At 41.9% G+C, this 71,206-nt stretch overlaps 5 protein-coding genes and 2 long non-coding RNA genes across 9 annotated transcripts; 4 read left to right on the top strand and 3 right to left on the bottom strand.

Moving 5' to 3' along the window:
- Positions 1 to 7,457: 7,457 nt before the first annotated feature.
- On the top strand, positions 7,458 to 8,313 carry LOC4328923 (basic blue protein). The gene is made up of 2 exons (XM_015768643.3): positions 7,458 to 7,758; positions 8,037 to 8,313. Exons 1-2 carry the CDS (start codon positions 7,587 to 7,589, stop codon positions 8,243 to 8,245), a joined length of 381 nt encoding a protein of 126 aa, XP_015624129.1. The 5' UTR covers positions 7,458 to 7,586; the 3' UTR covers positions 8,246 to 8,313.
- Positions 8,314 to 18,322: 10,009 nt separating this feature from the next.
- Positions 18,323 to 19,614, top strand: LOC4328921 (uncharacterized). Its single transcript, XM_015767826.3, has one exon. The coding sequence runs from the start codon at positions 18,356 to 18,358 to the stop codon at positions 19,382 to 19,384; it is 1,029 nt and encodes a 342-aa protein (XP_015623312.1). The 5' UTR covers positions 18,323 to 18,355; the 3' UTR covers positions 19,385 to 19,614.
- A 4,430-nt stretch (positions 19,615 to 24,044) lies between these two features.
- LOC4328919 (uncharacterized) lies at positions 24,045 to 27,869 on the top strand. 2 transcript variants are annotated; one of them, XR_001542880.3, is made up of 5 exons: positions 24,045 to 24,326; positions 26,057 to 26,252; positions 26,359 to 26,499; positions 26,643 to 26,929; positions 27,201 to 27,869. It is a non-coding gene; the product is annotated as an uncharacterized lncRNA (long non-coding RNA). The 2 variants fall into 2 exon arrangements; XR_001542879.3 differs by having other exon boundaries at positions 26,054 to 26,252.
- On the bottom strand, positions 25,084 to 27,961 carry LOC4328920 (probable polygalacturonase). The gene is made up of 5 exons (XM_015767722.3): positions 27,626 to 27,961; positions 27,415 to 27,535; positions 26,398 to 26,572; positions 26,077 to 26,147; positions 25,084 to 25,947 (listed from the first exon to the last, which is right to left on the bottom strand). The coding sequence occupies exons 1-5, from the start codon at positions 27,959 to 27,961 to the stop codon at positions 25,319 to 25,321; spliced, it is 1,332 nt and encodes a 443-aa protein (XP_015623208.1). The 3' UTR covers positions 25,084 to 25,318.
- Positions 27,962 to 36,258: 8,297 nt separating this feature from the next.
- Positions 36,259 to 37,552, bottom strand: LOC136355476 (uncharacterized). Its single transcript, XR_010739742.1, has 2 exons — positions 37,196 to 37,552; positions 36,259 to 36,889 (listed from the first exon to the last, which is right to left on the bottom strand). It is a non-coding gene; the product is annotated as an uncharacterized lncRNA (long non-coding RNA).
- A 4,059-nt stretch (positions 37,553 to 41,611) lies between these two features.
- Positions 41,612 to 52,471, top strand: LOC4328917 (protein REDUCED CHLOROPLAST COVERAGE 2). The gene is made up of 23 exons (XM_015770623.3): positions 41,612 to 41,930; positions 42,169 to 42,230; positions 43,153 to 43,245; positions 43,336 to 43,408; positions 43,501 to 43,812; positions 43,967 to 44,031; positions 44,336 to 44,467; positions 44,552 to 44,593; positions 44,927 to 45,457; positions 45,546 to 45,706; positions 45,962 to 46,457; positions 46,817 to 46,879; positions 46,974 to 47,075; positions 47,214 to 47,534; positions 47,648 to 47,740; positions 47,831 to 47,932; positions 48,014 to 48,118; positions 48,535 to 48,668; positions 48,806 to 48,989; positions 49,178 to 49,309; positions 49,428 to 49,540; positions 49,908 to 49,989; positions 50,081 to 52,471. Exons 1-23 carry the CDS (start codon positions 41,861 to 41,863, stop codon positions 51,944 to 51,946), a joined length of 5,334 nt encoding a protein of 1,777 aa, XP_015626109.1. The 5' UTR covers positions 41,612 to 41,860; the 3' UTR covers positions 51,947 to 52,471.
- Positions 52,472 to 57,296: 4,825 nt separating this feature from the next.
- LOC4328916 (abscisic acid receptor PYL3-like) lies at positions 57,297 to 61,247 on the bottom strand. Of its 2 annotated transcripts, none has more exons than XM_015771557.2 (3): positions 60,898 to 61,247; positions 59,491 to 59,706; positions 57,297 to 57,887 (listed from the first exon to the last, which is right to left on the bottom strand). In XM_015771557.2, the coding sequence occupies exons 1-3, from the start codon at positions 61,078 to 61,080 to the stop codon at positions 57,786 to 57,788; spliced, it is 501 nt and encodes a 166-aa protein (XP_015627043.1). In that variant the 5' UTR covers positions 61,081 to 61,247; the 3' UTR covers positions 57,297 to 57,785. The 2 variants fall into 2 exon arrangements, with proteins under 2 accessions (XP_015627043.1, XP_015627042.1); XM_015771556.3 differs by having other exon boundaries at positions 57,297 to 57,714.
- Between the last annotated feature and the right edge of the window lie 9,959 nt (positions 61,248 to 71,206).

The raw sequence follows: 71,206 nt of genomic DNA, 5'->3' as shown, positions 1-71,206 counted from the left end.
AAAAACTTAGGAAGATTAAAGAAATTGTGAAAAATTCAGAGGCATTAAGAAGAATTTTCTCATCCTTAATTTACCAGCTGTAGGTAACTTCCTCCGTTTCACAATGTAAGTCATTCTAGCATTTCTGTTGACAGAAAACATGAGGCCTGGGAGATCTGCTTAACTCCAGTGCAGGTCCAAAGCTCGCCTTCGAATGTATGAGCGTGCCAGTTGATTTGATCCTGTAATCAACAAGAAATAGAGACAAAGAATTCGTAGTTAAATCTATAAATGATAGCCGATCGGCTAGGTGCCGATGACATATCATTTATCTTTGAGCCGATGTCATATATAAATCGATCGGCGGTTATAAATAGACAGTGAGGAACTAAATCTATTCGATCGGCTGTAGATATTAAAGACATATAGTTCTTATATTAATATATACTTAAATCAAGTGATTGGGATAGATCGGTCATCGGTCACCATGCCGAGACAGTATAAATCACTTAGATCGAAATATATATTAATAACAGGATTATATATGTTTATAGCATAGCCGATCAGATAGATCTAGCATGTATCGGCTAATACTCCGATACTACTCTATATAAAGATATCAAAACAAGTATAATATACCAAACAAAAGCTTAATATACTTAAATGCAATAATTTCTTGACATAAAGGGCGGATTTAACATGTCACTGAAGCATATAGATCGAATATGGTTAAATTAGATAAGATCGGCTGAAACTCCGATACTACCCTAATCGGCAACCAGAGGACAGGCTAGAGATCGATATTCTAAGCACGACTTAATAGATCAAACTCAACTGATGCAGCATTAAGTATGAAAAGAAGAACAATATCTAGACAATCAAGCCGTTGGATGTTTCATAAAGTGGTAGATATCTTATATAATCTAGGACAACGTCGCTATTTAACCTAATCGGCTGCCTTCTATTAGCAGATGTTAGCCGATTGTAGGTTAGATGACGATATTGCCAAAGATTATGTAAGATATATGATAACTCGATGAATTATATAGACAAGATTAGAGTGTCATAAAGATGGAAGCAGTAATCTCGAGAACACAAGTCATCATAACAAGTTTTACCTCTTGTTGAAGATCGAAACCGATGCAGCTCAACCCGAAAGCAAGAACTCGTCGAAACAAAACTAAAGCAAAAAGGTGGCGATGCGCCGAAATTGTATTGAACGTGTGTGTTAAAAATTACATAGGGCTCGGGGTCTATTTATACCCGAGAATTACAAGATATGTCCATACCGGACACGACCACTATCTCTAACAAACACTAAGATACCATAAGTCTTTGCGGTAGACTTTTGCCCAAACATATCTCTAAGGAAGTTACATAAAATATCCTAATTAATAGATACAATTGCCTTCTCAGGACTCTATCCATGTGCCGATAAAATAGAATGTGACTCTAGAGAAAGCTTGCAGCAGAAGTTTGGGTGGTTCCGGCAAGGGTGCTGCCTAGACGGCGTCACCAGGGAGAGAAGCGACGAAAGAATCGCCACTGCTGTCCATTGAGGTCTCAAGAACCTTGACTAGGCTTTCGCCCGGCAGCCCTACTAGAGGGGGCGAGACGGCACGACAACACCCTCAGGAGGGGGAATGACGCTCAAGCGCCATCGTTGCCAGCCCGGCCACAGCCGGGCTGGGTTTTCACCCCCCCATCCACCGCCTGCTTATCCACTATTGATGCACCGATGCTCCACCGCCTTCTGAACCTCTGCCAGCGCATGGGCACCACTACAACGGTGCCGCCCGCCAGGTAGCCTCCGCATGCCACCGGTGATCGCACCATTCGCTGCGCCGCTGCGCCGGCAGCTACAGTACCGCAATGGCACACTCCTCTCGAACCAGTGCCACCGCCGATCAAGCCTCCTCACGCCACGGCCAACCCCGTCGCCGCTGCCCGCGCCTCACCGACATACACAACCACTAGTCGTGTTGAGCCTCCACGCCTCCTCACGTCGTGGGAACCTCACCGGTCACCGCAGTCGTGCCTCCGCCTCCGCTGGCAGCCACACCGGCTCCTCCAGCCGCTGTTGCCGCCGGCCAGCCACCTGCTATCGTCGCTGTCGCCACCGTCACCACGAGCTCCGTGCCGCTGTTGCCGCCGCGACGTGCTCTCCCGCCGCGAGTTCACCCTGTTGTCGCCGACGCCATCGCCGCGAGTTTGCCCCACACCAGATCTGCCTTTGGGGGGGCGCAGATCCGCCTCCGGCGCGGCTAGATCCGGCCCGCTGTTGCCATCCCCGCCGCCATCGGTCCCCACCACTCGGCGTAGCTCGCCATCCTCATCGCCGTCGCCTTCCCCACCGTCAGCCGCCACCCCGCCAGATCCGGCCAGAGCGTAGCGGATCTGGCGATCACCACCGCCGCCGCCCTCGGTGGCTTCCTAGGTCACCCGAGCGTGGCCCCGCTGGCGAGAGGCGAGCTCCGCCGGCGCCGTCCTTGCGGCTGCATTGCTTTGCTGGCGGCAGCAAAGCGGAGGAGGGAGGTGGGGAAGAGGGGGTGGCCGGAGCTCGTAATACAAGGTTTGTAAATACTAGTACGATACACAATCACGATTCAATTCCTTATTTAGAGCCATAAAAATTGCAAGGAGGAAGAACACTGACCCCATTTGATGCCTTAACCATGTCATTCCTAGAGAGAACCCTGACGTAAGTCTGCAAATGGGGCGGGTTGCGGTAGCCCGCCCCACGTCCGCATCGCCCACAAGAAATCTGGCGGGTCACCTACATCCTGTTGCTCTACCCAATGGATTTGTTTGGTGGGTTTTGCTGACCCGCCAACCAACCCACTAGACATAAAATACGTACAACACACTATTGCACTGCACACACATAACATATATACTTTTCCATTCTAGCGCAACATGGTAGTGAATGAAAATTCTCAACAAAGTTGAAATAGCAAAGAAGATTAAAGTTCCTTGAAATTTACACTTTAACAGAATAAGGATAACTGAAGTGCTATCAAATGGCATTATGACATGCAAATTAGAAATGACTAATTCACATCCAACTCAAAATACATATGACATGCTCCCATCCTACTAAGAAATTGTTCAAAATACATATGACAATCTCAGTCAAGGCTAACACTATAAATTCTAGCATCAAATATCATGAGAACATGGACACTAATGACAGCTCCCAAGGTGAAGAAGGTCTCGAAATTCTGCAAGCTGAAAACAGAACAACTCCCAAGGTGTTGACGGCTGTTAAATACCAAATTAACGCCGTCAATACCTGTATAAAACCATAAAAGTAAAACATCCAACATAGTGGAAGGATTTATTTCTAACCATTTCCATGAGTGTTGGTGTATATTCGTATGCAGGTAATCAACCACCAAAGTTGGGAGAGAATGAGCATGAAGAATGCAAATATATTTTGCACTGATGAACCCACATGGTTTTGAGCTATAACATATAAAATGTGCAATCATTTTGAACGAAAATATGGTGTACCATAAAGTGGGGCCCACATGTCAGCATCTTGAAGAAGGATGTGGGCTAGGGAAGCCGCCTAGGGTTCAGCCGAACCCCTAGCTGGCCCAATCCAGCCTAACTTTGGCAAGGCAGTTACTACCGACCTCCCAATGATGGTTGTGCCTGTTTCTATCGATGTAAACCGTCATAAAGAGGACACTTGTCAAGAGGAGAGTGAAGATTCCATTTAGATGCTTAGCATCTCCACATTCCCAAGGCATCTCTCCACCTATAAATACCCCTCTCTCCCTCATTCTCACACACACCAAAGCATGAGTTGAATTACAAGAGGCTATTGTACTTTGTTGTATATTAGATTAGGGAGAGAGTAGAGTAGAGGAAGTCGGAGGAATTTCGGAGTTGTCAGCAATCCTCTTCTTATTTCTTTTACTCTGTTAATTACTCTGCTTTAATCGAATATCATTCTAAGTAATTAAGATTTATTCCGTGAGAGTTACTCTTAGTTAGTTTCTAATCAACGTATGGGATCATTGTTCACTATAGTCCACTAAAATATAATAATTGCTTATTTTATCAATTCCACCACTTAATGCATCAAGCCCATCTTGAACTATAAGATTGATTATATGTGCACCATAGCGAAAATGAAAGAGATCACCTTTACATGGTAGCATATTATTCTCAACAAAATTTTGTTGCAAACTACTCACAAAACTATCGTTTACCGAAACATTATCCAATGAAATAGAAAACAACTTCTGTTCAATATGTCAATCTTTAATACCCTTAAGTATTGACTCAACATAGTTTTGCTGTCGTGGGGCGCCTCAACCAAACTGAACTTAATTATCCTTTTATTCAAGTTTCACTTTTCATCTATGAAATTACAAGTAATGCACAAATAACCCAGCTTTTGATTTGATGTCCATATATCAGCCGTGGGAGAAACTCTTGAATTTAAGCCATTCAAAACCTTTAGTAAGGCTACCTTTCGTTTCTTATATTTCTTAACACAATAAGCTTTTATTGTGGTTCACGGATTTAGGCTTGACGCAAAACTTCTAAACTTGGGTAGCTGAAGGACAACTCATAGCAGACAATTAATTCCACAAGTAATTTCTGAGACCATTGTTGATCAAATTTCCACTTTATTACAGCAGCAGCATCTAGCCCATAGCATGATTTCAGCTTAGAATAAATCTGGTGAAGCCTATATTCACCCTCACAATTTGCCAAATGCCTAAAGCAACTATTAGTAACAACCCCACCCCACGTGTAGCTTTAAACATTTTACCACAATGAGAACACCGAGCTTCCGCCAGCGCATCACCATCATATATTGGATCAAAATCATTTCATATAGTTGATGTTAATTTGTGTTTTTAGTTATAGATGATAAACCTAATTATTTGAATTAAGCATACATTAAAACACATGATCGAACAAAGCGGTCAATTAAATTATATGCATCAATTGCATGAATAAATAGCAGTAGAATTACATGAAAAAAAATAAGTAAAGAAAAAGATCATGTCTTTCGGATCAAAATACTTACATTGTCAAGTTTAATTGCTTCCTCTTCAATTGCTTCCTCAAAAGATGGAGACGGTGACATCACAATCCTAATCTCCGGAGATCTAACGATTTATACAATAGGTGATTTGAGCCGCTTTGTTGCCGGAGTCTGTTGCTTTTCTATCGAGGCTTTACGTTTATATCCCTTAAGGTACTTGAGGAGAGTATCTCTTTTGAGGCACAATGGGCAACATCTACAACAGTAAAAGGAATTTTTGTCTGCCATGAAATAAATTGTAAGCATAAACTCTGCTAATAACAAAAATTCAAACCAGCATATAGGGAACACTTCACCTTATAAAAGAAAAAAGCAATTGGAACAGTAACATCTGTTTTGGTAATAAGTTTCTGCTAAATTATTGATTCATCAGCATGCTATGTTGAGAAATGGACAGGGTATAAGCTATATAGCCAAAACAGTTACGGTTAAATTTCAGCATAGCACATTGTAATCATATAGGTACAGCAGACATGATTATTAGTATATTATCTTACTTCAGACGTTATCATGATAAAAAGGTAGGCACGAGATGGAACCAAATCATGTCCTTCATCCATCCCCCACATGTTTGATGAGAAAATTCCATCTATAGATTTTTTTTTCGCAAGAATTTGGCCACTACATATCCAGTAAGCATCATGTATGTTTTTTTACCAAGCATTATGTATGTTTTTTTACCATGATCAAGTACTAAATTGGCATGAGTTATTTAACAAAGGAAATTCATATATTTAGTAATAACAATAGGGGGTTGATTCTACAGCCATAAGCAAAAATCATTGCATCGCCAAAATAAAGATTCAAGAACTCACCTGCGTAGAAACCAATGGGGATGGAGAAGCCAATCTGGTAGGAGCCATAGCAAGCAGGGGTGATGGAGGAAGTGAGATGGGCAGCGGAGTGAGCGTCACGACAGGCACCAGAGTGGGCGCCACGACCGGTGATGGCGTCACCATGGCTGGTTGCGGAGGAGGTCGGCCGAGAGGAAGATGAGCACGGCCATGAGAGGCATCAATGGACGGCGTGTCAACAACGGCAGTAGTGGCTGAGGACTGCCGTTGAGGAGGCGGCTGCTAGGGTTGAGCCGGCAGCACTCTAGATCTTGTCTAGCGTGATTCGATCCCCTCCTCCCCTGCATGCGCGATAAGTGGGTTGTGGCGCCACTGGGCCACTGTGGGCAGTCGCATTAACTCACATATCTTCTATTGGGTTGCACATAAGTGAGTTAGTGGGTAAGTGGGGTGGGCTAGCCCAGCGGGTTAGTGGCAGGCCCACCCCACTTTTAGCCTTACTCTGACGCATCTCTCTCATCATCGAGTAGGTCAGATTGCTAGCTGCGCAGCGAACAATGCGTTGATGTCCACCCTGGCCACCAGCTCATTTGCTTAGCCACTACAAAACCATCAAATCCAAACAACTCTTCAAGAAGCAGAGCAGCAAGAAAGTGGGTGACGGTAACCAACATTGTCGATGGTGACGATCTGCATGCGATATTGCGACTTGAAGTAGAAGTAGACGTACTCGATGTAGCTGAGGGAGAAGTTATCGAGCCACTCGCCGGAGACGATGCCCTCTAGGTACTCATTGATAGCCCATGTGCAGGTTCCCCAGCACCAGGGCTGCCACCACGCTCTGCAGCACGTTGAGTAATGATGGTAGTCAACTCCAACCAATGAAGCCGCCACGACACTGAGATCCGTGTTGAGGCCGATGTGGGTGCTCAAGAAAAGGGCAGAGGTATCAGGGGCGGTGTAGAGGCATCTACACCGCCGGAGAGCGGAGAGCAAATGCGTCGATGGGTGCGCAGGGGAGTAGATCGAAGCGATGGCAGCGTGGTGGAGGTGACGGCGGAGCAGGAAGAGCAAGAGCAGCTGAGTGGATTGGGTGACAGTGTGTGGGGGATTGATTGGAGGAAATAAGGTGCGATGTTTGCGTTGGAGGAAGTTGCGGCATGCGCCATGCGTGACTGAGGAATGATCCGGCGTCTGCGTGATTTCATTGTTGGATCGCATCTCACATCAGGGATTTTTATATCTGGACCATTGGATAGGATGATCTAATGGTTAGGGAGGGCCTGCATAACATTCTATGTGCGTTTTCGTGGGTGCATCTAGCAAAAGAGTGAACTGCTTCTTTTCATATTAGTATCAATGATACTTGCTCTTAGAAATAGTTGGATATATCTATTCCAATAAATGTGCATCCTTCCTCCATTTCAAATTTTTAAGACAATAGATGAGACTACTGTCGGTCTCTATATTAACAAGTGGATATACACGGATCTATTAATGCTGCATATCCCATCATTTCAATGTGCATATCTGATATCTCTCCAACGTCACTAGTAGTAAGGTCTAATAAATAAATATACAGGCTAGCTATAAAAACAGAGCCTTCCCCTATAGACACAAAACGATACTAGAAATTAGAAAAGGAAAGCAGCCAAGTCGATCATCACATCACCTGATCGTTCTTGTGAGCTCGGGTGACAACGTTAATTAATTCGTAAGAAACTGCGGCACCGGCAGTAGCATCAATGGCACGGGGAAGCGCCGCCGCGCCGGGGCTGCTGCTGGCGCTTTGCTGCGCGGCTGCCGCCATCGCCGTCGTCCACGGCGAGGATTGGGCCGTCGGCGACAACAAGGGATGGTCCTTCGGCGTCGCCGGCTGGGAGAACGGCAAGCGAATCCAGCCCGGCGACGAGCTTGGTGAGATCGATGCTCGATCGAGCAACATAATTTATACTTTCTCCCTTTTGTATTTTGTATTACAAGTTTGCTTTCACTTTTAAGAGAAGTCGAACATTTTTAAGTTTGATTAAGTTTATAGAAATATAATATTTTTTAAATATTATCAAGATATATTTAATAAAACTAATTTAGCGTTGTAGTTGGACAAACCTAAATTTGTCTTAAAAAACAAAAACGACTTAATCCAATTTGATCATGAGTTTGATATATAAATACATATGGATGTGGATACGCAGTGTTCAAGTATGACGCGAAGATTCACAACGTGGTGGAGGTGGACCGGGCCGGGTACGGCGGGTGCACGGTGACCGGGCCGTCCAAGGTGTACAACTCCGGCGACGACCGGATCAAGCTCGCCGGCGGCGAGGCCTTCTTCATCTGCAGCATCCGGGACCACTGCACCGCGGGCATGAAGGTCAAGGTCGCGGTCACGGCCAACGCGTAGGTCGTACCTAGCTAGACTTGCATGATGATAGTCTCGTCTAGATTAAGCAGAATCTATTCCGACCCTCATTGATTATACTCTAATAAGTCAAAACCAAAGCTAAAACCAAAATTGAATTTTCAACTTAAATTTGATGCTGATTTTAACATACTTTTATCAGTGTCCTCTAGTGAGCTCCAAATTTAAAAACTTTAAAAACGACCGTAATGAGCCCAAAATTTTACTTGGGCTGAACTACGAGAGGGAGGTCGCAATGCGGACATGGGCTGAAAATTGGACTATTATACGTTGGCCCAACTAGCGCAAAATTAAGGAATAAGTTCACCCGAGGTCCCTCAACTTAACAGCGAGATTTTTTGAGGTCCCTTAACCACGAAACCAGAAATGTGTACCCCTCAATTATGTAAAACCGTCCAAAAAAAAGTCCCTAGGCAGTATAGACGTCCGGTTTCGCTGACGTGACGTCCTAGTTAGCAAAAAAAATAAAAAAATAATATGGCACCCACGAGTGAGTGAGAAGGAAATAGTAAGGGCCCACTTGTCAGCATCATCCTCTTCCTTTCTCTTTCTTCTTCTCTTTTCCCTTTTCTTGCCGCAGAGGGGAGAGCTGCAGTAGTCGCCGCGGCAGCAAAGCGGCCGGAGTGGCGGCGGCGGAGAGCGGAGTCGGCGGCTGCGAAGCAGGCAGGACGGGGCAGCGGCGGGCGAGCGTGGCTGCGAGTGCCGACGGCGGACAAGCAGGCAGGTGGAGCGTTGGAGAGCGGAGCAGGCGGGAGGCAGCGACGGGCGAGCGCGGCTACTAGCGGCGACGGCGGGCGAGCAGGCACGCGGAGCAGCGGAGAGCGGAGCCTGCGGCGGGCGGTGGCCGCAGCCACCCGCATGCCGTAGCTCGACCCTTCCCTGCCCATTATCCCGCTCGCCGCCGAGCCCTCTCCCGGCGCTCCCATCGGTGCACGCGACCACACCGGGACGCTGGGGAGCCTGCAGCTGCTGATGTTGAGCGGCGTCGGACTGCGTGGGCAGCTGGAGAAGCACGGCATCCTCCCGTGTTGGACCAGCCCATGGACGGGCAGGGCATGGTGGACAACCCCATGAATCCGGTTGGCTAGCTAGCTGCATGCAGCGTGCAAACTAATTAATGGGTGTTTCATAACGACGACGACGGCGACTGGAGGCAGACGGGGCAGCTGGGGACGGTGCCGCCGAAGGAGCGGACGCCGGAGGCGATGCGTCGGCTAGACAGACGCGCATTCTGTGGCGGGTTCCGGAGGCAGGCGAAGCGGCGGCGGAGCATCGACGGCCTGCCCATCTGCCTGCTCGTCGTCGAGCCCTCTCCCGGCGCTCCCATCGGCGCACGCGTCCACCCCGGCCGCTCTCCTCCGCATCCTCTGCCGGTGTCGCGCCGAGGAGGTGCGCGGCGCCGTGGAGGCGGCGTGGCTGGCGATAGCGAGTACGCCGTTCGCTTGCTAACCCGCCGTGGCTCCGGATGGGGAGAGGCGCGCGCCGGCCGCCGCTCCCGCCGTCGCGGGCGGTCGCGCCGGCCGCCTCTCTCCCCTTCTCTGGCGCCGGCCGCCTCCTCTCCCCCTCTCCTGCTTCTTCCCCGCGCGCCGCAGCGCCCGCTGCGTTGGCAACCGCGCCCGCTCCGCTGTCGGCCGCCATCTTCCCGCCTGCGCGTGAGAGCTGAGAAGTTGAGAAGAGAAGAGAAAAAGAAAAAAAAAGAGATGTGGGGCCCACATCATTTTCTCTCACTGACATGTGGACCCCTACATATTTATTTTAATTATTTTTGCTGACTAGAATGCCACATCATCAAAACCAGCCATGTATACTGTCTTGGGACCCAAATTAGACGGTTTTGTAAAGTTGAGGGGTGAAGATTTCTGGTTTTGTGGTTAAGGGACCTCAAAAAATCTCGCTGTTAAGTTAAGGGACCTCCGGTAAACTTATTCCCAAAATTAAAAATCCCGCGTTGGGCCGGCTCTCATGCCGGATCAACAGGACATGACATGGCTTAGCATATCAAGGAATAAGTACACTTTGACTCCCTTAAAAGTGACCCATATCTAATCCATGACACTAAACCGCAAAATCAGATATATTGACCTCTAAGCTGTTAAAATTGGTGCAATTTAACTTTCTCAGTGGTTTTAGAGAACGGATTTGCTGACGTGGCGTCTACGTGGCAGTGTTGACCTAGTCTGCTATTGACGTGGCGCTAGGGTGGCATTACAATTAAAAACATACATGTGGGGCCCATTCGTCATTCACACAAAAGGAAATTTTGTGGGGCCCACTGTGGGTCTATCCCTTCTCCCTCCTCTCTCTCTACCTTATCTCTCTCTCCCTCTTCGGCATCCGCCCGGGAGGGGGGGGGGAGGGAGGGGGCGGAGGCACCGGCAACGCCGGGAGAGAGGAGCCCGAGATCGAGGGATGTTGGGAATCAAAGCAACTCACGCGAATACAAGCTACACTTTCTGAACGAGGCAGCGAGGAAGAAACACAAACACAGAAGCAAACACACAGGATCTTTGCGGCACCAAAACAACTTGTGCCCTTTTCACTGGTTTTTTCTCTTAACTAAATGATTACAATGAGCACAGCACATACACACACGAAGCTGGTTGTTCCGCTTCTCGAGCCACACACGACGCCCACGTCCTGTTTACTTGGCCGCAACTTCACAAGTACTGAGTCCTCGCCGACGTCGTTGCTTGCACCAACCAACTAACCTGCATGCATGCAAACTGACCACTTCCTACTCCTAATCTTGTGCAAGACTCGGCTAATCACTAGCCCACAATTATGCATGGCTAACTAACTAAGCTACATACATGTGCTCTCATCTCCTGGCTCTTTATTGGCTCACTACTCCCTGCCAACCACTACTCACTAAGCCATGCAGCACCCACGTACATATAGCTAGCTCGCCAGGCCATGCAATACACACATGCATATAGATAAACATGCTGAAATTAAGAAACAACAAGATTAATTTCTAACAAGGGAGCCGTCGGCGCGCGCGACATGTGGGTCTGTCTCTCCCGGCATGCGGCGGGAACCAGCGGCGGCAGAGGCGGGAGTGGCGGCGATAGCCGTGAGCTTCGTTGGATGCCTCCATAAATGACGACGACGACGGGGTCTGCCGGCAACTTCTGCGACGAGGCTTCACCCGATGAGATGGCCCCCTCCGGCGAGGACGACGAGCTTGATCGCATCCTCCCGCCCGTCGGTCCCTCCCGGACTCCGTAGCGCTCTGCACCGCGCGTCCCCAGCTGTGGCGGCGGCGCCCCTCTACGTCGCGGAGCTCGAGCTCCTCATCCGCCGCGAACATTACTCCGCCTCCATACACTCCTTTCCCACCACAGCATCTCGGGCGGGGTCGGCGGGCGGCAAACGGCGTCGCTACTCTGCGCTACTGCCGGGGAAGGAAGCGGTTCGACCAATCCATCCTCCTCCGCACGCTCCGCCGCCACTGCCGCCGAGGAAGGAAGCCCGCCACGCGCTCGGCGATGAGAGACCGGCCCCTCCCCGCCAAGGTTCGACCAGTCCATCCTCCTCCTCCTCCGCAGCTCCGGCGCCGCCCCGGCCCCTGCCCGCCGCCGCCGGCGGCTGGGTCCCTACTCGTTGTGTTCCTCCAAAGGGGAGGAGAAAGGGGGTGAGAAAGAGAGGGATGAGGGGGGAGAGAGAGAGGGAGGACGAAGAATGAAGACGGCTGACTTGTGGGGCCCACATTTATATTTGTGTGATACAAATGGGTCCTGCTCATTTTTTTAAATTATAATACACATAAGTGCCACGTCAACTCCACGTGGAATAAAAACCAAGTCAACACCTCCACGTATGCATCACGTCAGCGAAACGGCTCTCCAAAACCACCGAATGAGTCAAATTGCACTAGTTTTAATAGTTGAGGGGTTGAAATATCTGATATTATGGATCAGGATACGAATCAGATTCGACCATATTAATTAACTGCATTCAACGGTTAACTGGTAATTTTGCTCGTTAGGTTCGTTTCTTTTTTTCGGTTTTGCTAGGCCCTATTTAATCCGGCAGTGTTACGTTCGTCAATTCCTGAATCTGCTTTCGTAAAAGCTGTTGGCAATAACTAATTAATCAAGCCATAGCCTTAGCTTCAAGCAACTAATACATACTATGCATGTGTCGAAATCTAGAAACAATGGTCATGCAGATATTTGGTAAATCCGATTGGAGATTTTTAAATAGACTTGAATAAATGTATTCTCTATTTTATATTGGTATTATTAGCTATTGTTTAGTTATTTCCTGTTTTTTACGTGCTCTATATTGAGTGAAATATATAATAAGTAGATCTAACTTATTTAGTCGCAAAGGCTGAGATTCTTTTCTTTATCTTAAAAAATAGCCTTGCTTGGCCGGATTTGGATTAATTGAAGTAAAGCCCAGTCATTAGGATTGGTACCAGCCTTTGGCTTTGGTTAATCAGTTAAAGTAAAGTACTTTCATTATAGGATAAGGGCCTTCCTTGGACCGAGGCTCACTGTGACCGTGTCACATGCAAACACAAACCTAGCTTAGTTAACTTCGGTTAGCTAAACACACCTTTTGCAAACACGACCCTCGATATCTGGATTTGATTATGGTCGATCTCAATATTCCTTCGTTAACTGACGTCACTGCATACGCAAAATTGAAGTCCAAGGGGAGCTTGATAAGGGCATGGTTGGCACAGCTCCAGCTCCACCTCTTCTAGAGTTGGAGCTCAGCCAAATAGTTTTAGCTCCACCAAAACTGGGAGTTGAGCTGGGTGGAGCTCTCTTACAAAATAAACTAGAGTTATGAAGCTGGGTTTAGTCAGCTCCACAACTCCACTCCAAACCCAACTCCTGGAGTTAAATTTAAGAGTTGGAGCTGTACCAAATAGACCCTTAGGGTATAGCCAACTACACCCTCCGGATTAATAATACTTATCGTTTTTAACAACGGTACGGTCTTAAAAAATAACTTTGACCGTTATTTTTTATTATAATATATATATAAATGTTAACAAATATATAATTTTTTGAAGTATTTTTTAAGATTAATATATGCATATAGTCACCATATTTCATTGACAAATATTTTACAAATTATAAATAACCAAAGATTTTAAAGTTTGACATCACACTTGTCCAAAACGATAAGTATTATTAGCCCGGAGAAAGTACTATAACTGATTTAATAGCCAATTCATACAATAGTTACCTATAAACCTATATTGCACTATTAATACAAGGTTTCATATGTCATACAAACATTGTGTTTTAGTCCGTGCTATAGCTGGCTACAAATCTGTAGCCCGCTTCTCTTCTCTCCTCTTTTATATACTCAATATGTGTTTATAGCGGCTTACAGTCTGCTATTGTACCTGCTCTGCACCCATCTATATATAGACTGATCGACCACCCGGTTCTTTCAAACTAAGGGGGTGTTTGGATGGGACTAAAATTGTTTAGTCCATGTCACATCGGATGTTTGACGCTAATTAGAAGTATTAAACATAAATTAATGACAAAACCCATTCCATAAGCCTGGACTAATTCGCGAGACGAATCTATTGAGACTAATTAATCCATGATTAGGCTATGTGATGCTACAATAATTCAATAAACACGTGCTAATTATAGATTAATTAGGTTTAAAAAATTGTCTCGTGAATTAGCTCTCATTTATGTAATTATTTTTGTAAGTAGTCTATGTTTAATACTCTATTTTATATATAAACATCTGATGTGGTAGGAACTAACTTTAGTAACTGTATCCAAACATCCCCCTATGTAGATGCGTTTTGTAGAGACCCAAGTATCCAACCAAACTTTTGTACTTTAGATAAATAAATCTCTAGACGAGGCCCCTGTGTGTAGTTATTACACGTTGAAAAAAAAACAAAAGAATGGAGAGTTTGCATTTGCCAGCGTTTCCTTCACATAGACGCAGGGATATGAAAATGGTCAATCGGAAAACTGCCAATCCCATTTCCATTTCTTTCATATATTTTATTTTGGGAAACATAAGCATAATGGTTAAGGCGGAAATGATAATGGTACCGCTATTGTTGGGATTTCAAAGATGAAGGGGATGTTTAGATCGAGTGGTGTCGGATATTATATATGGTGTCGCATGAAATATTCGAACACTAATAAAAAACTAATTACAGAATCCTTCAGTAAACCGCGAGGGGCACTAATAAAAAAACTAATTACAACGTTTCTTCAGTAAAACTATTTTTGAAATAGCAAGTCATGTACTACTACCTCCGTCCCAAAATAAGTGTAGCCATAGATATCCGTGTTTAGCATTTTGACCGTCCGTCTTATTTGAAAAATTTATGAAAAAATTAAAAAGAATTAGCCACACATAAAGTACTACTCATGTTTTATCATGTAATAGCAATAAAAATGCTAATTATATTTTTTTTTCAAATAAGACAAATGGTCAAACGTTAGTGTGGAGATTATGGATACCCCATATCTACATGACAGTTATAATTTAGTCGGATATACGGTACCAAATATAGATAGAATATCTCTATAAGGACTCGGGTTAGATTCTAAACTTGTATGTCAAAGAAATACCCGGGATCTTAGTCGGTTACGATTGTATTTTATCTATAATCCTATATTCCGTTAGGATATGGACTGTATTTTGTAAAGCGGACCTCTTCCCCTATATAAGGAGGGGTCTGTGTGCCTCTCGGGGTATGATCTTTTTTCCAATTTATAGAATCAATAACACACTCGGCGGAATCATCCCCGGACAGGAGGGTATTACTTCTTGAATAAGAAGGCCTAAACCTATATAAAATTCCTTGTCTCCAAACCCATCCACTTTCCTAGCTTGATCGCCTCCCCCTTTTATTATTGCTGAAATCTTGTTTCGACAGTTGGACATGAACAGTGCTAAAACTGCACTTATTTTGGGACGAAGGGAGTAATAGAGAATACGATGAATGTAGGCGAAGTGCTGTTAGTGTTAGGATATGTCATGACCTGATTCCTAGTACTGGGCAGTATTATAATACCTCCGTTTTTTAATAGATGACGCCGTTGACTTTTTCTCATATGTTTGACCATTCGTCTTATTCAAAAAATTTACGTAATTATAATTTATTTTGTTATGAGTTGTTTTATGACTCATAGTACTTTAAGTGTTATTTATATCTTATACATTTGCATAAAATTTTTGAATAAGATGAATGGTCAAACATGTGAGAAAAAGTCAACGGCGTCATCTATTAAAAAACGGAGTATTTCCTTAGTCAATTTCTACGACTTTGCTCTTCACTTCGTAATATTCCTCAACATAATAATATATTACTCCCTCTAGTTTTAAAATTTTAATATTTAATACCGTTAATTCTTTTATATATGTTTGATGGTTTGTTTTATTAGCAAAAATACATAATTATTATTCATTTGTTTTGTCATTAAATAGTTTTTTCATATTTGTAAAAATAATAATAAGATAAATTAATGATCAAATATATATTGAAAAGTCAATAATACCATATAAAAAACCTAAAAAAACTCGAAAGAATATACGAATAATTTTACGGACTTATTTAAACACTACTAGAAAAAATGTTTTTTTAGCAACGTTGGCCTTTTATTTTTCCAGGCGGGTATGACCCTCGGAGCTAAATAGCCGCCTAGAAAAATGTAAATCGGGGTGGAGCTCACCATCCGCCTGCGAAAATCATTTTTTCCAGGCGGACCACTTAAGAGGTCCGCCTGCGAAAATAAATCGGAACCTTATGTGGTCCGTCTACAAAAATCACACCTCCAAAAAAAAGGGTCATCCTTATCCTCTCCTCCACCATTCTTATCCTCTCCTCTCCACCACTCATCCCCCCTCCTCTCTCTCTCCTTCTCCCTCACACACTTAGCAAAAAAAATCCTCCACCGGCTCACCTCATCCCTGCCTCCGCTGCCGGCTGCCCTCCTCCCTGCCTCCGCCGCCGGCTCCCTCCTCGACGACGACGACGACCGCGACGCCGCCTCCGCTCGCCGTCGGCTCCCCTCGGTCGTGAGATGATGACCTTCGCAACGCCGTGAAGCAGCGGATCCACCAGCTCCCCTCCCCCCGCCTCCGTCGTCAGCTGCCCTCCTCCCCGTCTCCGCCGCCGGCTCCCTCCTCGATGAGACGCCGCCTCAGTGAGCCGTCGGCTCCCCTCGGCCGCGACGATGATGACCTTCGCGGCGCTGTGAAGCGGCGGATCTACCGGCTCCCCTCCTCCCCGCCTCCGCCGCCGGCTGCCCTCCTCGATGACGACGACGACCGCGACGCCACCTCCGCGAGCCGTCGGCTCGCCTCGGCCGCGACGACGACGACGACGTTCGCGGCACCATGAAGCGGCGGATCCACCGGCTCCCCTCCTCCCTGCCTCCGCCGCCGGTTCCCCTCCTCGCCGTCGGCTCCATCTCCGCCACCGGCTCCCTCCTCGCCCCCAGCTTCCTCCCTCTCGACGACGACGGTGCCAACGACGCTAAGACGACCACGACGTGACAACGGCGCCACCAGCTTCATCCTCAACGACGACGACCACGACGCGACGACGATGACGATGCGACGACGGCAGCAACCCCTGTGGGGACGGCAGCAGATGGAGGAGGAGAGCCGTCGTCAGCTAGAGGGAGAGACCGACGGCGGTGGTGGGGCGTCTTTTTTTTATTCGCTGAAATTTGCTTTGCAGGCGAGTGAATCTGCCACCTGCGAAGATGCCGTCCGCCTGCAAAAATTGATTTTCGCAGGCGGACCTCAGATCCGCCTGCGAAAATTATCTATTTTCACAGTCATTTGCTTATAGGCGGAACACCGGTCCGCCTGAAAAGACGGATTTGGCCCGCCTGCAAAAACCTTTTTTCTAGAAGTGAAATACACACACGGGGGCTAGTTATCGAATATTATCTCTCAACATATTTTTCTATCATCTATTAACTTATTAAAGGAACAGAAAAATGAGCCTTCACGTTCGCTCTCACGGCCTAGAAATTACCATATTAATCGGAGAAAAAGAAAAACATAGTCCATATAGAAATACAATTTAAAAATAGTTAAAATTCGGAATTAAAAAATAAGGAATAGTGGAAGAGGAGACTAGAGTCCATATAGAAATAAAATTAAGAAATAACAGAAATTCGGAATTAAAAATAAGGAATATTAGAAGTAGAGTATAGAGTCCATGTAGAAATACAATTAAGAAATAATAGAAAATCAGAATTAAAAATAAGGAATATGAGAAGTAGAGTATAGAGTCCATATAGGAATTTAAAACTAATTAAAATTCAGAATAAACATAATAAAATTAAAAGTAGAGTTTAGAGTTAGTATAAAATATAATTTACAAATAACTAAAATTCGAAATTGAAAAAAATGGGAAGAAGAGTATAAAGTCAATATAGGAATACAATTTAGAAGTAACTGAAATTCAAGATTAAAAATTGAATATTGTAAGATGAATTTAGAGTCTACATAGAAATACAATTAGAAATAATAAAAATTCATTATTAAAAATAAATAATATTAGAAGAAGAGCCTAGAGTCTATATAGAAATACATTTTTTAGAAAACAAAAATTCAGAATAAAAAAAAGAAATATTGAAATTCAGATAGGAATATAATTTATAAATAACTAAAATTTGATATTGAAAATAATTAATAACTAACACGTATATAAAATACAATATGAATATTACACATGAGTAGTTTCGTAAAGTTAGTACAAAATTTTAAATTATGTTGCCATTTTAATATATTTGAATAATACATTTAGAAAACATATATGCTATTATATGAGAGAAAATATAATGATTCTAGCCGCGCAATACGCGCGGACCTTTTCCTGAATTATTCGGATGCATATGGTACAACATATTCTACGTGAGTTACAAGTTGCCAAAATGTCAAAGTGCAACGTACTATCCTCTAACCCGTCTGAGTGTTTAACTTGGAACTCGTTTGTTAAACCAATCAGATAGTGCCACGTCAACCATACAGCCCATCAGTGGGCCCCCCACCCGCGGCCTACAAAGCAAATGCCCCCGCCCCCCGCCTCCTCTCGTCGGTCAACGCCGCGCTCGATCTCTCGCCGCCATGGCCCGCCTCGCCGTCGCCGCCGCACTCCTCCTCGTCGCCCTCTGCCGCGTCGTCCACGGCGAGGCCGATCAGGAGACCGCCCCCGCCTACGCCAACCGTGAAGCCTACGTCGAGCACAATGGTGGTGACGCCGCCGGCACGTCCGTCGCCATCGTCCCGCCCTACCTCGACGCCGCCGCCGCCGCCCGTGACGAGCCCGCGGCGGCGGCGGCGAGCCCCGAGGGGCCTGTGATCCCGGTCGACGACGACGCGGCGGACCAGCAGGGCTTCCTCCGCTTCCCCTGCCGCTACCACTGCCGCTACCGCCACCACATGCGCCACGGCGGCCATCGCCATGGGGAGGGATTCCATGGCAAGGAGGAGAAGCAGCAGCTGGTGTTCGAGATGCCAGTCGAGCCGGCGACCCGCGGCGAGGAGCGCAGGGAGGAGGAGGAGGGGGTGGTTCTCCCCGTCGCGGAGCCAGATCCGGACTCGCGCCGCCAGTATGCCGCCGTAGCCGCCGCCGAGGAGGAAGACGAGGATGAGATGGCGAGGCTCCACCACGGCCGCCGCTCCCACCACCACCATCATCGCCACCACCATCATCACCACGACGAGAACGAGGAGGACGAGCACGAGCAGGCCGACGAGGCTTCGCCCGCCGTGGAGCGGTTGATCAGCTTCCACCGCCGCCGCCACCACCACCACCACCACGAAGACGACCACGAGCAGCGCGAGGAGGGTGCGCCCATGAAGCGGTTCCGCCACCACCACGAGGAGGAGGAGGAGTCCGAGATGAGGACCAAGCGCTTCCACCACCACCACCACAAGGACGACGACGAGCGCGAGCTGGAGGAGATGGCGAGGCGGTGGATCAGGAAGGCGCTGATGAGCAGCAGGATGCACCACCACCGCGGCTGCCGCTTCCACCACCACCACCACCACCTCAGCTTCCGCCACCGCGCGGAGGACGCCGCCGCCGCCGGCGAGGAGGAGGAGAAAGGCGGGGTGATGAGTTGGCTCAAGGACTTTGTGAACCGCTTCTAGGTCTCTCGATCGATCAGCCTAGCTTGCCGCTGCTTCTTCTTCTCCATCGTCTGCTTGTGTTGTTGTGTCGAGTTCATTCATGATTCATATGGCTGCTGTGTATTCTACTTTTCTACGGCCGTATATGTATTTCGTATACCGTATTTGTGTTGTGGTACTCTCGACTTATCCCGAGTGTTCATGTTGTTGTTTGTGTCACGGATGTTAATAAATTGTTCTCCTATTTCAAATGCGTGCATTAATTAATCATGTTTCTATGTAACAAATTAAATGTTGCTCGATCGCTATATAAACCATTTCAGTTGTCTGAAAACCGCTACGATCAAAATCGCAGAGAGGCAACAACAAGATTGCGTGCATGAATACTCAGCTGAAAACAGACGACTGACAAGCTAGCTTGATTCTGGCAGTCACCAACAAGATTTCCTGAAATCAGGGGCGTTCTTAACCTGCTTAATTAAATTTCATGGACATAACTACACAGCGACCGGTCTCTGGTTTGCATAAAGCAGCGATCACTCCGTCCTATATTTAAATCTCTTTTTAGCTTAAAAAGTACTATAGTGCACGTTTTTTACCTCTTTAATCACTTGTATCTTTTAAATCACATATTATTTTTAAGATCTATTTGCATCATTATACTCCACTTAAAATATATGACAAAACGAGATCCCTGTTGAATAAATTAAAACATTTTATTAATTTAAAAGTAATTTATTTAAATTATAGAAGTAACTTAGCTATGTAATAGAAGTAACTCTATATAGCATTAGAAGTAATTACGTTATGAGTGAGTTCCAGTAAGAAACTTATGTGGAGTAAATTCAAAAGTGTAGAGAAGATTTTCATGTAAATACATTTATGAAAGTAAATTTAATAAAGCCTGAAAGTAATTTACATAAATCATAAAAGTAACTTAGCATAAAATGAAAGTAAGTTATTACAGTAAGTTATTACGATATTAGAAGTAAATTTATCGTAGGAATAAAAATATAAGTCTATTTAGAAATTAAATTTAATCAGCACAAATTATGGAATTGAGTAAAAAAAAATAAAAGTAATCAACTCAAAGCATTATGAAATTACGAGAAGTAATTTAATCAAATCTAAAAGTAATTTATATATAAGATAAAAGTAATTTGCATATATAATAAAAAGTAATTTACAACATAAATGTTTTTTCATCATAATATTATCATGTAAGATCTTGATATAAAGATTTAATTGCAACGAATACAATGGTGTAATCGGATTATAGATCGAATAAGTAATTTAAGAGAAAATTTTATAAGAAGAAAAAAAAATGCACAACCTAATAGCATAAACTACTTGCATGCATGTCTGTAACGCTACTAGTGCTTCTCACGTAATTATCCGTGTCGCTCGTTAATTCTAAATCGAGATGCCTCTCGAAATAGATTTTGTGATATTTCATCTTGACTTTGAAGCGGGCATATATGAACTCCCCGCATACTCTTGACGATATTCCCTATGTTCAATCACCAAAGCCTCCTTTTGATTGAAGAAAATTACAGACATTTTGGGCTTATTCAATTTGTTGTCAAAATCAACCAAACCAAATTTTGGTATTGCTGAATTTTAGTAAAGTAACAAGCTAAACAAGATTTTTACCATCGCAACTTTCCCAATTTCTACCAATATTGGGTAATTCTCTACAAACTTCTATTCACAAAACTATATACCAAAATTTGATAAGGTGTTAAATTAAACACCAAAATTTGGTAATTCTCTACAAACTTCTATTCACAAAACTATATACCAAAATTTGATAAGGTGTTAAATTAAACACCAAATTTTGGCTTTACCAATAAATGATAAGTTGTCTTTTAACATTGAACTAAACAAGCCCTTCATTATAATTGAATTCATTCATAAAGTGCTGATTAAATTAGTTGCTGAATAGCAAACCCCTCTCTCGTATTCTTTCTCTTCGGCAGTAGTGTTAGCCTCCATCTTTAGGAGGTCCCTTTCGGGTTTGCTCTTTGATAACATCTTCGTTAGCTTATAATGCTTTTTTTTCGGTTTTACCATCCTTCATGGGCTTATGCGTAAATTAACTGTCATCTCAGCAAACATTATCACACACACACAAAATTTGAGGTATTATATAGTCTCACTTTATGCTTTTAAAAAGAATGAGTTCATGTAAAATTACTGTTAACTTCCGCGTTTAAATGGAGCACCGACAGCAGAAGGCGCGAGCAGTGATTGTATCATCCGTGATTTCACTGGTGGAGAAACCATCTTTGGTCGGTCCACCAGTTTTCACAATAGTCCCGGTTATATTAAAAACCGGGACTAAAAATATCTTTAATCCCGGTTTAAAAGCTCTACCAACCGGGACTAAAGATCTATTTATAGTCCCGATTGGTAACACCAACCAGGAAAAAAGATCGATATAAGCTTTACTCCCAGTTGGTGTTACCAACCGGGACTAAAGATCTTTAGTCCCGGTTGGTAACACCAACCGGGAATAAAGTCGACATAAGCGGGATAGTTGCACGCGGATCGGATCAATACAATCTCCTCCTCTCCTTTTTTAACTCATCTCCTCACAGAGTCACCCTTATCTCTTCCTCTCCCTCCTCCTTTCCTCTCCTCCTCTCCCTCCTCCTTTCCTCTCCTCCTCCTTTCCTCTCCTCCTCTCCCTCCTCCTTTCCTCTCCTCCTCTCCCTCCTCCCCACCTCCCTCTGCAACGGCGGGGCGCGGAGGGCCGGCCCGCGCGGCGGCGCGGCGCGCGGTGGGCCGGCCGGCCGGCGCGGCGGTGCGGCGCGCGGAGGGCCGGGCGAGGCGGCGCGCTGGCGGCTAGCGGCCGGCGCGGCGGCGCGGCGCACGGAGGGCCGAGCGAGGCGGCGTGCGGGCGGCTGGCGGCGACGGGCGGCTCGGCTGGCGGTCGGCGAGGCGGCAAGCCGTTCGTCTTCTTTCTTTTTTTTCTTTCTTTTTTTTGAGAATCTGTGATTCGGATCTGAAATGATTTGTGTGTGATGTATTTGATTTGTGTGTGATGTGAATATGTGATGTATTTGTCATGAATTTTGTAGAAGTTGTGATGTAATTTTTTTAAGATTTTGTGATGTATTTAGAGATATTGATTTGAGAATTTAGAGACTATTCGGGGATGATTGATTTGGGATTTTGGGATGGGATAGAGTGAATCAATATATTAAAAACAATAAAGAAAAAAATAGAATAAAGTAGCAACCGGATCTAGCCTCTTTAGTCCCGGTTGGTGTTAGTATCTTTAGTCCCGGTTGGTAACACCAACCGGGAAAAAAAATGGATTTTTACTCCCGGTTTTTTCACCCGGAACTAAAGATAGCGATCTTTAGTCTCGGATTCATAGTCCCGGTTGGAAAACCGGGACTATAGGGGGTTACGAACCGGGAGTAAAAACTCCTTCTCTACCAGTGGGTTACAGTGATCATCCATTAACCATGGATTAACATACCTCAATAGATTCGTCTCGCAAAATAGCCTAGGGGTTATGGAATGGATTTTGTCAGTAATGTACGTTTAATACTTCTAAATAGTAAGATTCCGTAGAGATATTTAATAGCACAGAGGATTCAAACAAGGCCAAAGTGAAGAATGTGTTTGGTTAATACTATTCTGTTGTGTACAGTTAGGTTGTTCTTCATGGAGTACTCCATATGTATATGTTTGTCGTACAACAAATCCTCATAATTTTTTTTATCAGTGAGCCATCTCTGCACAAGAGCGTGCACACAGCTAGATGTACGATGATTTGAGTCAACGATCCACCCACATATTGTTTATCCTTCCGGCTAACAGCATTTGATTGCAACTATACCACTAACTTCCCCTCAAAAAAAAATCCCCTAAAAAAAACTAGTATACCACTAACAATTTGGTACATCAGACACACACATCGATCAGCGAACCTGACGGAGAACACAAGAGTAGAAAAATGCGTGCCATGCTTGATTAACCAATGGTAAGGTCACTCTTTTCCCCCCGACATTTTTTATCTTTTAAAAATTCGATGAATCTTTTAAGCCTCGGAAGAGCATTTGATTTGATTCCTGATATATATACGTCATTGCGTGCGCAATTTGGGTTTGACAAGGGAACCACCGGCCATTCCAGACTGACCAAACCAAGATCGTACGTGTTGTAAAGTTTCAAACAAAAAGGATCATCACGTCGTAATGTTATTATTATGGAGTAGTTGAGAGCTTAATCAAGCTAATGTTTAGTCTAAGATACTCCTAGTAATAATAACTAGACGATAACCCGTGCTTTGCTGCGGGATACATATTAGAATATTAGAGAAATGATGAAATGATTTGGATTGAAATATTATGAAAATAATTTGAGAATGATGATTTAGCATGTGTATGTTTAATTTTAGAATAAAATAAAATAAAGTGTAGATATAATTACTGTAGGCTTGCATGTTAAGCTTTGTGTGCTTAATAGGTTGATGTGGCATACTTGTTTGTAGGTTTTAGGAGTGCTAATAAATACTATGCTTGCATGTTAAGATTTAGGTGTTTAGTGGGCATTAGCTTTATAGAAATAAGAGAGAAAAGAAACCGTAATTAAACGGATCGGATCAGATCGAGGTGGCCAGACGGACCCGGCCCAATAACAGCCCGTTTGACCTCTCCTCCCATCTGGGCATTTTTGGGGCCCACTAGTGAGCAGTTCGTCCCGTTCCGACGAGCGGGACCCACCCACCCATCCCCGCCGCCGTCCCCACCCACCGCCGCCGTCGATGGAGGGTTCCCCGGAGGCGGCGGATCGGCTGGATCCGGGCGCCGTTTCGGGCTCGATCCGGCCGGTGACGAGCTTGCCGAGGAGGATGAAGACGAGAGATTAGGGGGATCGAGATGGATGCCGAGATCCGATCTAGGCTGGCGCTGCGCCTGCGAGATCTGATCGCGAGCTAACCCTATGGGTACGAACGCTGAATCATACTATCTGCTAGAGTACTAAAATTTCTGGATATTATATATATGATGCATAAGTAGCAAGGACTAATAGCAGGTTTAACAAGTATCTGGGGATTAGCTTTTGTTAATCATCGTCAGTGGAAAAGGGGGTTTAATTTAGAGCAGTAAGATTAGGGATTACATTATCCCGGGAGTATTACTTTTGAAGCGCAGCCCTTTTTTCTTTGTTTTATCCTGTCCAGAGTGTTTTTGTTTCCATTTACATCTTGATTTTAGATGTTGTTAGTGTCTTTGATTGAACTATCATTATTAGGATCATGAACTGGAAGATTTGCTGCCACAGTTTTCAGAACACATTTCCTAAAGTATAGTACAGTTATCAGAGTAGAAATTGTCCAAATGAGAATGTTAGTAGCACATATTATGTCAGTATCACAATCATATAGAAGTACCTGACAAACGAAACAGGAATTTTCGATCAGTGCTTGTACCATATCCTATCCATTTCCAATTTTTGATACGCACACTGACTTATCTTTGTAGGTTAGCTGTTGGATTATATCCTTTGTTCTGATTGAGTAGACCCAATCTAATCGCCTCTTGGTCTCAAAAAAAAAAAATCTAATCGCCTCTTGCAGAGAGCCTCCTTCCTCATCCATTGAGCCGCCTCTGATGACCCTAGAATTGTTTGTGGAACAGCCAACAGATAAATTAGGAGTAAAAATGTGCACATTCAACTCTCATTTGATCACAAGTCTGACGGAGTATTAATCTCACACAAGCTGGGATTTATTATTCAGATTAGAACATATTTGCACTCAGACTGACAACTTAGAAGCCAAACCTTTCTCTAACAAAAAGACACCTAAAACTCCTTAACTGATTAGCACAAGCCTAACATATTGATCAATCCCAACCACAATTAGGGAGCAGTCAAACCTAAAAAAAAAGCAAGCACAACCTTTCTAATCAAAAAACATTATACAACTGGATCACACTAATAGCTGCAGAACCCTGAAGAAAGGCTGGTCGTGAGCTCTGCACACGGCCCCGGCTGCACACCCAGCGCCGCGCCATGGACGTCCCTGCACTTCCAAGCTGCATTATTCCTCCACCCAAACAGCTTCACGTTGGCGAGGCATATCCTCGTGAACGGCGAGTTCCTGATCCCCTCGATCGACCCGGGCTGCTGCACATTGACACCCCACACGTTCTTGATGCTGACAGCATCCACGGTGGGCAGCGCGAGCTGGCTGAAGTGCTCATCTGGGTGGTCACCGACATCGCCGGCGATGCGCAGCCCGTTGCGGACGCTGTTCATGCGGACGTTGTCAACGGTGATGTTCCTGATGAAGCCGCCCCTCCCAATGTTGGTCTTGATGTGGATGCCGTAGCCGCTGTTGAAGATGCTGCAGTCCTCCACCAGCACGTTGCTGACGCCTCCCGATGCCTCGCTGCCGATGGCGATGCCGCTGAAGGGGGACGAGCCCCTGACGCGCCTGATGGTGATGCCCGAGCTCGGCCGCCCGTAGGCGATGCCGTACTCGTCCCAGCCGCTCTTGATGGCCACGAGATCGTCGCCGGTTGAGATGTAGGAGTCCTCGATGCATACGTTGGTGCTAGAATCTGTGGGAGGATTCAGTATTATTAGCATGTTCCATGTACTCTTGGATGGTCAGGCATGTAGCAAAGAAAAATTAATCAATTTATATGTGGTTTGTTTGTGTGCCAGAAGCTTAAGATGAATTTGCATACCTGGATCAACTCCATCGGTGTTGGGCGAGTCATGTGGTGCGATGATCATCATGTTGGTTATGACCACATTGCTGGGTGTAGAAAATGAATTGGATCAGTATTTCAGCATAAATGGGCATTTGAAACTGAACATTCTCAAGAATTTTGTAGCTGTGTCACAAGATTTCTTATTTCTGGTAACTATTCCATAATGGATTGTATTGAAATTTTCACATATCAACTATTTTTCGGCCTTCCAACATTGCTCTGAAAGAAATATTAAGCAGTGACAAATTTTTGCAGGAAGGAGATGAACATTTCAACTTTCAAGCGTGTGCTTACTCGCAATAAACAGGATGGATGTTCCAGAAGGGTGAATTCTTGAGAACAATGTTGGAGATGTGAATGCCACTGGAATGCATGAATTCCAGAAGGTTGGGCCTGGTATGCTGAAGTGTCCTTTGCCTCCACATGTTCCACCATACATCACCTTGTCCATCGATGATTCCCTTGTCACCTTTTTTTTTAATATAAAAAAAATCTGACATGTTAATTACTTGCATCAATCTTAATGAGTTCTTTTGCAGGAACAGTCAGAGAAAATTGCTACAGACGAAATAAGAGCACAGTTAGTTCAGTTGCCTGGTGAGAGTAAGCCTGACTGCTTGTTGTCTGCTTGAGCATATAATGCTGGCTTAAACCAGTCACCAACTTAATAGTAGAAGTGATGTAAACTGTACCAGAGTGGTACAGAATCAAATCAGTTCACTGTTCCATTTCCTGTTCTTGGCATGCATGTACATCCACTAGATATGGAACAGGAGCAAGATTCAACTTTACCGACAACAGGTCGTCCACCGTGCTACCCACCAAGGTATGTTTGTATTCTAAATCTCTCAGTAATGGCCTAAACCTTAAAATAACAAACCTCTGACAAACCACCATGGAAGAGTACATATTTTAACCATGATGGACAAATCCCTTACTACTATTTATCTAAAGTTGCGTTAACTAGGTCTATTATCTTTTCGGTTCCTTTTATTTATTACCCTATTATGTCTGATGCGTGTAAGCAACAAAGTAGTCTTCCTTTAGTCACTCACTCCCATGCTATCATATAATCTTTTTTTCCTCGGTGTGTGCAGAATTCTTTTTTGCAGGATGTATGCATGTCTCTTTGAATATTCTCTGACCAGGAGACCAAAGTTAGTTGGTTGAGACTTAAGAATTGACAATCAAGACCATCACAAGAACACAGTATACCAAAACAACAGGGGAGAAAGTGAGCAGCAGAGAAGCTACCACCATGCAACAACTAGAAATACCGGAGCTGAGCTAAGCTGAGCTTCAATTCTTCACCTGTAATCACGATGTCGCGGAGGCCGTCGCCGTGGATGAAGCTGGTGTACCTCGCCCCCGGCAGCTCCCTCCCCCTTCCGTACGACGGCAGCGGCTCCGCCAGCGGCCAGCTCCTCGTCTCCTGCGTCGATGTCAACGACACCACTCACCACCAAGAAGAAGAGAGGAAAAGAAAAACATGGCCATGGCGGTGGCGAGGTGAGAGTGAGACCTGTGTGGCCTTGAGGACGGCGCCCCTGGCGAGGAAGAGGGTCATGTGGCTGGTGAGGTTGAAGCTGCCGGTGAGCCACGTTCCGGCCGGCACGAGCAGCGTGGTGCCGCCGCGGCGGCGCTGGTGCTGGATGCGGTACACTGCCTTGTGGAACGCCCACGTGTTCACCGTCCGGCCGTCGCCCACGCCGCCGAACTCGGCGATGGACACCGTCTCCGGCCGTGGCCTCGCCGGCACCGCACCGGCGCACGTCGTCGCCTCCGCCGCGTCACATTGCACCAACAACACCACCAGTAGCACGGTGACCGCGAAGCCATGCCCATGCAACGCGGCCATCAAAGAAAAAATGAGAGGAAATTGTTTGCGGCTAAACTAAAGAGAGAGAGGCCAAGCAGAGAGCTCCAAGAAGAGCTTTTTTCTACCGGTGTTTGTGTGATCCCTATAGGAGAAAGGTGGCCAAATCCTGAGCTTAACAATGCTGAGAGTGAGGGTTGAAGAGAGGAAGGCAAAGCAAAGCTATAGCTTGCTCCCAAGTGCAAGAATCCAAGGGTGGTGTGAGGAGAGCCAAGCAGATGAGTCCAGAGGATGGGATGGGGTGGCTCAGCTTTGGAGCAAACCTGTGACTCGCTAGCTCACTTACTCTCTTGTGAGTGTGAGTGTGAGTGAAGAGAAGAAAGAAAATGGAGAATGTCTTGTGAAAGAGAGCCAGTTTTGGTCTCCAGTGAAAGCAGTGAAGCTTTTATTCAGATCTTGCATGCTCATATATAATGGCTGCTCCATTTCGCAATTTTCAACTCAGGTGTGTCAGAATGGTAAAAATAAAAATCAAAATTTCTCCCATGCTGTTAGTAAGGTAATCTCCTTCCTTTTATTTGAAAGCTAGGCAGGTGTTCTACCGAGATGAAATGCAAAGGGAATTTCTTGCTTAATTAACATGACAGTCATGCGGTTGATCTACCACCAGATTTGGCGTAGAGGCAGGGGCCCTTCATTTGCTGCTTTTTTATCATCTTCTTTTTTCTTGCGTTTCATTGCATCTAATGCTTTCTCATCGTGGTACATAATTAAAGCCATTGGGATCGTGAGCAAAGGTAGAAGAAACATGCTTTATCAGCATGGCATGGACCAAATTAAAAGATCTCTACATGCACTCCAGCTGGTATTATGTTTTGAACGTATATACATGGGCAAAATATGGACTTCTGCCATGTAGATTGTAGAATTTAAATTCAGTCAGGTGTAAGATGACTGAGTTGTTATACATTGTACATACGTACTAATACTCCCTCCGTTTTTTAATAGATGACGCCGTTGATTTTTTCTCACATGTTTGACCATTGGTCTTATTCAAAAAATTTATGTAATTATAATTTATTTTGTTATGAGTTGTTTTATCACTCATAGTACTTTAAGTGTGATTTATATCTTATACATTTTCATAAAATTTTTGAATAAGACGAATGGTCAAACATGTGAGAAAAAGTTAACGGCGTCATCTATTAAAAAACGGAGGGAGTACTATTTAAGTTCACTAGCTGATTTCTCCACGCCGTTTTCCTAGAGCAACAATTTTTGAAAGCAAATTTAAATATAATTATTTTTTATGTAACTATATTGAGAAAATCTATATCGTTATTATAATTTAGACTCACCCTGATCGGATAGTGTAAATCTTTCTCTCTTTTTCTAAGAGTAAATTTCACATAACTACATATATTTGAGCTAAATTATCACGAAACTACATATTTAAGGTAATGTATCACAAACTACAGATTAACATAAACTTATCACAAAACTACCGGTTTAAGGCTAAGTATCGCAAAACTATGGATTTAGTAATATATTTATCACAAAACTATAGATTTTGAAGTTTAAATTCTTAGCACTAATGTTATATTTGAGTTATAAATGTTCAAGTTTTATGATTAAATTGGCAATCGGTAGTTTTGTGATAACTTTGTTACTATAAATTTGTAGTTTTATGATATTCCACCTTAAATTTGTAGTTTTGTGATAAATTTAATGTTAAATCTATAGTTACGTGATACATTATATGAAATTTACTCTTTCTTGATCAACATGGTAATGAAGCTTTGTTGGCTAAAATGGCAAACCTTCTCTTTATAATATAATGTACTAATCAATAGACATTTTTTAAAATGATCAATGTGACATAACACGATTGCCTTTATTGAAAAATAAAAAAGTTGCATTCACTTTTTTTTTGGCTTACATAGGAGAGACACGTGCGGATGCACCACTACACGCACTAGTAATCTTTCATGCACTCTTCAAATTTCTATTGAAAAGCAATACCCGTGTGTATATAATTATTTACCTCCACAAGTGCGATGTTTCCCTATGCTCATTTAATTTACTCCGAAATGAATAGGAGAAGCACAAGAGTACAACGGTTTGACTATCCATTAAGGCTTATTTTCCTTAAATAGAAGAAGATGTCTACAAATATTAGGCATGTGCGTATTGGCTTTCAATTTATTAAAAGACATACTCTCAGATGTTTATATGTAGTGGTGTGTGAGCATATGCATGACAAGAAAAAAAAAAGATTTACTCTAAACAACTCATAACATATATGAATATGGTGAATTGCATATTGGACAACTTTTTTTTACTAATGTTTTAACTTGGACTAGTGTTTAACAACACTTTTCACTTTCAACCAGCTAAGTTAACAAAAGTGTTTCTATTTCAACCTGTTATCCATATCTTTTAGGTCTCTTCCTGCTCTCCTCTCAGACCAAACAAAGTCTGAGCAAAGCAGAGCAGGCTAAGCTCAAGCTCTAGTTGGCTCTTTGGTATCAAGGTCGCTTGACCATTCTGGCAGTCCATTGTGGGATGTCGAGGCCTCTTGATCATTGGCAGCGTGCTAGATATCGATGTTGCATCTTGAAGTCAGAGTTGCTATGTCGCTTGGCGGCAAGCTTGGCAACGATGACACGATTGTAAAGTCAGAACCTCCTAAGCTGCTCGTGGTCAAGTCTGGAATCGACACTTTATGTTGGGCTCTGTTAGTGTTTTTAGTTGTTAGCGAGTTGTGGCGTGTGCTTTGTGTATTCAGCCAACTGGTGGTTATTTTTCTTTTCTTGTAACCCGTCTAGGGGTTTTTACTCATGCTTATTGAAAATATAAAAAAAATAGTTTCAAAAAAAAGTTGGCTCTTTGGCAACAAAAAAAATTAGTTTTAAAAAAAAGTTGGCTCTTTGGCAACAAATAAAACGAGAAAGGGGAGGTTTCCATGGGGTCCAAATCCCTTAGAGTTAGCTATAACTTCACCAGGTGGATTTGACCAAATCCATGACATCAATTGTTTCCTATGGCTAAGATGAAGCCACGTATTAACTTATATTAATTAACTCCCTCAATCACATATGCTTGAATGAAAATTACTTACCTTTTCTTCTTTTTATGTTCCTAATGAGTATGTTTCTGCCAACAACATTAACAAAGTTTGCACGCTCTCTTCTTCTCCAAACAAGAAGCTATGGTCATGTATAGAACTATGTTAAACATTTAGTACGTGCAAACATGCATAAACAATATACACACAAACATATTGCTAAAACATTAGAGCCACAAGCCCAATATGATTTTTATATTGTGGATGAACCATGAAATTTCTAGGTTATGCAAGTAAAATTAGTTTGTATATTCTTTAGATATATAGATATATAGTATTCATTGATTTGTTACAAATATTAGGATGAAGAAAAAAAAACTAGTGGGAATTAGTTAGTTCATCCCAACCGTTGTTATACAGAGACGACTGAGATTTGATCAAATATCTATCGGGTGGAGTTGGAGTGAACTCCAGGGAATCCCCACCCATCCTCCCTAAGCTCACTCGAGCTCCAGCTCTTTTGCTGCTCAAAACTGGAGCGCTATCTCCTCTAACACAAAGTGTAATTCACTTTTCTTTTTTTAACCCTTAACATGAAAGAGCAAAGATATTTTACCTTGTAAAATAGAAAAAGACTTTTTGCTTTGTTCTTTCTTGGAATTGGGGGTTCACGGATCGGAGGAATTGAGGTGGGGGCGACTGTGCAGCAGGTGGAATCTTCTGTGTGAGCGAGCGGTTTATCGTGTTAATGGACGAGACGTCAAAGAAGATCAAGCAGGGACCAGCAGAGCCAATATCATCCTGCGTTCTTGTGATGTTGCATTATATTGCATGGTGTGCTTTGCACTTTGCACAGTCACCATCGCATCAACTGGTGAGCGTCGACAGTGCCTTTTTTCTAGGCTGGGTGCCTGGGTTTTAATTTGCTGCATTTTTATTTGGAAGAAAGAAATGTATTACTCAATCAAAGCGTCCTCGCATACAAGTTGCGAGATAAAATTACAGCTTTCTCCCAACCAAAAAACCAGAAAAGGAATCAACTCTAGCCTTATTTGCTAAAAAATGGCTAACACAATTTTGACTATGGAAAACTTATTAACTGCTTAAATATTGTATTAAATTGTGCTTAGCTAATGTATGCAGTATAAAACTAAGTGCTTATATGGAAATCCTGTAACATCTTGGTTAGTTTTCACTCTCTTTGGGGCACTGCTTTTGTTTTTTTAAAGAAAATTATCAAAAAAAAAAAACTACTACATGCATCCCAAAATAATCCTATCTAGGATAAGATTTGACCTATCCTATGATAACAAATTTAGACCAAGGGAAAACTCTGAAATGGTAAAAAAAAAAAGAAGCTAAATAGGAGAAATCGTAAATACGAAATTGAGCAAATGAAAGGAAAACTCGAGAGAATTATTTAGTTATTTCTCTAAGGTTTGTTTATTCTAGAAAAAGGAAAGTAAAAATACTTGACAAGAGTGAAAAAGAGATTATAACGATCTCCTCTTAGTCCTACGGCCTCCACCATCCTCATGCTGGTGTAGTCGTTACCCAGTGTCACCCCTCGCCCCAAAATCTAAACTCTAGGTTTTTTTTCTAGCGGACTTTCATGTCATTATTGTTGGTGAGTTCCTCCCCTTCTTCCCTCAATCTAGTGCTAGGTTTTAATGTGACTGAGATTCTTAGTAATTTTATCATCTAAGATATATCTAGCAATTCCTATACACCTGACAATGTCGTAGCATGAATATAATCCATTAGGGTAGGCTTAAGTTATGCATGGCTGAAATTCACTAATATCCACATATGCAGGACCTTTTGCTTGTACACATCCTGGCTGACAAGCCGGCCGACTGAAAACGGCCGTGTGTTGTGTTTTTAGCGGTGGGTCGCTTGGCGTTTGTTGACGGCCATGTGACACTGTTAGGCCCAATGGCCGATGCACCGATATGGCCAGCTTTGTGTGTGCGATGCTGTGCACAGTGCTCTTGCTGGGGTCCAAAAGGTAGGAGACAAACGGAACTTCGTCCATTTGCAGGGGCATTGTGGTCCTTATATATGACTCCCAAGTTCAACGCACGCATGATTTTCCGTTCAACAGTGCATATATACTCTCCTCGTTATTTGTTACTACAAATCAGCCTACCTACATGTGGATTTCACGCCCAGCCCTTAGAACATATCAATTCAATAGATATTAGTAGCCACCGCGAAATTTGGAAGGAGCGAAACACAACAAAACATTGCTTTGACGCCAAGCTCAATGTTGGGTAAGAATGTAAGGTCATTTCACAGTGGCATTGTTTGTCCACATAGACAGATTGCATGTGTGGAGAAGAAAAGGGATGGGGACCATGTTTTTGTGGAGTCCTCGCATCCTCTGTTGGTATCTGATGAGGACATCCTCCACTATTACCCGCTGGCAAAGACGCTAAAGTCGGGCGGCGACCGTGTGAGCCTCTAAATAATCTCACCTTGCTTAGCAAGCCACTCTTCCCCTATTGGACTAGTCTTTTAGGGAGATCGGGCTTATGCCAAAGAACTGTTGGGGTCCGAGCAACCTTAAGTTATTGGGTCTCGGCCAACCCCACCTGGGCCGGATTGTTATCAGTACCGATGGCCTCGTCAAAAAAAAAAAACAGTTTCATCGAGGAAAGCTATCGATGGCCTCGTGGCCAAAAGCGTGTGAGGTGTGTGTGAGAGAGGGGAGAGGGTGGGTGGGTGGGGACGACCTGGAGCTGATCAGCCCAATCTGCTCATTGCCCAACAGCACCACACCCTTGCCCCTGGCCGTTCTCCTGCAGCGCCAGATTGACAGCCAGCATCCGACAACTTCGGATCGAGAAGAGAGATGGAGGTGACGCTCGCTAGATCCACCCCATCCGATGGTGAGGACATGAGTCATTGCCTGAGAGAGAGGGGAGAGGCAGCAGTGACGCGGTCCGACAGAGAGGGGAGCTCATCCCACCGCTAGATCTGCGCCACGGAGCTCCCGCCATCCCTCTCTCCCACACCGAGTCCACGCCGTCGAGCTCATCGGTGCACTAAGGGTGGAGGGTCATTGATCTGGGTTGGAGGAGAAGAGGGTCGTGGCCGGCGGTGACGGAGAGGAGCGGGTGTCACCGCTGTTCGTCGTGCCGTGCATTGTGGGAACTGAGAGGGAGGGAGGGGATAAGGGAGAGAGAGAAGGTGGTGAGTGGATTTTATATTCTTTTCTGGATTTTAGGGTGTGCAATACGTAATTTGGTACTTCTATGTAAATTAGAAAAAGCATAAGAACTGAAACATGAAGTATTAGGGGTGAAATATAAAATTAAAATCACTCCTATAGCCAATTGCACTGTGAAGAACCCAGATTTTGAACCCATGGAGCCTATGTGGCACTCCGAGGTCTTATATATGGGTGAAACGCACTACGAGTGCCCTATGATGGAGGAGGAGACACTAGTGTGGTCATGAGGAGGGGACAACATCACCCCTCCCCCCCCCCCCCCCACCACCACCACGAGTTTGACCTTAAAGCACGAACCTTTACCTGCCCCTTGATTCCATCTTGTATATAGCTTTTGTATCACTTAAACTCTATTCTGACATACAATATAATCTTCTTTTAAAGACAAATAACATGCATATATAATATGGTCCATTCAATTAGACCATAATTAAGCTCCACAAAAGCTCTAAACACCTATATATAGTTCATCATATCCTGATTTAGGAGAAACACTAGTGGTGTGATGGACTGATGGTAGAGTTGTGGGTGTATGAATTTACACATCAGTTCAAATTCTAGTTTCCACAAGTACTACGCACATATAAATGGGCTTTCAACATAAATTTGTTAAGATCAGGAACGGGTATCAGAGACGCATTCAAGGATGTGTGAGTGTAGTGTTGCATCTATAGTGTTGTGTGCGTGCGTGTGCGTCTACCGTGTAATCTAAAAAAGAAAAAAAAATCATCTCTCTTTCGGCATTGTCTATGAAAAATATAACTATGCAAACATGCTAGTATAAGCCTCTTTTGTCAGTGCTGATAATTGGCCCAATGTGAAAGACAGATGATTCGTAGGCAGAATAAGTTTATTTTTCCTCCCTCATGTCTTGCTCTAGTCGAATCGCATCCCTCAAGCATAAAACTAGGTATAATGTCTCCCTCAATTTCAAAAACCGGTACAAATCGACTTCTTTCTGTGGTTTGGGAAACGATTTATGCTTATGTGATAGGTTGACTTGGTCCCCTGTTCTAACAAGGTAACCCATTCATTAAAGAGGTTAAAAATAGAAGTGGGATCCATATCTAAGTGATAAGAGTAAAATTTTTTAAAAAATACAGTGGGACCTACTTTTCAGCCTACTCCTCTCTCGAGCCCCAAACAGCGGCACCTCCATGTGTTGCTCTGGCGTCGCCTCTACTGGAGGGGTCCGTCACTGCGCCAGAGGACGCGGTCGACGGGTAGAAGTGGGCAGTGATGGGCCTGACACATAGAAGGAACACCTCCATCGAGAGCGTGATCTCGTTGACCTCTGGTGACGCATCTGGTTCCTCCCAGAGAGGCGGGGAGAGAGCCACAGGGTATCACCATCGCCTGTGGCGACGACACCCACCGCTGTAGCACATGTCGCCACACGCTCGTCCTTGAAAGAGGTCCCCCATTGAAGTCGGGTGCAGATACAATGATGTGGGCAATGTGGGTACAGCCAAGTAAGGTGACGGCTGGCCTCCTACTTCACGGATGGCTTCCTCGCCTGACAGGATGGTGCATCGTATACTACTCAATCTAAACAAACCAACTAGTAAAATATGGAATACTACTATATCTTATTCGGCATGCAATCATCAAAGCTTCATCACCAAATCTCTGAATGCATATATATGATCAAATCAATCCAGCATGTACACAATGCACAGCAGGAACTCCCGGTCGTAGCAGCACATGCATCACCACGCCGATCCAAACGCTGCAGCTCCCCAGCAACTCGTACACCTTCAGGTGCATCACAAATTCCTGCACATATCAAGCTAACCAATTCTTAAGCACACCACCCAACGATTGCACCAACTATTCTAAATAATCTGGCCTGCTCAAATGAAATCAACCGTGAGCCAAATTATGGCGTAAACATTAAGTCCGATTTTACAATTGAGGTAGATGGTTCAATACGAGCAAGACATGAGGGAGGTCAAGTTGACTTATCAGTTTGTTTCATAAGCATAATTCGGATGGGCAGCGTCTCGTCTTGTGTCCGTCCACCAGCAGCATCCCACGTAGGAAAAAGTACACCGAAGGTCTCTTAACTTGTCATCGAGTTACAAAATCGTCCTCCAACTACAAAACCGGATATATGAAATCCCTCAGCTTACAAAACCGTTTGCTTCGGTGGTTTTGAGTTTTGACCCTGGTTTTGTCCTACATGGCGGCTGAGTCAGCGTAGGACCCGTGTGGGCCCCACATGTTAGTAAGCCATGTCATCACCTCTCTCTCTTTCCCCTCCTCTCTCTCACTTTTCTGAGGCCGACGACGGGCGGCGCTGTGGGGAGGAGGCCGCCGGGGGAGGGGGGGAGGGCAGAGGAGGAGGTCCGGCGGCCGGCGTCGCGCCGGCGGAGGCAACGCCGCCGCCCGCATCCTCGTTGCCGCCGCCATGCCGTGCAGCCTGATGAAGGGCGCGTCGGACTACTGCAACATCTATGTGGTGGCGAAGGGCAAGTCGGTGAACGTGAGGCTTGCCAAGTGCGGCGTAGCTGCGCTGCCGTTGCTGCCCACCCGCTCGCCGCTTGCCAGTGAACGTTGTAGCCTTTTCGCCGCTCGCCTCCGTCGTCCGACGGTACGATCCGTCGACGCCGCTGTCGGGCGCCGCCGCGCTGCCGGACAGGACGATGGCCACCACCGGCACTCCAATCTGAAAGAAAAACAACGCACAATCTACATTCCGTCAGTGTCGAAAAAGAGAAAAAAGAAACTCCTGGTGCAGATCAAATCAGCGACCTTAAAATTCCCAATTTGATGTACACAGGCTACAACGTTTGCAAGCACTCTAAAAAGGAGCAAAAGCACGAAGAGAACAATGAACAACACCACTGGTAGGAGTATATGCACACATTACGCCCAAATCACAGGCTTTGGAGTTTGGTCTAACTTAATCATAAGATTAGCACGCGAAGCCAAAAAAAGGGAAAAGGAAAAATCTCCTGTAATCCCCCCTCACTCCGGCATGCTCGCCGATGATCTCCGGTGCCGGAACGCCTTGAGCGGGCTCGGGAAGTGCCAACCCCACCACGCCTTCGCCGTCACGGCCGCCGCTTTTTCCTCCACTGCCGTCGCGGAGACCGAGCTCGACCTCACGAGCCCCATCTCCTCCTCGTCGTCCTCCTCCGCTGCAGCAATACCTCGACGCGTCCGCCGGCGGCAGCTTCCCCCACTGCGAAGGCTGCCGCCGCCGCCCTCCTCTCCCGCCTCGCCCCGGCGGCCTCCTCCCCAGCCGCCGGCCGGCTTGCCCACAGAAGAGGAGAGGAGAAGAGAAGAGGAGAGGACAGGAGAGGAGAGGAGAGAGAGAGAGAGGAGGAGGAAGGGAGAGAGATGACGTAGCATCCTGATAGGTGGAGTCTACGTGGATCCCACGCTGACTTAGCTGTCAGGTAGGATAAAACCGGAATCAAAACCACTGAAGAATTTATTGTGACCGATTGTTAAGTAAGGATGCCGCATATATGTTTTTGCTGTTGAGGGATGATTTTGTATCTTGATGATAAGTTGAGGGACCTTTTCGTGTACTTTTTCCTCCCACGTAGAAGAACGCAATTTCGGCTGCCGGCCTTCTGGGCTGGATAAGGCAACGGCCCACGTAAGGAAGACGCGTGATGGGCCTTTCGAGGGAACAAAGGGCCGTCGTGGTTTCAGGCCCAAAAAGAAAGTCTAGAGGCCGAGAGAGATGCTCCGTTTTCTCTGCCTCTCCTCACAGAATTCCACGCATTGCCTCGTTTTTTCTGCTCTGCTCGATTAAAGCTGCAGAGAAGGGCAGAGTTTTCATGGCCATGTCCATGTCCATGTCCAGCACAACGCTCCAAGGCCGGCATAGGTAGACTTTTTGAACGGTACACCTACGCCTCACCGACCGCTCAGCCTGGCCCCGGGCCCCGGCGGCCGGCGCGGTGAAAAACGTCGGCCACCAGCCACCGTCCGTGCGGAGAACTGCGGGCGCTGCCGCACACGCGCCCGCGGTGAGAAATGGATGGACGCGACGCGAGTGCGAGTGCGAGCGCGACCAAGGACGGGATAGGAGGAGGCCGAGATGTGTATGGCCAAGGCCATACGCATACCCTTTGTGGGGGCAGGGGAAGCGGCCGCGCGCGACGGGACGACGAGGGGATTTTGGGTGGGGTGGGGGCGCAAGGGGGTGACATGGCGGCGCGACGCTGCAGATTTTGGGGGGCCGAAATCCCCGATAGGGAGAGACGAGGATGAGGCCTCTGCTGGCCATTGGTTCGCCCCAATCGTGTCCTTCCAAGAAAATCCACCTCATCCCCTTCCTCTCCATCCCCCCGTTGCTCTCACCACACGTACGCGCGCGGCGCAACCCTACAAACTACAAACTCAACTCGACTCGCCTCTCCATCCTCCCTTGATTATTTGTTCTCTCTTTCCCTTTCCAGCCTCGGTTTAGCTACCTCCATCAGCAGCACACGAACCACTAATTAATTACGCCATGTTCTAAACCAGGATTCGGCTTGGCTACTTTCTCGATTTTCATTAGCACGATTTTAAAGCTGCTAAACAGTGTGTGTTTTTTTCTTCTAATTTTTATATAGAAGTTGTTTTGAAAAATCCAAATAAATTTATTGATCATTTCTTACTAAACTGATTATATGCCAATCACGTTTCTCCTTTTGCGTGCAAGTTTTCAACATCTATTTAGAAAGCGCCCGAGTTTCACACACAATTCTCACCTCAATTACTTGCTCTCCAGGAAATGCTTATTTGCAATGTCAATTTTTTTACAGCACCCATTAACCAACACTGCTATATGCAATAGTAGCCTTGACTATATCTACCAAGAATTCAAATCCCAAAACAAAACATCGCTGTAACCCTATAGTATTTTAGTACTGCTTCTTTTGTTTAAAATTTTCCTATAGTATTGTGTTTACATGAAACACTCACACACACTAGGCACATCGATGGCAAATCTACAACCCCACTAAATTTCTATTGAAAATATATATGCTAAACACCTTTTTAGCTGCTTATCGTGTTCCACTTATAAAGTTGTTCTCCATACAAAAATATACAACAAAACCAGTCTAATATTAATTACATATCAGCATATGGCACACCGTTTGATTATATTATTCTAGGGCCCACATGTAAATATACTACCCCACGAAATTAAATTCTTTGTAAATTCCACTATATATCATACTATCTCTGTTTTTTAATAGATAAAGCCGTTGATTTTTGAACACATATTTAACCATTTGTCTTATTAAAAGAAAACTAGCTAGGTGCCCCGCGTAATTGAGCGGCTAACACCCAAGCAAAATCATATATTTTCAGTATGATTTTGCTTAAAATTTATTAAATAGCTATCTTGTTGTCTTAAGACTTTGAAAGACCAAACCTTATCATCTCCGTATTTCTAATTATATAGTTTTTAAAAGTCACACCAGCTGCTACCCCTTACTTCTGCCATATCCTTCTTTATTTGCTCGCTCAATCTACCATTATTTCTATTAATTATCCTTTAAATCTTAAACAATTGGATCTTATAGTTTTTAGAGTTTATTGTCTCGTTGGGTTTCGTTTTTATAATTTGTAAAAGTCCCGTCAAACGCTGCCATAATATTCCTCTACGGTCCGTCCACTGTCTTTTTCTCTTTATTGTTTGGGATTTTAAAAATCGAACATAATTATTGTTCAGGTTCATTTTTTTACTTTTTAGAAGTCTCGCCAAACTGTCAGCGGCTTTGCCATTGTACTCCTTTATGGCTCGCCCGCTGGCTCCCTTCTTTAGTGTCATTGAGATATTAAAATCGAACATAATTATCATTGTTTTTTTACCTTTTAAGAAGTTCCGAACCTTTAGAAATTGGACTTTGTAGTTTTTAGAGTTTATTTTCTTGTTGGGTTTTATTTTTTATAATTTTTAGAAGTCCCGTCAAACGATACCACTATACTCCCCTACGACCCATCCGCCGCCTACTCTTTGTTTTCATTGGGATTCTAAAAATCGAACATAACTATCGTTGGAATTTATTTTTTATTTTTAAGAAGTCCCGCCAACAGTTAACAGCTCTGCAACTATACTCTTATACACCCCGCCCGCTGCTTCTCCTTTTTACTGTCATTGAGATTTTAAAAACCGAATATGATTATCAACGGGTTTTTTTTTACTTTCTAGAAGTCCCGGCAACCGTCTTGCCTGTTTGCTTCATGGCCTGCCTGTCGTCCCTCCTTTTAATCGTCATTAGGATTCTATTTGGTGTTTTATTAACAGTTTTTATACGTCGTATCAACCGTCACCACTCTACTCCTTTATAGGCTTGTTACTTAATTTACCTCGTCATTTATTTTAGATGGTCTTCTCTTTCAATAGTCTTTATTTTTTCTCACCAATTTTAGTTATTTATAAATTGTATTCCTAACTAAAATATTTTTTCTTTTTCTAATTTCAGAATTTATTTTTTTTTCAAATTTTAATTAATACTGTATAGTGTTCTTTTAATATTTTTATTTTTTATTTTTGAATTTTAGTTGTTTCAAAATTGTATTCCTACTTTAACTCTCTTTTAATTTTTCTAATTTTTGATATTATTTTATTTTTATTTTGAATTTTAATTAATCTCGTATTAGGTTCTTATATGAATTCTTCTTTCAATATTGCTTATTTTTAATTATGAATTTCAGTTATTTTCAAATTGTATTCCTACTTGAACTCTTCTTTTCGTTTTGCTAATTTTGGATTTTATTTTTATTTTTATTCTGAATATTAATTAATCTCGCTTTGGGTTTTTATATGGACTCTTCTCTCAATATTCCTTATTTTAAATTTCGAATTTCAATTATTTTTAAATTGTATTCCTACTTAGACTCTTAATTTTTTTCTATTTTCAGATTTTATTTTATTTTTATTCTGAATTTCGATTAATCTCATATTGGGTTCCTATATGGAGTTTTCTTTCAATATTACTTATTTTTAATTCCGAATTCAGCTATTTTTAAATTGTATTTCTATTTGGACTCTCCTTTTCTTTTTCTCCGATTAATGTGGGAATTTCTAGCCCCCACGGCGGCAAAGTGGTGCCTTCATTTAAGGCTGTTTTAATAATATAATAGATTATGCAGAAGTATAAGATATAAATCATGTTTAAAGTATTTTGAGGGATAAAATAACTCACAACAAAATAAATTATAATTACGTATTTTTGAATAAGACGGATGGTCAAACGTGTGGCAGAAAATTAACGACGTCATCTATTAAAAAAGCAGAGGTAGTATTAATTTAGACTAAAATAATTCACCAAACACTTCACCGGTTCACCCTTTGTCCTATTCCGTTCTGCAGAGAAAACAGTGCTTGAGGTTCAGAGTTAGTAGAAGCTGCAACTCTCAGCTTTGCTAGCTAGCTAGAAGCAGCTATATATCCCTTATCCTCTTATCGCCTCTCACCCTCTAGCTTCCCTCTCCACTGCCTCCCTCGCTCGCTATCTCCTGCCTAAGCGCTAAGCTAAGCGACCTGCAGTTCTGCAATGCTAAGGCCAACGTAGAGCTGCCGCTTAATCCCGTCTCGCTTGATTGGTTTCTGACAAGAACGAGATTATCGAGAGGTTTCAATTCATTAGCTTAGCTTAGCTAATTAGCTTGAGGGACGCCAGCCATGGCGCCCAAGGCAGGGAAGGCCAAGCCGCACAAGGCCAAGGGAGACAAGAAGAAGAAGGAAGAGAAAGGTGCAGCTTAACTGATGGCTAACTGAATCTTCTTCACTTCCCATCTGAATTTTCATCGAATTCATCAGCTCGGATGATTGGTTTAATTTAATTCGTTTTCAAGACAAAAGTTATTTTCAGATGCAAGGATTAATTAATTAAGCTAGCTTGCCTCTTTCAATATTTGAAAGTTCATATTGTTTCAGTATTAACATGTGAGTGGTTTTTGCGTGGAAATATTGATATGATGCTGCTGCAGTTCTGCCCACCGTGCTGGACGTCACCGTTGAGACGCCGGACTACACGCAGCTGACGCTCAAGGTGAGCGCCGGGGCGCGTATTATCTCCGTCTTCTCGCATGGATATTTTCGCGTAATTAATTAATTAATATGGACCACCCAGTATTCTGACCAGTGACCACTGTAACTGAATATGTACTGTTCCTTCTATTCGATGGCCTTAATTGTGCTTGCATGTTAAACGACAAAATTAAGTAAATTCTTCTCTAGCTTTCACTTGCAACACTTTCATCTTGTTTTTTTTAAAAAAAAAGAAAAAAAAACTTTGTTTAAAGCGAAAGTGCCTACCACTTTTCTCTTAGAAACTTCTATATTTATTTTTTTCAATTGCACAGAAAACGTGTTTTTCTTGTGCTAATTAGCAATGGCGAGCGACCGAGCATAAGCGGCAACTTAACAAAGCTGGCAAAGAATGACCCCACTCGTTGAAATGTACATGATGAGAATTTTTATTTTCTATACGAACATTACACAAAAAAGTTCATGGGCAATTTACACATCCTAATTATTTTTGAGCAAGTTAGCAATGGTTGTGTTAGCTTAAGTACATAGTACCATTTTGTGCAATGGCATGTAGCCTACTGATTATAGTAACCTCAGTAGCGTCCCAATTCCCAAGGTTTTGAGTTCAAATCTCCTAGTGAATTTTAGATTAGGGCTGTGTTTAGTTCCACGCTAAAATTGAAAATTTGAAGAAAAAAGTTAGAAGTTTATGTGTGTAGGAAAGTTTTGATGTGATGGAAAAGTTGAAAGTTTGAAGAAAAAGTTGAAAACTAAACAAGACTGGGTTATTTTTGGGGTTAAAGTTCCGAGTTTAAATCTCAAATTTCATATTGGGTTGTTTGTGTGGCTAAATTATCAATTTAAATATGGTACTTATAATTCGCAGTGGTAGGTGCCAACTCGCTGCCTAGCTCATTTTGTGTTTGTGGTGCTTTGTTCAGGGCATATCAACGGACAAGATCCTCGACGTCCGGAAGCTCCTGGCCGTCCACGTGGACACATGCCACCTCACCAACTACTCCCTGTCCCACGAGGTCGGTCAGAGGATCCCAACGGCTCACATCCGCCTCGAGATTCGTGCCCACTGACAGCCTGTACTTTCTCCCTCTCTGCCACCAATGCAGGTTCGTGGGGCCCAGCTCAAGGACACGGTGGAGGTCGCCTCCCTGAAGCCGTGCCACGTCAGCATCGTCGAGGGTAAGTCTGAACGAGCAAATCCCGTATTTCTCGAGGACCAAAACGCAAAAAAATAAAAAACTCACCGTCTCGTCTCCCATGGCGCGCGGCAGAGGGCTACACGGAGGAGCTCGCCGTGGCGCACGTGCGGCGGCTGCTCGACATCGTCGCCTGCACCGCCGCGTTCGGGCCGAGGAAGAGTGCGCCCGAGCAGAAGCCCGCATCGCCGTCGTCTCCCGATGCGCCACCGCCACCGCCCCCGCCGGCGTCGCCCGACGCCGCCAAGACCCCCGGGTCGCCCGCCGGCGGCGGCGGCGGCGTTGGCGCCGGAGGCGGTGGAGGAGAGGAGCCGATGTACCCGCCGCCGAAGCTGGGACAGTTCTACGAGTTCTTCTCCTTCTCCCACCTCTCCCCGCCCCTCCATTGTGAGTGCTAGTAGTTTCGTTCTTCTCATTCATTTTTGTTTTCTTTTTTTTTTATTTGAGCGCATTCGGAACAGCAGAAGATGGTGAGCCGGTTCGGGTGATATTTATTTTTTTTCTTCCACTTTTGTTTAAGTGAAAATGCGATTGGTTTCAGATATTAGGAGGTCGACGCGCCCATTCGTTGATGACAAGACAGAGGACGACTTCTTCCAGATCGATGTGAGTTTGCTTGAAGAAAAATAGCACAAATGTGATGTTTCTTTTTAGTTTAATTGATTCGATTGCATTACATTAGAGTAGCTAGATAAGGTTTGCCAATAGTTGTTTCAAAATCTCATGCTAATTTAACTATATATTCATTAGATTAGACTGCAACTCATATATATGAAAACTACAATTAATTAATTTATCATAGCACGCACGTAACCATCAATATGGCCAATGTCATAAAAAAATGCAATATGACACTCATTTGCACCTGTATAATTCTCCAAGCGTTCTGCAATTGGGTGTTGGTGTGCAGGTAAGGGTTTGTAGTGGGAAGCCGGTGACCATCGTGGCCTCCAAAGCTGGATTCTATCCAGCAGGGAAGCGAGCGCTCATCAGCCACTCCCTTGTTGGGCTGTTGCAGCAGACGAGCCGGGCGTTTGATGGAGTACGTGTGACCTTGGAGATTTTGTGATTTGATTATTAATGAATGGTATCTCATTGATGTGGAAATATGTGTGCGATTTTGTAGGCTTACAAGGCTCTTATGAAGGCTTTTGTTGAGCATAATAAGGTGAGGTCTTGCTAATGCTTGATTTCTTGATTATTTTCAGACATGCCTGAATATGTGACTATTTAAAAATTATTAATTTCAAAGCTAAACTTTAGGTTAGAGATCATTTTCTAGGTTTATTGGTCAATGCATTTGAAGAGACATACCCTATTTTCCACGGAAACAATTGAATTCGTGGAATTGGAAATAAGCTAATGCATTTTGTTTCACTAAACTGAATAGTGTGCTTGTTTTAATGTACCTATATATATATTTTGTTTGCATGTATTAACACAACTTTGCAATTGCATTTGAGAGATTTATAGTTCACATTTTATTGACATTTCCTTGCAGTTTGGAAATCTTCCTTATGGATTCCGGTCAAACACTTGGGTGGTCCCTCCTGCTGTTGCTGATTTGCCATCGGTGTTTCCACCCCTTCCAACTGAAGATGAAACATGGGGTAGCAATGGTGGTGGTCAGGGAAGAGATGGAAAACATGACCATAGGCCATGGGCAAAAGAATTTGCCATACTGGCTGCAATGCCTTGCAAAACAGCTGAGGAGAGGCAAATCCGAGACAGGAAGGCTTTCCTACTCCATAGTTTATTTGTAGATGTTGCAGTTCTTAAAGCTGTTGCAGCTATTCAGCAAATGGTCCCTGACAAGAGTTCACTTGAAACACCGAATGACACCACAAATCCAGATTTGCACACGCAACAAATTGGAGATATGAAAATAACAGTCACAAAGGACAAAGCGGATGCAAGTTCTAAGTTAGATGTCAAGTTAGATGGAAGTCAAGCTCCAGGAATGCTGTCTGATGAACTTGCTAAGAGAAATCTGTTGAAGGGCATCACTGCTGACGAGAGTGCAACAGTACATGTAAGACTTTCTTCTTTGATACGGGCTGTTGCAGTTTACTTTTATCCATTTTCCTGTTTATTGTCGATGTAATTTTATTAGTTTACAGGATACTGCTACTCTTGGTGTGGTGGTTGTGAAGCATTGTGGATACACAGCTGTTGTTCAAGTTCCAGCAGATGCTCAACTGACAACTGTTTCTCTAGCACAACATGATATTGACATTGAAGATCAGCCTGAAGGAGGTAGCAACGCACTGAATGTCAATAGGTTAGTACTTGGAAAATTGATTTTATATATATATATATATATATATATATATATATATATATATATATATATATATATATAATCTTATGCTAACCTGATAATTCTAAACCATGGGTTTACCCAAATCAGTCCTAAGTGATTTACTTTACCTCTGTTCGTCTTGGTCCATTTCATTCTTTCTCTCTTTTCTTAATCTATTTTTACCATTGTATTGGTTGGATAAAATCTATGACAATCATGTTTATCTCTTTTCAGCTTAAGGATGCTGCTTCATAAACCATGTATTCAACCATCTGGAGGAGTTCAGCGGTTGCAAAGTTCTCCTCAAGAGAGTGAATATAGTACAAATTTTGTCCGTAAGATAATGACAGATAGTCTGCAGAAGCTTGAATGTGAAGCTCCAAGAGAAACAAGACCAATAAGATGGGAGCTTGGAGCTTGCTGGGTGCAGCACCTACAGAATCAGACTTCTGAGAAGGCCGACACTAAGAAAAATGAGGAGACCAAGGATGTTCCTACAGTGAAAGGTCTGGGGAAACAGTTTGGTCAGCTGAAGGAGATCAAGAAGAAGACAGATGAAAAGAGTGGAAAAGGTGCATCCACAAAAGAAAATACTTCGACAAATACAAATGATGCGCAAACAGTCAACTCTTCCAGCACAAAGGAGGATAATGAGGCAATTCTACAGAGATGGCTTCCAGAAGCTGCTTTCCAGAGACTAAAGGAATCTGAAACTGGACTGCATGCTAAGGTTTTTCCCTGATCATTTCTGTTTGGAGATTTCTCAAATGTCGTCCCAAGAAATTACCTCATTTTTACCGGCCCCTTCTTCTCCAAACAACAGCACATCACAACAAATTCTGTACTACTTGACTGATTTATGAATTATATTGCTAGGAACAGTTAGCTCCACATTAGCTTATACTATAATCTATCATATTGGCCATATCATTTACGGTGCATAATTAGTATATCTGGTGATATCCTGTGTTACTGCAGGAACTAGCTTGGTATGTACTATAGGTCGGCAGGGTTTATGCTTCTCTGGCGCTGCTCCTATCATTCTTCTCTGTGACATTATTCTTTATGATTCAATGCTTTTCTATGCAGTCACCTGATGAATTAATTGAGATGGCGCACAAATATTATGATGATACAGCTCTGCCAAAATTGGTAATGTATTGTACTCATGTGGCATCAATCTCAAACATGTATTCTTTGTGAGACACTGAGAAATTAATTTTCCACCACCTTTATATGTTATCAGGTAGCAGATTTTGGTTCACTTGAGCTTTCCCCTGTTGATGGAAGGACATTGACAGATTTTATGCACACCAGGGGACTCCAGATGCGCTCACTAGGACAAGTGGTACATACTTCATAGTTGGGTCGAGTTCTAGATTATTATTTTTTGAACCACTAAGAAGAATTTTCATTCGTTTTAAAAGGATAAGATATATTTCACATCAGCGTGACAACTGAAGTACTTTATTTTACTGTGTTTCAGGTTGAGCTTGCTGATAAGCTCCCACATATACAATCCTTGTGTATACATGAAATGGTAGTTCGAGCATTTAAGCACGTACTTCGGGCTGTTATTTCAGCTGTTCATGATATAAATGACATGGCTGAGGTGGTTGCATCATGTTTGAATATCTTATTGGGACCATTTCCAGAAGAAAATAACGATGGCAAGTGCTATGAGGATAACAATCTCAGGCAAAGGTGGCTGGAGGTCTTTCTAGTAAAGAGATTTGGCTGGACGTGGAAAGACGAATATCGTGCTGATCTAAGAAAATATGCCATCCTTCGTGGTATCTGCCATAAGGTAATAATAATTTGGATGTTAATATTGCTTCTTTTTCCCTCGAGGTTCAACATTATAGGTTACACTTGTTCATTTTTGGAACCATGGTTTGAACGACAACTCCTGCAATTTAGGTAGGACTTGAGCTAGTTACCAAAGATTATGACATGGATATGCCACATCCATTCAGAAGGTCAGATATAATCAGCATTGTTCCTATCTACAAGGTAAAGTTTAACCCTTTGGATTCTGTAATTGAATGAGATGCAAATACTTCCTGTTTATTAACATGTTTAACCATGATGTCTTTACTCCAGCATGTTGCATGCTCATCAGCAGACGGTCGAACCCTGTTGGAGTCATCCAAGACTTTCCTGGACAAGGGAAAGCTTGAGGATGCTGTTAACTATGGCACAAAGGTACAGTCCTGATCTTGTGTCTTGACACATCATGATGATTTCTTGACCACTACATCCTGTTGATTATACATGGTGATGCAGGCTCTTGCAAAACTTGTTGCTGTTTGTGGTCCTTATCACAGAATGACAGCAGGAGCATACAGCCTTTTGGCAGTAGTGCTTTATCATACTGGTGACTTCAACCAGGTATTTTCTTTTTGGGATTTAAGCCAGTAGTTATTTTATACATTGCTCTGTAGAATGTAATATTGCAAATATTGTCTTCTGTGCAAATATTGTTAAAGTTGAATTCTGATTCTAGACAAATCTTGGGTACGATGAATGGGAATCATGCAGAATTATTTTGAACAACAGTTAATATGATGATCATGTGGAAATTGTGACTGTAAGCTGCTTAAGTGTAATATAATGCAAAATGTTTCTCATTCATGTTACATGAAGTACTGAAATATACACTTGTCAAGGGGTTAACTCGTAGTTTTTTGAGTGAAGGTTTAACTTGTATATGCATATATATACATATACATACATACATACATACATACATACTATCCAGTGCTGTGAAGACTGGCTTTATAAATGTTCACTCTCTATTTTACCAGGCAACAATCTATCAACAGAAGGCTTTAGATATAAATGAGAGAGAACTTGGACTAGATCATCCAGATACAATGAAAAGCTATGGAGATCTTGCAGTTTTCTATTACCGCCTGCAGCATACAGAATTGGCATTAAAGTATGTGCTTGTTGTCGTTTACAAAAGCTATATGCCTAGGGTGCCATCTAGTTTGTTTTTATGAGTAAGCTATGAAGTCTGTTCTATTTACTCTCTTTGGAAATCTCAACTATGTTATGCTCTGTTTTGTGTATCAGGTATGTGAATCGTGCCCTATATCTTTTGCACCTGACATGTGGACCCTCTCATCCTAATACTGCTGCAACTTATATTAATGTGGCAATGATGGAAGAAGGGCTGGGTAATGTTCATGTTGCACTTCGTTACCTTCATGAGGCTCTAAAATGCAACAAGAGGTTGCTTGGTGCTGATCACATACAGGTTTGCAACCCTATCTGTTTTAGTTCTCAATTGAGTTCCGACACATACAGTAGTCTAATTCATGGCCACATCAGTTTTGATGTTCACACTCGTTTTGCTGGGAACTATGAGAACCATTCCCTTTCATGATCCAAAGAAAACTTGAGACTGAAAACTCATCTTATATATCTTGATGTTTTTATTGACAGACTGCTGCTAGTTACCATGCTATTGCTATTGCTCTGTCTTTAATGGAAGCATACTCTTTAAGTGTCCAACATGAAAAAACCACTTTACGAATACTTCAAGCAAAGCTTGGGTCGGAAGATCTTCGTACACAGGTAAGCCGACAAAAATTGCTTCCTGGTGATGTGTTCTTCCACTTACCAATCAATTTCATTCTTTAGTTATTTTCCATTCTACTGCAGCAAGGAAATCTAATAACTATGTTTTCCACAGGATGCTGCTGCTTGGCTTGAATATTTTGAGTCCAAGGCACTAGAGCAGCAGGAAGCAGCACGTAATGGTACTCCAAAGCCTGATGCTTCAATAGCAAGCAGAGGCCACCTGAGGTAGATGACATGATTGCTCGTCTTTACCATGTTGTTTCATAAAAGTGGTTGCAAAAGTTAGGATTGAGTTTTGTTTATTTGTGAATCAATGATCTCTATTGCACTATTGCCATTTCTAGTACTGGAAATGGCAGGGGCTCTCCCTCTATCTAAAAATAAAAGGGAAAAAAAACTCATCTCTAAGTGTCTACATGGACTAATAAATGCCATAGCGTGCTGACTAAGCTTGTCACTGTTATCCTTATGATGATTACATTTCGGGGGTAGAGGCTTACAAAAGGAAAAGAGTATACTTATTTAAATTTACATATCGATCTATTTTGGATGATTGTCTTTGCTTGTGCTTAGGTATTGATTTTTCTTTCAGTGTATCAGATCTTCTGGATTATATCAATCCAGATGATGAACTCAAGGCTAAGGAAATGCAAAAGAAACAAGCCCGCGCTAAGGTATGTTTATTGTTAAGGCCTTCCACTGGTACTATATGGCATTCTTTTATTTCGCCAATGGTCACTCATATGTGCACATTATGAATAATAGATCAAAGGTCGTGCCGGGCAAAATCCATCTGAAGTAGTCGATGATGAAGATCAAAGGAGCCCACCACCTAAAAGTGACCATTCATTAATTGAGAAGGAAAGTTCTGAAGTCAAAGAGAATGGAACGTTTATTCAGAAAGAGAAACTGAAAGAAGAAATACCAGGTAACACCTTAAGCCGTATACCTCAAGATGATTTTACTGAAGAGTACACGTCGGATGAAGGGTGGCAAGAAGCTGTTCCAAAGGGACGATCCACTGGGAACCGCAAAACTGGTGTAAGTGCAAGGAGGCCGAATCTAGCAAAGATCAACACAAATGCACTAAACAATACTGAGAATGGAAGATACAAAGGAAGAGCTCCATCAAACTTCTCTTCCCCTCGAGTTTTACCTAGTGAGGCTGTAACTGCAAAGAAACTGGTGAAGAGTTCAAGCTTCAATTCCAAACCAGGCAGCCCTGCTATATCATCAAACAGTGCGGAGAATTCTTCCAATCCCAACTCTCTGTCAGCAAGCCCTGCCACCACCCCAGCAGCTGCCAAGGCAGTCCTGTCTTCAGCACCAATTGCCAGTCAAACAGTAAGGAAGGCACTATCATACAAGGAAGTTGCAATAGCTGCACCAGGGACTCTTGTCAAAGCATTGAATGATGCACAAACGGAGGAAAAGGATGCAACCGATGCAGGTGCAAATATTGAAACTGCTAAGGCCCCAAAGGAAAGCAATGGTCACCTTTCTAAAGAGAAAGATGGAGCTGTTCAAGTGTCACCAAAAGATAGTACTTCCCAAGGATCCAAAGAAACTGGTGAAGGCAAATCTTCCAATCCTGATGACGAACAAACCGTTGTTTTGGCTGGATCAAATCAATCAGAGACACAACCTGAGAAGAAAAGAGATCTTGTAGCCTCAGATGTATCATCGTCATCTCAATCATTAACAACAGTAACTGAAGCTAATGCCCCAAACGAAGTAGCATCTATGGTGACTGAGGCAAATGATTCTTCCTCCAATGATGATGAAAGAGATGCAGGAGAGGATGCTCAAGAACAGATGTCTAGTGGAGGCGAAAATGAGAAATCTTCACCATCTGAAAGTGAAAAGAATGATTCACCAGGTGCCAAAGAGACGGCCAGTAAGCTTTCTGCTGCTGCTGCTCCATTCAATCCCTCCACTGTTCCAGCTTTTGGGTCAATGGCCATTCCAGGTTTCAGAGAACATGGAGGATTGCTGCCATCACCAGCCAATGTACCCCCGATGTTGTCGATCCCTCTTCGTAAACACCCTCACCAATCTGCAACCGCAAGAGTCCCTTATGGTCCACGGTTGGCTGGAGGCTACAACAGATCAGGTCACCGTGGCCCTCGTAACAAGTCTGCCTTGCCAAGCAGTGAAGGCCTTACCGAAGCAAACACATTTGCCACTAGGGTGATGAACCCTAACGCAGCCGAGTTTGTGCCAGGTCAATCTCGGAGTCCTAATGGCAACCCAGCATCTCCAAACGGACCTCTAGCATCACCAGGTGGCACTGAAGCTTCACCTCATGGCCTTCCTTCTCCCTCAGACAGTATAGTAGAATCACCTGCAACTGCATCTCCACAAGTTTCTGAAATTAGCCAGACCAGTCCTGAAGGAAATGATACAACCAGTGGGGTCGATACTGAAAATGGGAGTGAAAAACAGGACACTGATGGCAAGAACCATGTGGAAAGTAAAGACGGCGAAGGGGAGCCTGAGCAAACCGAAGCTTCCAAAGGTGATGGAGATGGTGCAATTACCCCGGAAGATGGTTCAGCCGTGACTGAAAATCCAAAGTCCTGGGCAGACTACAGTGATGGAGAAGCTGAGGCTGTTGAGGTTGCAAGCTGAGAAAAGATAAACCTTCTCAGTACACACAGAAAATTTTACCTCTTTTACAGATGAGACTTTTTCTTCTGGACAGCATACAAATGCAAAACCGGCACACTGCTATTTTGTGTAGAGAATTAGTTCCTTTCCTGATCCATCTCATGGTATGTAGCATCTACACGTGCTTCTGCAGTTCCAATGGCCTTGAAAGGTTATGCAATGGCAGAGAACTTTGAAGATCTCTTCCTGAGAGTGATCGATGAGCCCTTTTTTTCAGCTTGCTTTGCATTTGCTCCAAAGAAACTTGGGAAGAGCAAGCACACGAGAGATTGGTTAGCGCATATATACCATAGTTCATAGTCTTCCCTTTTTGCCTATCATTTTGTTCAACTTGTTATTATGTACTGGACCATCTGTCGACATAACACATGTGAACTTATTTTTACTCTGAATTTTGATATATTAGAATTGTTGAACCATGTAAATTGTAAAGAAAGTGGTGCCTATTTGGCCTCTTGCTTGATGTGAATTTTACCCAAGATGAAATCCGGGATTCAAAGTGCATGGCAGAAATGGAAACCTGGAGGATACATCTAATCTACCTAGTGAGTTAACCGTCCGTGCTGATCAGATTATGTAATCGGTCTTGGCTTTAATGAAGAGTACTTTTTTTTTTGGTTTTTTTTCAGCTCAATCTTCTTAATTAAATACTTTAGCGAATTGCTTTAGTTAATTAGGAACACCGTCACATACTCACATAATCCCTCCGTCCCCAAAAGACGGTTCTTTTAGAGAGTCAAAGTCATTCCAAGCAAAACATTAGAAGACTATTATGCTCTTCATTAATACAGAGAGAAATGAGGGGAGAATGAATGAGGAGACTATTGGTTCAATGGCAAAAAAAAAAAAAAGAGAAAAGGATTCAATAATATTAAAGAGGGCTAATAAATCATTAAGAAGACAGTCTTCGTGGGACAAATTTTGAGCTAAAAAACACAGCAAGCGCAAAATTCAATAGTGTAGCACACCGAGGTAGAGTCGTAGAGATCAGTCATCATGCACGTGAAATCATGTTGTTAGAAAAAAAAAAGATGACCCGTTAAAACTATTATGCAATATTATTGTTGCATTTGGGTTCTCAGGCCATTCCCAACCCAAGACACTAAATATAGTTTTCATAAATTCTATATTATCAAAAAAATCAGTACTAGACACTACTCTTTCAATGCTAACACCACTTTTATATACTTAAATTTAATGTTTTATCTCACATGATGTCTTGGATATTGTGTAGAAACAATATCTCTTTCCTTATTTATTCACTTGCCACATCATCTTTTATACTAGGGAGAAAATTGACATTGTGCCATTGTCACGATGGGGTTTCGCTCAAATGCCACTGTACAGATGGGATTCGATAATACGCCACTTTCAACCCGTGCATCTACGCTCAAATGCCATTTACTCCATCTCTTCCCAATTAAAATCATCTTTCCCTGTTTTCTATTTGTTTCTGACCAAAATACCCTAGCTGGTATCATTCGTGGGGAGAAAGAGATGGGTGTCGGGCGAGGCGGACTGGAGGAGAAGCTTCGCCGCGGAAGCGGCCGGCATGGGGCAGAGTAAAGCTTAAAGAAGCTTGTGTTCTCTCCTAGTTCAAGCCTGCACAAACAAGCAAGTTGCTGCTTACCAGGATGACAGGAAGTCCAGATCAATGGCTGCTTCTTGGATCTGGGCAGCTGCTCCATCGTCACAAGTGATGGGATTGCCGCTGGCGGTGGTGAAGACAGGCGTCGACGACATTGATGAAGAAGGCCACAGCAACGGTTGTGATGGTGGAGAAGTAGGCGCGGCGCTGCGACCGGCGAAACAGGAATGCGGTGATGACGACGAGCCGCGAAGAGGCTTGGTGCCTCGGTGAGCCGATCTGCGACGATCGACAGACGGTGGGGGACGACGAGAAGAACTGCGGTGAGGTCGGCCGGGCGGCGGCTTGCTGCTTGGAGATGGCTGATCGAGGATGAACACGATGGCTCACGGCAGCAGCTCGCTGCCGGTACGCCGACACCATTGCTGTCCATGTTGAACAGGGAAAACAAGGGGAAAACAATGTGAAAACAGGGGTGTTTTGGTCAACACACAAGATAAAATAGGGCAAAATGATTTTAATTGGAAAGAAACGATGCAAATGGCATTTGAGCGTAGACACACGGGTTGAAAGTGACATTTTATTGAATCCCATCTGTGTAATGGCATTTCAGCGAAATCCCATCGTGACAATGGCACAATGTCAATTTTCTCTATACTAGATGACAGCTTATTTAATGTTAGAGCAGGTACAATAGGAAGCTATAAGTCAACTATAAACATATTTTAAAGAAATAAAGAAAGATAGAGAAGAGCAGCTGGCTACAGATCTATAGCCAGCTGCAGCACGAACTCTAAGACGTAATGTGTGTATGATAGGTAGGACCAAGTATTTATAGTATAGTAAGCAATTATTGTATGAACTGACTATTATATTGACTATAGATGATTTGGAGCTAGTAGTGAGCTATACTATTGAACTTGCTCTTATAGACACCATCCTAGTTATTGGGTTGGGAATTGCCTTATGGCTGATCTCTTCATGTTACCAGTGGTAGCGCTACGATTTGTTCTTTTCTTCTTTCCGGAGCATTGAAAAAAATCGAACATAGTATGGATTGACCATTTGTTTGTCATGCTCCCTTTTTGGCTTTTTTTGTTCTCTGTGATAAGTGCTTAGCAGTTAGCACTTGGTGATGTTTTCGATTAATTTCAAAATATAAGCATTTTAGGTTGTTTAGTAAATAGTAACATTAAAATTTTAGTAATTTCAGTTGTTAAAGTTTGAATTTTCAATTGCTTATATCCCCTTCTAAGTACCTGATTGTTGAGAAATTATGGATTTTCATGCATTAGAATTAGTGTCTCAAAATACTTATATTGTGCTATAATCTTCGAATACTATAAAAATCCTTGGACTTTAGAATAGTGGGAGTATGACCGTGTGCATACTTAACTACTTTAGAGGATATGAATTCATGGTTACAATCCATATTTTATCCTTTCGGACCACTTGATCAGTTAGTTATGTATTTGGTTCATGGGAAGAAAGGATGGGATGGCCACAAAGGGAATATTACACATTTACACCTTCCTTCAGTGAAGCTCGCTCTACTGAGCAAACCCTTAGAAATTAGCTTAGCTTCACTCAAACTTACCTCTGTGACTCGCGCGACGAACTTTTTGCATTTAGTGTCGATATTTGCTCATGTGTGTGCGATGGTTTTCACCAGAACAAAATAATTCAAAAAACACCAAAGCATGAGTATTGGACATATTGAAGCGGATTGGGTGCTTCTGTTTAAAAAAATCTCTCCGTGACTCGTGCGACTAAATTTTGTTCATTTAGTGCAGACATTAGCTCACATCCTCCACGTGTGACACCTAGCCGACTAGGTGGAGAACCACCTAGAGTAATAAGCGCGATGATGATGACCTGACATCGGCCCAAGCTAGGTGCTCGTCCAAGAACTATAACTCCCAAGCTCACAAGATCCAAAACTCCCTCGCTCACAAGATTTTTGGCTCAAGAACTAAGTGGAGAAGGCTAGGAGCCCTAGAGAAGCTAAGGGATATGTCCAAAAGATGTGCTATCCAGACAATCAAAATGGGGATGGGTAGGGTTAAATACTAGCCCATCCCCACAACTAACAGTTACCAATTCAAACTCTGGAAGTTCAAGTGTGGAAGATCGGAACTTCAGGTCAACACTTCAACTAGCAACTAAGATAGGGACTGGAATCTCCTTTCCAAAAGACTTGAACCTTAAGTCCGAGGTTGTTATACTGGTCCAGAGAAATGACCTGAACTTCCGGTCAGCCTTCCAGCGCCGAACAATGAATTCTGACCTAACGTTTCGGTGCAATTTATCAAAATTTTTGGTCAAAGTTCAAGGACCGCCAATTTTCCTTTTGTATGTGTGGTGCATTGTGTCTCTCTCTACAAAATTAAGGGTGATACTAGGGCACTTAGACACAACGCATACCATTGATGCCAGCCCCTCTTAATAGTGTAGTGTAGTTTTCCTATGACTCAAATTCAAACCGAAAATAAATTTAAATCGCCTTGAGCCAATCACCGATTCGCATCAATTTGTGGGGTCGGGGTCTCCATCTTTTTAGATTATTAAGCACATAGGATGAATACCTACACTAATCTCATTCAACATGATATATCCTCTAATTACATTGTCATTTATCATCAAAACCTACTAAGGATCTAGAAGCACTTCACAACGTATTAGAGGTGTGGATGGAAGTCACCTCCATGCAAAATATGCCAAAGAAAGCCCTCAAGTCGATAACTATTCTAGTTGCATGGGAACTGTGGAAGGAGAGAAACTCAAGAATCTTCAAAAATCTGGGAAACACTCCAACCTCCATCATGGCAAAAATAAAGTAAAGGAGGAAGCGCATATATGGGTAATGGCGGGGTGAGTTGCCTAACTGAGATTTACTGGTTGTGTGAGTAGTCATCTTCCTTTCCTTGGTCCGGAATGACCCTAACTCCCAATTCCTTTGTACCTATGAACTCTTCTTCTCTATCAATATATAAGACAAACTTCTTGCCTTCTTTTCAAAAAAACAAAAAAAAAACAACGTATTAGAGGTAGCTAGCAGTTGAGTAGTTGACCTTGCATACACAGATAACCAATAGGACTAATTTCACGCTTCCTTCACACTGAGGTGACCACTTACACCACTAAACAACAAACGGGAAATAACCATGATTAGACATTAAACAAAGACATGCGGATGCAGTGAGCCATGTGTAACGCTCACCTTGATATCGACCATTTCCCAACTTCTTCGAGGATTTCATTATATTAATTAATGTCAACAGCGGAGAGCTTTTGCGTTGCTAACCGTTGATCATATTATGCCTCTCCCTTTCACATTACAAGTGATTACTGTACCCCCTTAATTACTTCTAGGCGACTTTTGTGCCAACCACTTTGGATTTGACTATGCATCAGAGCTCTTAATTTGTTGAGCTACAAGTTAAATGAGCCAGAAACAATTGATCAAGCTCAGCAGCTACAGTATTTCAAGCTCTCTCTTAACCATGATAGAGATCTAGAGAAGTAAATTTACATTAAGGTGGCAATTGAACTAAAGGCAAAACTAATTACAGAGAGCCCTCCAAGCCTCGAAACCGGCTGGCATTTAGGCCCTTATATGGTTCTAATAATCCCTGTACTTCAACACTAACGAAACACACAATATTTTTTTTAGGCCCTTGTGACATACTAGGGTGGTAAAGAACAGCAACAGAGGCTCAAAGAGGAGGCACAATATTTTTTTTTCTTCTCTTTTGGTTTGAACATAGCACAGCAGTAGCAGCAGCACTCTCTCACAAGTCTCTCATGAACCATTCAACAACAACAAGAAGAAAAAGAACCTAAGGGCTCCATTGGAGAATAGCAACTCTGCACAATCTAATTAAGCATTTGCAACACAAAATAGCTCTTGGAATCTTGGCAACAATCACCGGTCGAGGGGCTCGGTTTGGTCCTTGACAACCAGGCGTTCAGAAACCTCTGCAAGAGATTTCAGGTTGCATTTCAGCAGGGCCTCCACGAAGTAGCATGTCTCATCCTTGGTGTTCCCCTCCGGGACGTCGACGACGAACGACTCGATCACCAGCGTCCCGGGCCGGCCGTCGATCACCTCCGGGTGGACGGTCAGGATGGAGGAGTAATTCTGTGGAAAGAAGGAAAAAAGAAATGACAATAAGATCAGTTTATTCAGCTCACAAGTTCAGTGTCCTTGAGCTAACACCAAGAGGCAGAGATAAGGTTCTCCCTCGGATTCGGACAAGTGGTTTCCATTATCCAGATGCAGTGCATGTGAGGCCATTTGTGCCAGCATCGCCGCTGAGCAAAGCAAACGGATAATGGACCATGAGTCCATGCCAAAACAAGTGACAGATCCTTTTTTTTAAAAAAAAATGTTTTGGAACAAGTGACAGATCCTCTCATTTTTTTATTTTGTTTTAATTTTGAGAAAGTCCAAAAAAATACCATTGACAAGCATCCAATTTCAAGAAATGTCTACTAGTTCCATGAAATATCATCGTACAAACGATTTTGTCCCAGAAATACCATCGCCGTTAAGGTTCCGTTAACGGCGTGGGATGGATGGAACCCTAACGACAATGGTATTTCTAGGACAAAATCGCTTGTACGATGGCATTTTATAGAACTCGCACTCATTGATGGCATTTCTTGGATTTGGGTGTTTATCAATGGTATTTCTTGGATTTTCTATTTAATTTTTGTTTTGAAACAAGTGACAGATCCTCATGCAACGAATTCGGCAGGTAAGGTCAAAGAAATGGCCAGTCAGGGCCATGCTGTTAGTTCATATGGCCAAGGGAATACAATACAACCAATAGCTTGTTTTGTGGTTAGACGACAAAAGTTCGTTGAAGATGTGACAATTGAAAAATTCAGGTTGCGCAGACCAGCAGGAAATATCTCCCCCACAGTCCATTATCATGGCCAGTGGGGAGGCATGAATTAGAGCACTAATAAAATAACAAATTACGGATTAACCTCATCATTGTAAGCGCATTAGCGTGCATGTTCCTTGTTGTCAATAACTGAACAGGACATGAGCAGAACAGATGACAAAAAAGTACACCTGTCTATTGTTTCAAGTGTGCTCTGTTTGCTAGTCCAGGGACAGTGTATCCAGCAAAAACCTTTTCTTTTTCAAAGCAAGAGAGTCTATTACTCTAATCAGTGGAATCAACCCGTCATGTGCATACGGTTTGACTATGCAAAGCACTGAGATAGTAAAATGGTTTAAGATGACAGATCATGCAGAATATGTTGCAGCACCAAGCTGCAGATAAGGTTCTAGTAACCAATGGTTAAAGTATACTCCCTCCGTTTCGAAATGTTTGACGCCGTTGACTTTTTATCACATGTTTGACCGTTCGTCTTATTCAAAAAATTTAAGTAATTATTAATTCTTTTCCTATCATTTGATTCATTGTTAAATATATTTTTATATAGGCATATAATTTTACATATCTCATAAAAGTTTTTGAATAAGACGAATGGTCAAACATGTGCTAAAAAGTCAACGGTGTCAAACATTTCGAAACGGAGGGAGTACTAATTTGGCATAAAAAAATGCAGCAGCTGCTGCAAGGGTATGAAATGCTCTAATTGTCAACAAAATCTGAAAATTCAGGAAGCTGCTGTAGCTGATAAAATCTCTAGTGCCCATCTGAAGTTCAGTTAGAAGGTACTATGTGAATCTTGATTAGAAATCTGGAGAACAGATGATTACTGCTTCCTTAGTAATCAAGGAAGTTTCAATCCTAAACAGAAAAAGGAAAATCGAAAAATGCACAATAGTCACATGTAAGATATCAGTTATTAACATGTCTGATCCATAGTAACATGTAACATCTGAACAGCAAATTAATTACAAGATTATTAACGGTTGATCAACATGGAAACATACCTTGAGCCTATGATCACCTCCCACGAACCTGACACTGAGTATGTGCTCATTGTCATCTAACAGCTCCAGCCTCTCAGTGCTTCTTGTGGCAGGCAGGCCAGACTTAACATTAACCTCCCTTACACTGCCAATCTCAATGTTCCCTTTCATCTCACACCGGCTCACAAATGGCTTGAAAAGCTGTGGCTGATCAAAACGCCTCACCAGAGACCAAACCTGCAGGTTTGGTTGCCACAAATTCAATTAGCTGCAGTTTGGTTGACTACACAAAAGTATATTAGGCAAAAAAAATATGTAGAAATTAATAATCTTTCAACAAACAGGGCAGTTGATATTAAATGTTCTTGCATAAAGATCCCAACTGTGCTAGATCATTCAGGCTGTCCTATCAATGAACAGTTGAAAGAAAAAACAGAAATTAACTGAAGAGGCTGGCAAGGATGGTGCAAAAGTTTCATTCAAGACAGATTGAATAGGACAGCTCTTTTAATCAGAGACACACAATTTCTAAATGGAGAATTTCTAAATGGAGAAACAGAGGCTAGACTCTAGAGAATGCCAATGATCTCTATAGAAATATACTCCTATTTGGAGTTGGAATTAGGCATCCTTTAAGAATATGCTGATTATTACTGTTGCTGGTAATTGACAAAAATGATAACTTTATATCATTTGATTAACTCTCAGTGTCACAGGCATCACATGATTCTGCAAAAAAAAAAAAAAAACAAAAAAACAAAACAAAACGCAAAAAAGAAAGCTAAATTTCAACCCAATCTTCTTAGAACCACTCAATAGATATCGAAAGGAGTGGAATCCAACTCAAGGGTATCTCTACCATTTCTTTGCAGGAGTATTACTTATTAAGAGAATAAAGGTACAACTAAGAAAAAGGTTAATAAAGTAGTAAGTAGAAACCAATGCAAGAACATCCAGAAATCCAAAAATAATCAAACAAAAAACAAATCAGATAAAGCCGGGATCTCGAGGTGGGGGGAAGCATCTTCCCACGTGAGATGGCGGTACGAAAGGCAGAATTAAAAATCCGTGCGATTTTCGTACTAGCCATCATATCATTGCGATCAATCATCTGCGCATTCTTCTTCCTGCAGAGCAAATCCAGCAAAGTAGCATGCCCAATCCAAGAACAGCTCCACGATTGTTGCAAGAAACAGAAATCAATCGCAAGCATCGCGTATATAAAACTGTTTCGATCAATTGCCGCACACTAATCAGAAAGGGGAACAAGAAGAAAAAAAAGAAAAGCAGAACAAGAAAGCCTCCAAATTAAGCTTTTCGATTTGTTGGCATCCTTCCTGATCGAGAAATTAAAGAAGAGAGCCCCAAGAATAAACAAACCAAGAAACCGAAGCAGCGATGGATTCAGGGGAAGCTGCAGAAGGTCACCAGGTGGACGGGGGCCTTGATGTGCTTGGCGACGGCGGAGGAGCACTGGTGGTCGCGGGGCTCGTGGCGGTGGAACCGCCTCACGTACTCCGTCTCCGCCGCGCGCAGGTCGCACCTCTCGTCCGCCAGCCGCCACCTCCTCCCCGCCGCCGCCTCCGCCGCTCCTCCTCCCACCTCCACCATCCTCAAGAACCCCCCCTCCCTCCGCCCCGGCTGGACGCGACGGCGACGCGCGCAGGCGGCGAAGACGAGGAGGAGGAGAGGAGTTTTGGTTTGCCTTTGCTTTGGTGGTGCGTCGACGACGAGGTGATCGACGACGACGACGACGACCTCTCGATGGCAGTGAGGCCGCGGGCTCAGGGTGTGGTGGTGGTTGTTATTCGATCGGGGGAGTTTTTCGGATACAGCCCTGTGAGGTTCTTGAAATTGTAGATTGGTCCCTCCTCTCTTTTTTCCTTGGATATTATTATTTGGCTTGTGACTTCTGAATTGATGGATGGATGGGCCCCAAGACATGAGAGGTGATGACATTGTTATCTCTTAGAAATAGCTTTTTTTTTTCTTGTTTTGTTTGGTATATACTCTCTTTTTTAAAAAATAATAATAATAATTCTAAGTATGAATCTGGACATGCGTCCAATGGAGGGTACACGATGGACACTATGCCCCTTTTCTTCTGCTCCCTCTTTTTCAAAAATGATGGGACATATTTTACTACTATGAATCTAGACGGTTTCCCTGATTAGATTCGTAGTAATACAATGTGTCTCATCTTATCTTAATTTCTTATATTTTTAGACGGAGGTAGTAATACTAAAGATGGGTGCAATGTCCCAAAAAAAACTACTAGTAATTTAGAAAATATGGGGGCAATTCTTTTATGAGAAAAAGGAACATAAGTGGCAAAAGAGAATAATGATAGGTTAGTTCACACTTCATAAGTAGACTAGACTAGCAAAGTTGCCCGAATTTTTGTCATACTATGAAACTATTCCAAGGATGCCAACATAATACTTACAAGTTTATATTTTTATTGGGGAAAAAACGTGTCATACGAGATATTGTGCATCATAACAAAAAATCTTGAGGATCGATCAAATTTGACCTTGAGCCACGCAAAATATATCACACATCATACAAGATATTGTACATCGTACCAAAAAAATTGATCAATTTTGACCTTAAGCCACATGGAATATATCGCATGCAAGCCAATAATATGTACACGATTTTATTGATTTATTTCTCGATGAATAGAACTTAAAGATATAAACCCTCATGCTCGAATATCTTGTTGACAATATCAACAAGTGCAATTTAGCCTTTGAGTTCTTTTATTAAGATTACTATATATACACAAATAACCCTCTAGATATAAGGTATAACATATACATTTAACCTTTTTCAAAATTATAGGATCAATGTTTTCTTTTCTCCTCCAAAGATAGGTATAATGTATTGCATAGTAGTAATAAAAGTTGATATAAAATTCTATTTAGTTGTTGGTCATATACCAAAGTAGTATTAGCTAGTGAACCCCTCTCATGGGCATAAATAGTTAAGATAAATTACAAAATAGATACACTCAAGCCAAAATATTTTATAGACATTCAAGCCAAAATAAAAGTGGCAAAAGAGAACAATCATAAGTTAGTTCAGACTTCACAAGTAGATTAGACTAGCAAAGTTGCTCGAATTTTTGTCATACTAGGGAACCTTTTCCTTAATAAGGATGCCAGCACTATACTTGCACGATTATATTTTTCTTGGGGGAAAAACATGTCATACGAGATATTGTACGTCATAACAACAACCTCGAGGATTGATCAAATTTGACCTTGAGTCACGCAAAATACATCACATGTCATACGAGATATTGTACATCATACAAAAAAAAATCTTGTGGATAGATCAAATTTGACCTCGAGCCATGCGAAATATATCACACGTCATACAAGATATTGTACATCATACCAAAAATGTTGTCAATCGATCAAATTTGACCTTGAGCCACGTGGAATATATCACATGCAACCCGATAATATGTACACAATTTTATTGATTTATTTCTTGGTGAGTTGCACTTAAAGATATAAATACTCATGATTGAATATCTATTGACAAAAATTGTGAGGCTTGCAAGTGCAATTTAGCCTTTGAATTCTTTTGCTGAGATTAATATGCACAGATAACCCTCTAGATATAAGGTATCACATATCCATTTACCCCTTTTCAAAATTATAGGTTCAATGTTTTCCTTTCTCCTCTAAAAACAGGTATAATATATTTTATATAAGTAACAAAAGTAGAAATAAAATGTTACTAGTAGTGGTTGGTTGTATGAAAGAAGTATTAGCTAGTGAACCATCTCATGGGCATAAATAGTTAACACAAATTAAGAAATAGATATAGTCAAGCCAAAATATCTTATAGACAGTCAAGCCAAAATAAAAGTGGAAAAATAGAAAATTGATAGGTTAGTTCAGTTTTTTGAAGTAGACTAGACTAGCAAAGTTGCCCGAATTTTGTCATACCTGTGAACTCTCTCCTAAATAAGGATGACAACTTCATAGTTACACGTGTGTTGTTTTATGAAAAAAATACATATCCTACAAAATATTGTACATCATACCAAAATAAGTCTTGTCGATCGATCAAATTTGACCTTGAGCCACACAAAATATATCACGTGTCATACAATATATTGTACATTGTACCCAATCTTCTTTGTCGATCTATCAAATTTGACCTTGAGCCACGCGAAATATATCACATGCAACCCAATAATATGTACACAATTTTTTATTTCTTGTTGAGTTTCAATTAAATATATATAAACCCTTATGCTCAAAACTGTAGGTTCAGTGTTTTCCTTTTTCCACTAAAGATAGGTATAATGTATTTTTATAGTAGAAATAAAATGTTATTTAGTAGTTGATGGAATGAAAGTAGTATTAGTGAGCCCCTCTTATGGGCATAAATAGTCATAAGACAAATTACAGAAAGTAGATATGATCAAGTCAAATTATCTTAAAGATAACACATAAGCTGATGAAATACTTCAGTTAAAGCTCCCCTAGTGGAACACTAACATTATAAATGAGTTGACATCATGAAACTTTTGGAGTAGTAAGTATGCATATGCATTAATTAACAACATTGTGAATGCATAAACTGCACTATTGCTTTTGGATTAAGGCTTGACTTGAGCAGGATTGTGTTTTCAGTATATGGATATTTGGAAACAATTAGCATCAACCCTATTAATGCTTGGTGTTGGACATAAGATTTTGAGTAAATCTCACAAAGATCAAAAAAGTACTCCTCTAAGTTTTTTTTTCATAAAACTCTCTTGTAATTTAAAATTGTTTTTTTCACATTTTTTTTTGAAAACATGTTTCACAAAATTATACTTTTACGTGTAGACCACTATAGGATAGAAATATCCAAACTTCAACCCTCAATAAATTTGTCTTCTAACCACATGTTACCATGTGCAATAACATCCGCTTCCTCTTTTTCATATTATAAGTCATTTGACTTTTTTTTAGTCAAACTTCGTTAATTTTGACCATGTTTATAGAAAAATATAGTAACATTTTTAATACAAAACAAACATATTATCAAGATATATTCAATGTTATATTTAATAAAACTATGTTAGTGTTATAAATATTGCTAATTTTTTCTATAAATTTAGTCAAACATAAAGAACTTTGACTAAAAAAATCAAATGACTTATATTATAAAACGTAGGGAGTATATACAATTTTCATTCACCTTTATTTTATGGGAAGGTGTTGGTCAAACAATTTAAACAATCTATCTCACTAGTGATTTATAACCCCTCCTCTCTCGCCCATCTCACAATATATATTTGCAATTTCATAGAAGACACACCTGCGCACACAACGCACATACATCCACAATTATCTCTCTGTTTTTTACCAGTAAATTTTGTAGGTATTCTAAATCATGTAATACTATCATATGGTATATTTGCAACAAATATAACCATACAACTTTTAGTCATTGGAATTGAACATTTTAGTCATCGAATTCTGAATAGCCCTCCAAGGTGCAACTTGTAAAAGGTAGAAATGCAAGAAAACGAGGCAAGTGGTGGACCTAGCACACGCCCTGCAGGTTGCAGGATTAGCTTTGCACTACTGCTGAAAGTTGATTAGTGTCCAGATTCATAGCCAAAAGTTGTTATATTTTGGGACAGATGTAGTACTATATTAGTTTCATCATATGCCCTCGCCTCCTTCAATATTTACACAGTAAGTCTTCGTTTTTAGTGTGTAGCTAATTAAGCAAGAAAAATACTATGGCCACTCGAGGGAGGAGATGTCTACGTGGCGTAATCTGATTGGCTGGCAGCATACTGTTGTGGACGCTGCTACCATTAGTAATTTTCTACTCGGGACAAATATGGCAGGTCTGATCCGAAAGCAACAGCTTCGTATAGAATCAACACATGTAAATTTAGTGATAACGACTCTTTCTATTTTCTGAATGATATAACCATGTAAATCAAATCTTTTTAGAGGGTTGGAATTGATTCTTGTAAGATGGATATGTAACTAGAAACTAGGCCTACTTTTTTTTTGAGAAATAATATTCGAAATGTGACCCACAAATTAAACTTGCCAGATATACGTCTAGTTGGTGCAGTAGCTAGAAATAACAATTTTATTGTCTTTACTACGTAAAAGTAGTTCTCTCCCCTAACGTAAAAAAATGGGGGTTGCATAAAAAATAGTGTGATTTAGGTTAGATGATCTACACCTAGCTCCATTTCCATTGGCATGATCTCGACATCCCGTTATAATGCACTTGCATATTACTTACTAGTCTTTCGAAAAATGCTAGGTAGGCTATAACTTTGCCTAGAAAATTATTACTTCCTAATTAATCAAACTCCGAGCTCCCCCTTACGTAACTATATACGCTGCCCATAATTTGTTTTTAGCATTTTTCCTCATCTTCTCTTCTTGTGGGCTAGGGTAGTTGTCACGATTAATATATGAACAATACATAGTAACATGGAAGTCACCTTTAGTTTCAGCAAATATATATTGAGAACATTCATGGTGGTTGCAAGGAACCACCCAAAGAGAGATCTATTTTAAGGGGCAACAAAACTTTTGATGTGTGTAAAAGCTTTGCTTGAAAGCACAAGCACGTGGTAGGACGCATATACCTCGTATGAGATGTCAAAATGCCACTCGACAATGAAATCACACTTTGCAAATGGCAATCATGATCTTCATCCATCAATCGGTACACGCAGCCTTATACTGGCAGCAAAAACTTCAACATGGAGTTACATTAATACTTTGAAAATGCCATGTGAGATTTTTGTCTTGTTGTAATCATCCGTAAGGCGAACGAGAAAACATTTATCATATGTTTATATACTATGCTTAATGAAATATGAATATTTATGCTACAGAGAAAAATGAATATTGATTTTAATTTGATTTATATAATCTATTTACAGAGAAAAATGAATATTGAGAAAAATACCAGCTAAATATGAATATTTAGCTGGTATTTTTGGTAAAACTTATAATAACAATTTTCTCTAAAAGAAGCATTATAACTAATTCAAAATAAAATCAATTAATTAATTTGCTAAGCTTTTTTGAAAAGGAAAAATGTACTCTTGAAATGATATAATAGAAGTACTGTACAAAGGGATGGTCCAGTTGATGATGAAAGCAATATTCAATTCCATATTGAACTAAAGTTTTCATAACAGAGTTTTCTTTTGTAGAAAATAAAGATCTTCATTATGCGCCATACAAAAATTGCCAAATAGCTTTGCAGTCACAGGTAAGTAACGACAAAAATGGAAGAATAATGCCATTTCAAGATGCAATGGTGCTATTAGCTACATCATTTCACATCGATCTACATCACTCCCTATCGTGATGAAATAAAACATTGTGTGTGCTTTATAATTCACACATGAAACAGACCCTTTTAGTTATAATTGTCATAAACAATACTAGTTCACTTGGCAATTAACCAACATACATGTGTACTAAGATTCTCATGAGATGGAAGGACTTCTCTTTTCCAAAATATTAACGATGGAAGTACGTATAATTAAATTGTATCCACTGTACTCACCCCCTCAAAATCCATTTTGGATGTTCAGAAAATTTCGTTTACGAATGCTTCAGGAAACAATTTTTTTTTCTATCATTCTTCGTGAAGCAACTAGGAATTAGTGCTAGCTTATCTCACTTGTGCACCCCTAGTGATACTTAAAACCATTCAGGGCATATTTGGACAACTTAATTGTCAATAAGAATTATCCTAAAAATTATCATACCAATCCAGGCCTGGTTCAAAATATGTTGTATTCATTAAAATAAACATAGCCACCAAGAGCTGTCTGAGAAACGTACAAATTAAGAAGCTTATCTTGTTGTCCCCTGGACCCTGTGAAGCCACTTTCAGTTTATCCTGATCACTGTTGTTGCAACAGACATGCATGTGAGCGTGATGCATCAGCAAATTCAACAATATAATGTCCATGTCCTAGCTAGGCACGCATATATACGCTTGTAGTACATGAATGCATGTGTGGTTAATTTGTTATGGTAGCTAGCTAATTAGGCAGCATCTGCTTGGCCAATTTCAGGTAGCAACCACCCTACCACAGCCTTTTTTCCAATTCAGTTGAGGCAGGGCACCGGCCTGCGCCGTTGACTGCCCTCTAGCCCATGGCTCTCTCCTAGGTAGGGCTATGTTGGGGAATAAAAGGAAAGAAGGAAAGGCTTGCTAATTATTTTTTTTAAGAAACATAGTATAAATACATGTGCCCATAACGCACGCACACTCACCCATATGAACGCATACCCTATTCCCATGAGCACCTCTGAAAAACTGGACCAGCATATTTTGAGATTGACAAAGTCACTATAGACGTCGATATATCGCTTACCACTAAAATAATAATTAACCGTAAATGTGAGCACCCAAATCAAAGCTAGGATACAAATCCGGGTGGACTAGTTCAACCACAAGTAACTTGGTATTTTTTTCAGCGTACCTAGCTCCTGGGCTAACTAGTCGGGTGGCCATCGGTCTTTGCTGCTGATGTCCTGCAAGTGATATTGTAAAATGTAATCGACATTAGAAAATACTATTAGTCATCGGGCTCTACAACTCGAGACTAAAAATAACCGGTACTAACTAAAAATGCATACCAAATCCAAAAATATGTGGGACACGGGATTTGAACTCAAGATCTCTCATCTCAGCTCTTACGCGTGTAACCATCCCATCAACTACACACATCTTAACTTAGAGAGATGCTTTCTTTTTAACTAACCCTAGATGCATCTTTAGTACCGGTTCATTACGACAACTGGTACTAAAACTATCTTTAGTATGTGTTGGTGTTATCAACCAGTACCAACTGAGATTAAAGATTCTCCAGCATTAGTTTTGGCTGATAACATTTTTAATACCAGTTGGTAATACCAACCAAAATTAAAGTTGTTTTTTGGACTTGGACTTTTAGACCTGGTACTAAAAACATCTTTAATATCGGTTCTTAGTCTATCCAAGATATTTGTGTTTTATACCATGATAAAAGATCAGTTATTCAGTAGTGTAAGGAGATGCTTCATATACATGACGTTTTCTTTATATGACTAACACATGATTTTCTTCGGCTTGAATATCTAATTACAGATACGAAAGCATAAGCAAGCGGTGAACAACGACAGTTTTTTCTTTTAAAAAAAGCACTTATTTATAGAATTTGTGAGAGTGATAGATATATATATATGTACCTGTAGCATTTCCCACATACTATAAAGTAGTAATAAGGATAGGCATCGGATCACATGGCATGATGTAGACAAGAACAAGCCTTGCGTCCAGCGAGGCGACAACGGAAAACGAAACAAAATCATTTTGGCATTCTCCAGTAGATCGTGCGTGTAACTAGTAGAGCCAACCATGCAAACCTTAATACGTTCATTTTACTGGACTTCACCTTCACCTACTACATGACAAACGACGTTGCAAATTAACTTGCAATATTGTTATATATATATATATATATATATATATATATATATGTATGTATATATATACATATATATATATATATATGTATGTATATATATATATGTATGTATGTATGTATGTATATATATATATGTATGTATGTATGTATGTATGTATATATATATATATATACGTATGTATGTATGTATATATATATATATACGTATGTATGTATATATATATATGTATGTACGTATATATGTATATGTATATGTATATATACGTATATATGTATATATGTATATGTATATATATGTATATATATGTATATATGTATATGTATATGTATATATGTATATATGTATATATGTATATATATGTATATATGTATATGTATATATATGTATATGTATATATGTATATGTATATGTATATGTATATGTATATGTATATGTATATATGTATATATATACACTTATGCTTCAGACAAAATACACCACACCTATGCTTCAGACAAACCTATGCTTCAGACAATATACACTGTTCAAAACACTATTTATTCGGCTGATTACTATTCAAAAACACTATTCAGTTTACTGTTTAAATTACTGTTCAATACTGTTCACTTCGAGAGATATTTTAACTTTAGGATCTTTGCAGGGTGGCGAATCCTATTTAGACAGCCTCAGAAGCTTGCTTCGGATGATGTAAAGTCCTACTCGGTACTCACCGTAAGCCTCACCTATCTATCTTTTTAGAAGCAACTTAACAAGATATTCCAAGTCACACTTGTTCTAGCTAAGAGTTTATCGTCTCCCCAGGCAGTTCCACCCGAAGGGAACACTTCTCTACGGATACCGATTCTCCAGACGCCTATGCAAGATGCAGGCTAAAAACGAGAACAAACCGAAGAGGTTTCTCCTATAGGGTCCTTAGCATAAACACTTGTCTAGAACAAACGTGCAGGAATACTTAAGGAAAATTACTTCATATTAAACAGATAAGCTTACATACGGTTTTCCCTTTCGGGAAACCCGAAGGTAGGTACAAGCAAGCTGTTCTTACCTTACACAGCGCTATTACACAACTCCTTGCTTCAATATACTATGCAAGGTAGGCTAAAGTCACTACTACTAAGAACGGTGGAATGGAGGGTGAGAGCGCGCTTGGAAGCTTTGCTCTGAATGGTGTCTTCGTTGTTGTTGTGTCTCCGGAGTGAAGGCCAACGTCTCCTTTTATAGAGGCCAGGGATGGCGTCGCCTGTGCCTCCTGCTTATCTCTTCGCTACTGTATCTTCACGGGAGCTGGCTAAAGTCGAGGCCTTTCCACCGAAAGTTTTACTCTTCACAGTGATATGTCATTCACCGCACCCTATATTGTCCCCTTATCCTTTATAGGGTGTCCTTCTGGATTCTTTCTTGGGTAATCTTCTGAATTTCTTTTATTCTTTTATTCTTCATTCTTTTATTCTTCTTCCACGCCCAAATTGTTGATATTCTATTATCAATATATATTGAAAAACATATTTAGCTTATATTAATTTATTCATCTGGTTGCCCATGGCCACCAAGATCCATTGTGTCCAAATCAGAAAAAGAAACTTCTAATTTCTCATCTACTGCCTTTTTTATTTGCTCAAATTTCTGATCCATTTCTTGTTTTAATTCTTTAAGTATTTCTTCCTTCAATTCCTTCTTTAACTGTGGGGAGGCTTCTTCAAATTTTTCTATTATCTTCCAATCAATATATTCCCCATCTAATGGATCCACTCCTTTTGTTAAGCATTCCTTGTATGTGGGTTTTTTAAAAAACCCTTCTTCTTTTATAGTCATCTTAATGGGTATTTCTGAAGTCTTCTTTCCTTTAGCTTTTTTGCATTTTTGAATATATTCTTTTGCAGCAGGCTCTAGATAATAATTTATTCCTAATATTTTTCTAGCTTGGCTTAATGCTTCATCAATATCCTTATATTTCTTCCAAGATATTCCTCCCATTAATTTAGCATCTATTTTTTGAGCCACAATTTCTTCAAAAGAAATGTAGACCCCAGGGAGCTTTCCATCAAATACTACATATATAGGCTTTTGTTGGATTACTTCATGATCTTCATTGGCAGGCATTAATGACCCATTTATTAGGTAAAAATATTCAGAGAGGCTATTCAATATTGATAACAAATACCCTTTTTCTTCCCTTTTATTATTGTATTGGTACCAGAAATTATCCAAGATGCACTCTTGAACTTCATCTAGGATTATATGGTCCTTTGGCT

Source organism: Oryza sativa, chromosome 2 (genome assembly GCF_034140825.1).
Source record: "Oryza sativa Japonica Group chromosome 2, ASM3414082v1".
Classification (NCBI taxonomy): Eukaryota; Viridiplantae; Streptophyta; class Magnoliopsida; order Poales; family Poaceae; genus Oryza; species Oryza sativa.
The sequence above is the reverse complement of the archived record's forward strand: the minus strand, read 5'-3'. Positions and strand labels throughout refer to the sequence as shown.

Coding starts and splice junctions, on each gene's coding strand:
- LOC4328921 (XM_015767826.3), top strand. CDS start 18,356: ATGGCCCGCCTCGCCGTCGCCGCCGCACTCCTCCTCGTCGCCCTCTGC.
- LOC4328916 (XM_015771556.3), bottom strand. CDS start 61,080: ATGGTGGAGGTGGGAGGAGGAGCGGCGGAGGCGGCGGCGGGGAGGAGG. Junction 59,707..60,897: donor TCAAGGCCCCCGTCCACCTG/GTGACCTTCTGC, acceptor CCAAACCTGCAG/GTTTGGTCTCTGGTGAGGCG. Junction 57,715..59,490: donor GAGGTGATCATAGGCTCAAG/GTATGTTTCCAT, acceptor TTCTTTCCACAG/AATTACTCCTCCATCCTGAC.
- LOC4328920 (XM_015767722.3), bottom strand. CDS start 27,961: ATGGCCGCGTTGCATGGGCATGGCTTCGCGGTCACCGTGCTACTGGTG. Junction 26,573..27,414: donor CCGCGACATCGTGATTACAG/GTGAAGAATTGA, acceptor TTAAAAAAAAAG/GTGACAAGGGAATCATCGAT. Junction 26,148..26,397: donor ATCCATCCTGTTTATTGCGA/GTAAGCACACGC, acceptor TTCTACACCCAG/CAATGTGGTCATAACCAACA.
- LOC4328923 (XM_015768643.3), top strand. CDS start 7,587: ATGGCACGGGGAAGCGCCGCCGCGCCGGGGCTGCTGCTGGCGCTTTGC. Junction 7,759..8,036: donor CCAGCCCGGCGACGAGCTTG/GTGAGATCGATG, acceptor GTGGATACGCAG/TGTTCAAGTATGACGCGAAG.
- LOC4328917 (XM_015770623.3), top strand. CDS start 41,861: ATGGCGCCCAAGGCAGGGAAGGCCAAGCCGCACAAGGCCAAGGGAGAC. Junction 44,032..44,335: donor ACGACTTCTTCCAGATCGAT/GTGAGTTTGCTT, acceptor GTTGGTGTGCAG/GTAAGGGTTTGTAGTGGGAA. Junction 48,119..48,534: donor ATACTGGTGACTTCAACCAG/GTATTTTCTTTT, acceptor CTATTTTACCAG/GCAACAATCTATCAACAGAA.